This window comes from Gymnoscopelus braueri, assembly GCF_963280865.1.
Source record: "Gymnoscopelus braueri genome assembly, chromosome: 12".
Classification (NCBI taxonomy): Eukaryota; Metazoa; Chordata; class Actinopteri; order Myctophiformes; family Myctophidae; genus Gymnoscopelus; species Gymnoscopelus braueri.
Genome location: NC_137614.1, coordinates 36,388,482 through 36,460,570, shown reverse-complemented (window position 1 = coordinate 36,460,570; position 72,089 = coordinate 36,388,482). Strand labels below are relative to the sequence as shown.

Genomic DNA, 72,089 nt, shown 5'->3' with positions numbered 1-72,089 from the left:
AGCATCATGTATATCTGATCTCTGATCTCTGATATCTATACATTATGACTGACCTGTATTCATGTTCACTCTGGAGTAGATGACTTGGTCTGCAGAACTCTGGTCTGGAAAACACACATGAGACATCAAGTATTAAAACATTTAACACTATTATCACTAATGTGAAATAGTGATAATAATAATAATATTAATAATAATTATTATTATTAAGTTAATCAATCACACTTTTTTTTTGTTAATACTTATCGCATCCCACGGGGGAACTTCAGAGTTTTTCAGCTTCACCCAGCTGAGTGCTGACCCACAGAGGAGTGCAGATGGGGGGGGGGAGCAGTTAAGGGTTAAAGGGATATTTCACTGGGAAAAAAAGTGTGGATCATTTTATCATCCACTCTGCTTTTGTGAACCCTCCAAACAGTGTTTAAGTTGCTTGATTCAGTATTTAGATATTTAATATTCATTTTATCAGACACGCCCCTTCCTATACAAACCCATTGTAACTTCAAACTCCATTTTAACCATGATAGATTCATCAGAAACACCGTCCTTGGTTCTGGTGATTGATTGTGTCTTTCTAATACGTGAGGAGACCGTGTTTTTTCAATTACTTATTTAATTTATTTAAAAAAAATAAAAAATAAAAATACAATAAAGAAATTACATAAAATAAATGAATAAAGTAATCTAAAAAACACGCCCCCTCACGTATTAGGAGGGCAGGATGAGTCACCAGAACCAAGGATGGGTGTTTTTGATGAATCGAACATCGAACAAATGTTGTTTGAAGTTATAATGGGTTTGTATAGGAAGGGGGCGTGTCTGATTAAATGAATATCAAATATCTAAATACTGAATCAACTGTCTTGGGGCTCACAAAAGCCTGAGTAGACGATAAAATGACCCACAATTGTTTTGAAAGTGAAATATCCCTTTAAGTGTCTTGCTCAGGGACACTTCGACACATTGCTGAGAGCTGTAATCGTACCTGAGACCTCCAGAGTCCTAGGCGGGCTCACTAAGCATTCAGCTATGGCCCACTTGCAGGTAGCAGAACATCAGAATCACAGAAATTAGTTCAGAATTGAAACTAAACTATATGTACAGGGGAGACTCTGGGATCGGTGTTGTCTCATGCACACAGTCTAACATAATCACATGATGGACCAATCACAGTGATTGATATACATATGGTAATGTTATAATACATTTAACATTCTGATTATCACACACATATTTGAGCATGGAAAAGGTTCTATAAATGTCCACCAGCACGGGGCCGTTTGTTTTGCTGGTTCTCTAAAACCAACAGAATGGAGTAAACAACACAATACATGTGATCACAGTGACTTTACCTCTCTTCTTCTTCTTCTTCTTCTTCTTCCTGTGAGGATCAGCCTGCTTCACTCTCACATCAGAATACGTCACATCTGCACTCACACACACACACACACACACACACACACACACACACACACACACACACACACACACACACACACACACACACACACACACACACACACACACACACACACACACACATCATTGTTATTATAGTTAAGAACCATAATAGTCTCTGCCAGGCCGAAGGTGTGGCCGAGACTATGTTTTGACATCACGCAAATCATTACACATTATCTCCATAGTCATGTGATCAAGATGGATCTGTCCGATTTATCATATTCCATCCTGATTGGCTAAGGCATCTAAGGTTTGCAGGAGTGGCTTGTTTTAAACAAAATGCCTCAATTCATGAACACAGCATTCGATTTGCTGTGAAACGTTGGACACACGTTCCCTCTAGGTTGAGGAAGAAATGCCACCCTTTTCACATGGGCCTATTATAGCATTTGTTTTATATTACGCCTAGAGATCGTGCAATAACTTTATCAATATTAATCCCTCAACTTCTACAGATTCCACAAACCTCCATAATGACGAACATTGCTGACCCACAATAACCTACCACACTTGGCGGAGACCTGTGCTGTACCCCGAGGAGCACTTTTTCTAGTTTAATATGTTTACATTGTCTTTGATGAGGTCAATGTCTCCTGTCTAAAGTTTTCTTTCAGTCAGCCGTGTGTGTGTGTGTGTGTGTGTGTGTGTGTGTGTGGGGGGGAGGGTATTTCGTTGGCCTAGTGGCAGTGTGCACACATAGCCGCGGGAAGACCTTTTAGGTTAGGGGTGCGGTATGCGCACCTCATGCACGCGCGCGCAGCGCGCGTGCATGAGGACCCCCCCCCCCCCCGCCCGCGCGCGGAAATTTTTCGCGGTTCTGGGCGGATTGGGTTCGTTTTTGGCTTCGCCCTAGCGCACACAACCCCTCCCCCCATAGCGCCCCCCCCATAGCCCCCCCCACACCATGAGTCTGTGAACAAACTACTCATTCTGTGCACGTGTGTATTCTTAGTCATATCGAAACATGTCTGTAACCACCAGACTTAAGGTTGCGATTGTAGCAGGATGGGCGTTGCCTCCCATTCTACCCACGGCCCATCCTCCGCCCACTCATCAGTGGGCTGATTGGCAACAGTATTAAAGCAATGCACCTCCAAACACAGTTAGCTGTCTGTCTCTCCACACTGGTCTGTTATCAGTCCAGGCTGGCCTGTTGGGCCTGCCTGTGTTCGCATCGCGCATTAGCGCAGGTATGTCTCTCCATCTTGCTGTTAATGCACTTTACTTTATGCTGCGTAGTACATGGTCTTGAACTTGACCATGACCGTTTGTGTCCTTTGTAGCCTCGGTGTGTCTACCCACCTCGTCAGCGTTTTGCGCCCAGTCCGGTGTTGCTTCACGCTGCACAACGGGTACGTTGGTGGTCCTTCCTCTCCGCAGTAAGTTAATTCTATGTCAGGCAGGCACTATAATAATCATGGCCTTATTATTACTACAGTTATTCCTACCGGTGTCCGCCGCTGCAAGCGGGCCATCATGGCTTCCGCCTTTGCTGCATAGCGGTACGTTACTGTCTGTCTCTCTGCTCCTGTCTTAATGAACATTAGAATTATAAATTGGTAGAATGACACGGCCATTTATCGTTTCAGGCACTGTGATACCTGCTGCTGCTTTGGGGGTTTTGAATTGCCCACGCATACATTACGAACCTTTTCACATTGACGCTCCATGCCGAGGTTCCCCTCCCCCCGTTCCTAAACGGCAGTGGAACAACTGGCTCCGCTGAGTTTACACCCTTATACGGGTTCAAAGTATTCTTGTCCGACGCAACCGTCCACACTCAGGCTCTCAGCCAGCCTCATTGTTTATTATGTTTATTATTTAGCGTTATTGCTTATTTTGTTATTTAGTGTTATTGTTTATTTGGTTGTTTATTTCTTATTTGGTTATTTTGCTTATTTAGTAGTATTGTTTATTTTGTGGTTACTTTCTTTGTTTATTCCCTACAACTAAGGCCTACAGACAGGCACTCTAGTATAGATATACATATATATATATATATATATATATATATATATATATATATATATATATATATATATATATATATATATCCTCTATAATAGATATATATATATATGATGCCAATTATAATAGATATATATATGATACCAATTAATTAAGTCTATGTTCCTGGCACTATTTAAAGCTTGATTTCCTGTCTTGCAGGCCTGTGGCTGGGGACCCCTTGGCGTGAGGGAGCAGGTGGCGGCTGCCCAGTGGGTTGTGGTAATCCTCCTCCCCCTTTTTGCTGTGTTTGTAGTGTGATATAATTTTAGTTTGTTTTGCTGTGCCATCTCGGGGAGCCCTTCCTCTGGGTCAGCCGGCCTGCTCAGCCTCCCCCTTATTCCCCAGCACTGGCCCTATAGGTATTATTGTCTCCGCCGTAGGTGGAGAGTATGTTTTCGCTTCGTCCCGCCGTGTGTTAGCATGGCCCCTAGCCAAGCTAACATTGGTCAAGCTCCACGTGACACGTGTCAATATGTTGACACCAATGCCTTTGATTGGCTAGAGGGACGTATGACGAAATAAAACCCTATAAATAGGTGTGTCACTTCAAAAGACTATTTGTCTTTTGAAGTGAGGTAAGACAGGATCAATCAGTCTTGATTGGAACAGTACCTTCCAGTTCAAATCACCCGTCCGTGCGTGTGTGTGTTCCTCTGAGAACACCTAACATTGGTCAAGCAAAGGCGCAGAAGGCCAAAGCTAAGAAAGCATACTCATCTACAACAGTAACACAGAAGAGGACTATAGAGTTGAATTGATCCCACAACAAGGCCGAAGTCTTAATACTGTAACAATTGGCCACCTTGATCAAATACATTATGTAGCACTAGAGAAAACTGACATAGATCAAACACACCAATCAACTGCTGAAACTGTTCAAGACAATGAAGATGAAGAAGACAGACAAGCATTTGAACAAACCAGTCAATTACGACGACTCCCATATGACACATTGCTTCAAGAAGAACATTTTTTAGATGCAGACACTACATATTCAGTCGCCCCTGCAGAACACCAAAAACCACGCGCATTCTACCAAGGCGACCCGTTCTACCAAGACGACCCGCACGGGTCTGCTGGCGGAGACTTGTGCGCCGAGGAGCACATTTTCTAGTTATTATTATTATTATTATTAAGCGCATTGCCCCACTGGTTTTAGCCTATTAAACGTTTTTTTGCTATTTTATTGTTGATGAGATTACACTGTTTATAATACAATAAAGCTTTTTGTACATTTGTCTAAAAACACTGTTTCTGCCTTTGAATTATTAATGTACAACGAACTTGTGTAAGGAGTAATAGATGGTTGGTTTGCATTATAAATATTTCCTGGGGTGTAATTCCCCAGGTGGCGTAGTTGGCTATATTATATAATTATCAATACCGCCCTGCTACACTATGGTAACAATGAGATAGAAGGAAGAGACCATTGTAAAGATGAGTTGAGGTTTTAAGGTGTGAAGAACAACAAATGAGGCGCAGTTTACGGAGCTAGTTCAGGCCAGGCAACTTAAGGGATTGGGGCAACCTATCAGGTGACTAGTCACATGCACTTTTCCTCCTGATCGGGTGGTTATAGGTACTGCGCTGTTACCTGCTCACTCTGCCTTCCCTGTCTTGCTGAGCTGACGTGTGTCGCTACTGCTGCTGCTGTTGCTGCGATCCTGCTACCGCTGCTTACCTGCTGCTGCCCATGAAGTCATCCCACCCGCCTCCCCGGCATCCACCTGTAGGCTCTGTTTCTAGATCCCCTTGGGGGTTTAATTCATTCCCTGTAAATGCTAATTGGCATGTAACATTCATTAAAATGTTATCCTTACAGGGAATGAATGGATTCAGAGGCCTGACGCCAAACTATGCTTCCTCTTGTTTCTATACCATGCTCAAGCTTGCTAAATATATATTGCTAATAAATATATATTCTAATCCAATCTATGAGTTGTCTGACTGAACTGTTTCAGTCCTCTGTATGAACACTCACTATGTGTTCACTGTTTGATGTTAGAGAGGACAATAATAATAATAATAATAATAATAGTAATAATAAAAAAAGGCCATTTACATTCACAACACACGACACAGTGTGCCTCTCGTAGCTCAAGTCTGCTTTAGACTGTGTGCCTCTGTCATTTAAAATGTTTTTTGCAGAGCCCTATTACATCTGATGATGATGATGATGATGGTTTGAGAACGGCACTTCCACTTGGAGTGTGTTTGACTGGAAGGGACGGGTACCCCCCTCCAGTCAAATGTTTGACGTTTGGTCACATTTGTCCCGAGAGGTCACCATAGGCCATTTGGGGAGTGAGAGTGTGTTGGTAATATCAATAATTAAAGTAAATAATGTAAGTAGATTTTCTCCTTAACTGGTCCTGGCCCTCATCAAGTCACCTTTAGCCCACTGTGGCCCTCATCAAGTCACCTTTAGCCCACTGTGGCCCTCATCAAGTCACCTTTGGCCCACTGTGGCCCTCATCAAGTCACCTTTAGCCCACTGTGGCCCTCATCAAGTCACCTTTAGCCCACTGTGGTCCTCATCAAGTCACCTTTAGCCCACTGTGTCTGTCACGGGGCAACCCGTGCCCTATACATAAAGACACAGGGGTTAAGGGCAGTTCACGCACACACACACCACACAGCTGCGTCCGATTCATAATCAAGACCACCGGCCGGTTTGGAAGCAGTGACTGTGGGGAGTGTGGCAGATATGTCCTAACCAAATGTCAATACTATAATGTCAATACTGTTGAATGCATTCACAAATTCACAAGTAATTCACACAGACTTTACAGGGATAAAACATTCAGTTTATTGTGTAACCTGTGGTAAAAGGAGTTGCTCATTGTTTGTCACCTGTAACTCCTCTGCAGTACTGGCACTGTGGGTTGAACTGCTAAACAGAGCATGGACCAAACCATGTAGCTTAAGTAGGGGAGGTCCCAGTGGAAGGTGCCATGTACTGTAGAGGAGGAGGGGTGTTTCACAATGTTTATGGGCAAAGTATTATATTATCTATGGAAATGAATTCAAACACAAAATGGGGTTCAGTCTGAAAGTACCATATCTATTTATGTGTTGGGTTATTCATGTTATATTTGTCAGCTTGTAGATAAGCTATTTTTGAAGGTTAATTGCTGCCTCTGTTGTGGTAGGATCCTCTCCTATAAAAAGGAGACAGCAGAGTCAGAGCTTCAGTTATGTTTGGGCAGGCAGAGAGCCCAGTCAGAGCTGCCAGGGCCCCCTCATAGGGGTGTAGCCTAAGTGCGCTTTGTTTTGTTCTGTTACCTTTTTGTTACGTTTTGCATTAATTTCCTGAGTTCGTTATCTTCGTATTTTTTGGCCAGCATTATTTTTGTTATTCGATACATGCACTGTAAAAAGCTGCACTGACTTGGTGGAGGAGAAGTGGAAGAAATAAAGACCACAAAAGAGAGCATTTCTGACTGTTTTTGGAGTCTCGACCTCCGGTCAACTTTACATGTGGTGTCAGAAGAAAGGAAACAACAGTCAGGATGCCTCCAAAGCCACAATTAAGAAGCAACCAGCAGCAAGTAGCACTCTCCGAGGAGGAAGACGGTGCCGCAGGGGGAGAAATGGAGGAACAAGTCCAACCCACGGTGAGCACCACCTCGTCCCAGGAGGCAACATTCTCCAACCTGGCAAAAATGTTCGACACATATATTCAGTCGCAAATGGAGAAGGATAGGAAGCAAGACAGGGAGAGGGAGCGACAGGAGCGGAAACTCGACGTGATCAACCATCAAATAACCCAGCTCCAGTTGGACATGGAGGCAGCCAGGCCGAGGGCGCCACCAGTGGCAACGGAGCCAGCGATGAGGTCGCCAGCAGCGGGACCAGAGACGGGATCTGCAGCAGCAGGACCATCATCGGTACCAGTGCCAATGGGGGACCCGAGGCTGGTGAGGTTAGAAGACTCGGATGACATTGAACATTTTCTCACAACATTTGAGAGGCTGGCGGTGGTGTACAGATGGCCACGACAGCAGTGGGCCATCCGGCTGATTCCCTTGCTGACGGGCAAAGCAAGAGGTGCGTTTGTAGCAATGGACTCGGCCTACACACAAGACTACGACCGGCTGAAAGCGGCAGTGTTGAGAAAGTATGAGGTGAACAGAGACTCTTACCGACAACGATTCCGGAGCCTTGAGGTGCCACCAGGCGAGTCACCTCATGAGCTGTATACCCGCCTCAGAGACCTATTCAACAAGTGGGTGGACTTCTCTGTTGCGTCCAAGAAGGACATCATGGAGATGGTGGTCCTAGAGCAATACCTGAGGGTCCTCTACCCAGAAGTGAAGGTCTGGGTCAAAGAACGGGATCCGGAGACGGCGGAAGACGCGGCGGACCTCGTCGACACCTACGTCTCAGCACACAAAGGTCCAGGCTCCTACCTCTACGCCGGACAGCGCCAGGCGAAGGGTAAGTCTGAGGGTTGGTTCAAGGGGGGTAGTCCTCAGGGTAGCTCTCATTCCCAACCTAGATCAGGCAGGCCAGTGGTTCAGGAGCACACTAACCCCAGGTCACAGCCAGGTGATAAGTCACAGATTGTGTGTTATAATTGTGGTGAGGTAGGCCATACACGCCCAGTTTGCCCCCTCAAAAAGCACAAATCCACCAGTCTTTGCTATGTCCCTAGGCCTGAATTCACTGTACGCCCTGAAGAACAGCCAGACTCCCCTTTGACCACTGTTCAGCTAAATGGAAAGCCTTACACTGCCCTGTTAGACACAGGCTGTGCACAGTCTCTAGTTCAGTCTCACCTGGTTGCTAGAGAGATGTGGAATGAGGGAGACTCAGTGTCAGTCATTTGTGTCCATGGCCATGAAGAACAGAGCCCTACTGCAGACATTTACCTTGAGGTTAAAGGTCAGGTGTACCTCATGAAAGTTGGTGTTGTCCCAGAATTGCCCTACCCCATCCTGCTAGGTACAGATTTACCAGTCCTGTATGACCTAATCTATGAGAGCAGGGAAAGGTTTTGTGGTGTTGTGACACGTGCCAGAGCCAGGCAGGCTCCGTTTCCGGAGGTACAGCCACCAGTTTCCTCTGTAATCCAGCAGGCAGGGCCACCTGTTACACCTGAGGCAGTGTCAGTTACAGAACCCCTACCTATCACACCCGACACGCAGGCAGACACATTGCAGCTAATGCCATTTCATGGGGAGGTGGTAGGGGAGCCCACAGTTACACAGGAGGACAGATTGGAGAGGCACAGACAGCAAGTGGGGGAACTTATACCACAGTTCACAGAGCAGGCAGAGCCAGAGGTTCCAGCTCCAGAGCTGCAAGTAGACTTGTTACCCTGTGATCTTGCGAAGTGTCAGCGTGAGGACTCTACTCTTGTGCACTGTTTTAAAGAGGCAGAGAAGGAACACTCAATAATTTTGCCCCACCATGAGAGCTATGTAATAGAAAATAACCTTCTATATAGACTCAGTGAGGATGGCAGACAGCTGGTACTTCCCAAACCCTGTAGAGAGGAAGTTCTGAGGGTGGGTCACACAATCCCTTGGGCAGGTCACCTAGGCTTTATGAAAACCCTGTTGCGCATTTCTAAGAGGTTTTGTTGGCCAGGGATGTATAGCCAGGTTAAGGACTATTGTAAAACCTGTCCAGAATGCCAGTTAACCGCAGGGAAAAAGACAGCCCCTGTACCCCTAATTCCACTCCCTGTCATTGGTACCCCATTTGAGAGAATAGGAGTAGATGTAGTGGGGCCCCTGGAGAGAAGCAAATCAGGAAACAGGTTCATTCTTGTTATCAGTGACTATGCCACCAGATACCCCGAGGCTATCCCCATGAGAGAGGTGACGGCTAGGCAGGTAGCATCAGCTTTGCTGAAGTTCTTCTCTCAAGTAGGGATTCCTAGGGAAGTTTTGACAGACCAGGGTCCCAACTTTATGAGCCGTACGCTCTCACAGGCCTATCAGCTGTTAGGGATTAAGAGAGTAAGGACTACCCCCTACCACCCTCAGACTGATGGGCTGGTAGAGCGTTTCAACCAGACTTTGAAAGGCATGCTCAAGAAGTTTGTATCAGAGACTGGTAAAGACGGGGACAAATGGCTGCCATATATTCTGTTTGCCTACCGCGAGGTCCCTCAGGCCTCGATGGGCTTTTCACCTTTTGAGCTGCTTTACGCCCACCAGGTCAGAGGTCCTCTCGATGTGCTCCGTGAGACCTGGGAGGGTCCAGCTCTCGCACAGGACATGAACATCATTTCCTACGTCCTGAATATGCGAGAGCAGCTCATGAGGTCCACAACCATCGCCAGAGAACATCTACTCCAGGCCCAGGCAAAGCAGAAAGACTGGTATGACCGGTCAGCCAGGCAGCGAAGTCTCCAGCCGGGGGACGACGTCTTGTTGCTGTTGCCGACATCAGAGCATAAGCTGTTGGCAAAGTGGCAGGGTCCCTACAAGGTCAAGCAGAAGATGGGTCCGGTGACGTACCAGATCCACATGCCAGAACGCAGACAGCCGTTGCAGACGTTCCATATCAACATGCTCAAGAAATGGAATCCTCGTCCCACCCCACCGCCACGCTCTGTACATCAAGGCTGTGAGGGAGGAAGAGGAGACACCGGAGCAGTACCTACCAGTGCCAGAGGGTGAGCCACAGCTGGAGCTGAGCCACCTGGAGGGGGAGAAGAGGAAGGAGCTTCTTCAGATCCTGCCCAGACACCTGTTTGGGTTAACTCCAGGCCGCACCGACGTCACCCACCACCGCATCACCTTGAAGGAGCCAGAGCCTCTTCGCCAGGCTGTCTACAGGGTTCCAGAACGCCTGCTGCCAGTCCTGAAGAAGGAGATCGAGGCGATGAAGGAAATGGGTGTCATCGAGCCATCGTCCAGTGAATGGAGCAGCCCAATCATCTTGGTCCCCAAGAAAGATGGAACCCTGAGGTTCTGTCTGGATTTTAGGAAGGTGAATAGGGTCAGTAAGAGGGACTTGTATCCAATGCCAAGAATTGACGACCTCTTGGAGAGGGTTGGCAGGTCACGCTACATCACTACCCTCGACCTGTGTAAGGGTTACTGGCAGGTTCCCCTCAACCCAGAGAGCAAAGAAATAACCGCTTTTAGAACACCGTTTGGACATTTCCAGTTTACTGTCCTGCCCTTTGGTCTCCATGGGGCCCCCGCAACTTTCCAGCGGTTAATGGACAAAGTTCTGGTCGGCACAGAGTCCTTTGCAGCGGCATACCTGGATGACGTGGTGGTGTACAGCAGTTCCTGGGAAGAACATCTGACCCATCTACAGGCAGTGTTGCAGAGACTCAAGAGGGCGGGCCTGACCATCCGTCCTGACAAGTGCTCCCTGGCCAAACATGAGACTGAGTACTTGGGGTATGTGCTGGGTAATGGGGTCATTCGTCCACAGGTGGGGAAACTCGAGGCTGTCAGATTGGCTGAGAGACCCACGACCAAGTCTCAGGTCAAATCATTCATTGGCCTGATAGGCTGGTATGGCCGTTTCATTCCCCGTTTATCCACTATCTCAGCTCCCCTCACCGATCTCACTAAAAAGAACTTGCCCAACAAGGTGAGATGGACCGAGGACTGCGAGGTGGCCTTCAATACCCTGAAAGACTTTTTATGCAAGGAACCCATTCTGAAAAGCCCTGACTTCGAACAGCCGTTCGTGGTCCAGACGGATGCCTCAGACGTGGGCATTGGGGCGGCGTTGCTGCAAGGGGAAGCAGGTAACCTCTGTCCCATCGTCTACATCAGCAGGAAGCTCCTCAAGCATGAGGTGCCATACTCTGTGGTGGAAAAGGAGTGCCTTGCCATAAAATGGGCACTTGACTCCCTGAAGTACTATCTTTTGGGGAGAGAGTTCACCTTAGAGACAGACCACCGGGCATTGACCTGGTTGAAGGACATGAAAGACACTAACTCCCGAATCACTAGGTGGTTCCTGGCTATGCAGCCGTATGACTTTGTGGTTCTTTACAGGAAGGGGTCCGAGAATTGCACCGCTGACTTCCTGTCTAGGACGCCACAGGGGGCGTCTTCAGAAGGAGGGGGAAATGTCACGGGGCAACCCGTGCCCTATACATAAAGACACAGGGGTTAAGGGCAGTTCACGCACACACACACCACACAGCTGCGTCCGATTCATAATCAAGACCACCGGCCGGTTTGGAAGCAGTGACTGTGGGGAGTGTGGCAGATATGTCCTAACCAAATGTCAATACTATAATGTCAATACTGTTGAATGCATTCACAAATTCACAAGTAATTCACACAGACTTTACAGGGATAAAACATTCAGTTTATTGTGTAACCTGTGGTAAAAGGAGTTGCTCATTGTTTGTCACCTGTAACTCCTCTGCAGTACTGGCACTGTGGGTTGAACTGCTAAACAGAGCATGGACCAAACCATGTAGCTTAAGTAGGGGAGGTCCCAGTGGAAGGTGCCATGTACTGTAGAGGAGGAGGGGTGTTTCACAATGTTTATGGGCAAAGTATTATATTATCTATGGAAATGAATTCAAACACAAAATGGGGTTCAGTCTGAAAGTACCATATCTATTTATGTGTTGGGTTATTCATGTTATATTTGTCAGCTTGTAGATAAGCTATTTTTGAAGGTTAATTGCTGCCTCTGTTGTGGTAGGATCCTCTCCTATAAAAAGGAGACAGCAGAGTCAGAGCTTCAGTTATGTTTGGGCAGGCAGAGAGCCCAGTCAGAGCTGCCAGGGCCCCCTCATAGGGGTGTAGCCTAAGTGCGCTTTGTTTTGTTCTGTTACCTTTTTGTTACGTTTTGCATTAATTTCCTGAGTTCGTTATCTTCGTATTTTTTGGCCAGCATTATTTTTGTTATTCGATACATGCACTGTAAAAAGCTGCACTGACTTGGTGGAGGAGAAGTGGAAGAAATAAAGACCACAAAAGAGAGCATTTCTGACTGTTTTTGGAGTCTCGACCTCCGGTCAACTTTACAGTGTCCCTCATCAAGTCACCTTTAGCCCACTGTGGCCCTCATCAAGTCACCTTTGGCCCACTGTGGCCCTCATCAAGTCACCTTTAGCCCACTGTGGTCCTCATCAAGTCACCTTTAGCCCACTGTGGTCCTCATCAAGTCACCTTTAGCCCACTGTGGTCCTCATCAAGTCACCTTTAGCCCACTGTGTCCCTCAAGTCACCTTTAGCCCACTGTGTCCCTCATCAAGTCACCTTTAGCCCACTGTGACCCTCATCAAGTCACCTTTAGCCCACTGTGTCCCTCAAGTCACCTTTAGCCCACTGTGGCCCTCATCAAGTCACCTTTAGCCCACTGTGGCCCTCATCAAGTCACCTTTAGCCCACTGTGGTCCTCATCAAGTCACCTTTAGCCCACTGTGGTCCTCATCAAGTCACCTTTAGCCCACTGTGACCCTCATCAAGTCACCTTTAGCCCACTGTGTCCCTCATCAAGTCACCTTTAGCCCACTGTAGTAGCCTGGCGTACCACTGCGTGGATATGAGTCTGGTGCTTCCATGAGGACGTTTTTTTCCCAAGGGGCGGGATCAAAACAATGGCCCTCGACGCAATTGGTTAGACCTACAACCAACTACCAATCACAGTCTCCCATATTCGAATACTGGGCCCTGATTGGTCCCGCACGTCTTCTGGAGCAGGAAATGGATTCTCTATGGAGCGGTGCCAGACCCAAATCGCAGAGTGCACTTTTTTTTTGCACTCGCAGATTCGTCTGGTCCCAGGCTACCACTGTGACCCTCACCCTGAAATGAGTTTGATACCCTGGTCTATAAACCATTAACACTATACAGCTGTGTACATTATGACTGACCTGTATTCATGTTCACACTGGAGTAGATGACTTGGTCTGCAGAACTCTGGTCTGGAAAACACAAATAAAATACATTGAAATAGAGTGATATTAATAATAATAACTAGGAGCACAGGTCTCCGCCAGGCCAGGTAGGTTATTGTGGGCCACAATGTTCAGAATTCAGTCATTACAGAGTTGAGTGGAATCACTGTGTTCATGATTTGAGGCATTTTGTTCAAAAAGAGCCACTCCTACAAACTTGCCTCTGAGACGGTGTAATGACTATAGAGATCCTGTGTACCGATTTGCATGAGGTTTGGACAACATCTGTAGGATTACTGTCAAAAAATGTGTTTTGCAAAAATCCGCCTCCTGGTGGCGCTATAACAGACCCGTGTGTGTGCCCAGTTTCACATCGATCGGGCCAACGGTGCCAGACGGACGGACGGACGGACAGACAGACAGGGGGCAAAACATAGTCTCGGCCACGCCTTACAGAGATGTAAACAATGATGAGACTCTACCTCTCTTCTTCTTCCTGTGAGGATCAGCCTGTCTCACTCTCACATCAGCATACGTCACATCTACACTCTGTCTGTCTGTCCTACCACCTGTAACGCACGCACGCACGCACGCACGCACGCACGCACGCACGCACGCACGCACGCACGCACGCACGCACGCGCGCACGCACGCACGCACACACACACACACACACACCCCCACACACACACACACACACACAGATAAATGGTACATAAGGGAAAGTTTCTGAAGCAATGGAAATAGTACATTTATCATGTCAGCAGTCTGTACTGTTCTCCTTTTAGCCTAATGTACAACATGATGTTTACATTTCTGATAAAGTATTCAATCAGTCAATCAAAGTGTTGTATACCTGCGTGTTTCTTCCACAGAAACAGACCCAGGATCAGAACCATGGAGACTCCACACAACATCACAGGATAGACATATGGAGGGAGAGAGAGAGGGGGAGGAGGCGAGAGAGGTGGAGGGGGGAGAGAGGGGGAGGGCGGGGTGACCCTAGTTTGTTGTGTTTCCATCTCTGCTACACTACTGTTACACTAATCATCCATGCATTCTTTTTATAAAACTATGTTCTTAACCTGTAAACTTGATCTAGAATATATACAGTCATTGAAACTGTAACGTAGCTTTAAGACAATTTAAAGAGTGTAAATAAATGTGTGTGTGTGTGTGTGTGTGTGTGTGTGTGTGTGTGTGTGTGTGTGTGTGTGTGTGTGTGTGTGTGTGTGTGTGTGTGTGTGTGTGTGTGTGTGTGTGTGTGTGTGTGTGTGTGTGTGTGTGTGTGTGTCATCGGACTGGCCGGACTTGAACGACCTCTGTGTCCAAACCGGAGTGTCCCTGGAGTGGGTCCGGTCTGATTCGGAGACTGTGAGGGTCTCTGAGGACTTAATAACTGACCCCCTCACCTCTGTGAGAGCTACAGTGACCTACGGTGGACACACTCACCTGTTGACATCTGCAGGTGCTCGGCGGACCCTGCTGGATCTGTTTCAACATCACTAACAACAACACTGGACTGGTCTTAAACTTCAGGGAAAACTTGCTTGTCTTCTCTCTGCTGACCACTCTGTTTCCCATTCATTTCTAAGGAACACGGCTCTCAATGAGGACATTATCACCTTTACAGTAAAAGCCAGGTTACAGATCCTTCCCACCAGACTCAACCTTTCCCTCTGGTTTCCCACCACTCATGTACCTCATTGTCTGCATCACACCACAGGGCTTGTTACAGAAACCATGTCACACATTCTGAATGGCTGCTATGCCTATAAAAGTCTTTACATAGCACGCCACGACAGAATAGTTGATCTCATAACTAAGGATATATCTAAACATTTTACACCGTCAGTGAGAATGTACAAACATTCCTGTGTCAAACCCTCCATGTTTCAACTCTGTACTGAAAATCCTGAAATCTTTGCACATCTCTCTGCTAATACACCAGATGTTGTTGTTGTCAATGAAGGAAACAGATCAGTTTCCATTCTTGAAGTGGCTGTACCTTTGATTCTAGCTTACAGGAAGCTTTTATGACCAAAGTCATTAAATACCAGCCGGTCCTCCATACCATCACAGAGCTAGGTTATAGGTGCAATCTATTTGTGTTTATCTTTGGCAGCCTAGGACATGTACATAGGTTGGTTGTAAGAGGCTTCCAACAACTTGGGATGCCAAAAAAAGCAGCTAAACGGCTTGCAAAATTCTGTGGAATCTCTTCTACTATCGGTAGCCGCCAAATATGGCGAAGACGCTGTTATTTGTACCCCTGAAGGGTGTGGGGGTATTTTTCCATGATTTGCTGACTGTACATTTTGTACAGCACCTTGTAATATTTGTGTCCTTGTATTGTATCTCTTATGTGGACATAAATAAATGATTAAAACCTCAACAGTGTGAATAAGCATCAGTCCTGCCTCTGAGGTTTCTTTCAATAATAACCCTCACTGTGCATGAACACTTAAAAAATATAAAAAATATTTAAAACAATTACCCAGAGTAGTAGCTGAGCACAAGCACTCATTTTCAGCAACGCCCTGAACATATACACACACTAAAACCTGGGAACTGACCGGTACAACCACAGTGTGATACTGTTGTACTGGGAGCTGACCGGTACAACCACAGTCTGATACTGTTGTACTGGGAGCTGACCGGTACAACCACAGTCTGATACTGTTGTACTGGGAGCTGACCGGTACAACCACAGTGTGTTACTGTTGTACTGGGAGCTGACCGGTACAACCACAGTCTGATACTGTTGTACTGGGAGCTGACCGGTACAACCACAGTCTGATACTGTTGTACTGGGAGCTGACCGGTACAACCACAGTGTGATACTGTTGTACTGGGAGCTGACCGGTACAACCACAGTGTGATACTGTTGTACTGGGAGCTGACCGGTACAACCACAGTGTGATACTGTTGTACTGGGAGCTGACCGGTACAACCACAGTGTGATACTGTTGTACTGGGAGCTGACCGGTACAACCACAGTGTGATACTGTTGTACTGGGAGCTGACCGGTACAACCACAGTCTGATACTGTTGTACTGGGAGCTGACCGGTACAACCACAGTCTGATACTGTTGTACTGGGAGCTGACCGGTACAACCACAGTCTGATACTGTTGTACTGGGAGCTGACCGGTACAACCACAGTCTGATACTGTTGTACTGGGAGCTGAACACCCCCCCCAAAAAAGGTGGGAGAAAACAGCAGCTACTCTTCCTGGGGTCCTAAGACAATATTATACATTAACAATAAGAACAACATTACATTCTCAATGTATTACACACCTAAATAAAAGTGTAAATGCTGCCCAGCGCTTATAATGTCATTAACACTTTGTTTTATTGTGCCAGGTGAATGGACACACACACACACACACACACACACACACACACACACACACACACACACACACACACACACACACACACACACACACACACACACACACACACACACACACACACACACACACACACACACACACACACACTTTACTATTGACTATTAAAACTACCATCACTGCCACTGTAAGATGTTTGATGTTAGAGAGAGGATAGAATGCATGAAACAACTGAACTATGAATATTATGATGAATGAACATTTATTTATGATTTTTTTCATAAGGTGTGTTCATAAGACTGACATGACTCAAAACCATAAGCTGACATAATATGTCATGAACTATTGTCATTTAAAATAGCACTTTAAACCCATTTTCAACCTTATCTTCATATAATTGGGCCTCATAAAGCTCATTATAATATTATATTATATCTTATCTTCATAATTGGGCCTCATAAAGCTCATTATAATATTATATTATATCTTATCTTCATATAAATGGACCTCATAAAGCTCATTATAATATTATATTATATCTTATCTTCATATAAATGGACCTCATAAAGCTCATTATAATATTATATTATATCTTATCTTCATATAAATGGACCTCATAAAGCTCATTATAATATTATATTATATCTTATCTTCATATAATTGGGCCTCATAAAGCTCATTATAAGATGGAACCATTTCTGTCTATTCTGTGTAGGTTAACCCACCACGCGCGCACACACACACACACACACACACACACACACACACACACACACACACACACACACACACACACACACACACACACACACACACACACACACACACACACACACACACACACACACAGGTCACATGACCATCTTCCCTCCATGGGTCTCGGGGAGACATAACACACATCTTAAAAACATTTAAAAGCATGTTAAACTTTACAATAAATCAAAAACATACATAGATGCATGCATGCATATATATACATCATATTTACAGTATTTACAACATCCAACCATCTTATCCAGAGTCGGGTCACAGGGGCAACACTTCCAGCAGAGAGCTCCAGCCTTCCCTCTATTTACAACAGTATTTACAACATAATATACAGTAATGACCATCATGGTCTTGTGGACCATCAACAGTATTTAGTCTAAACAGTAGAATATCAGGATGTCAGGTCAACAAATGAACCTGGCATCTGATGATCTGACATCATAATTATGTGACAAGAAGGATGATGTGTATCGATTTGTGTGAGTTATGGACACAATCTGTAGGATTAGTAGCAAAAAGTGCAAAAGCAAAAAACACAAAATGGCGGAAAATCTATATGGGGAGTTGCATCATGATGAAAGGAATCCAGGGGAAAAAGATTGTATGACCTATGGTTCCGGAGTTATAGACTAAAACGTGAATGGCCCTGTTATAGCACCACCATGAGGCCAGTTTGAACTTCCTTGGCCTACTGGGTGTGTGCGTGCATCGTTCACACTGATTGGTCAAACGGTGCCAGAGATTAGCTCTTCACGGACAGACGGACGGACGGATGGACTGACGGACACACAGGAGTGAAAATATAATCCCTTGCCTTCGGCCGAAATGTATTAATTAATTAGACAGGTAATCTCATGGAAACCAGAGGACTCATTTTCAACAGAAACCTGGTTCAGTGTTTTTTTAATTACTTTTTTTATTGATTTTGTATCTTTTTTTGGGAAAAATGAATAAATGAAAATACATTTATAAAATAAATGAAAAAAAGTGTTGAAGAAACACAGCCGCCTCACACATTAGAAGGACAATCAGTCACCAGAATCAAGGACGGGTGTTTAGCCATGAATCTAACATTTGAAGTTTGAAGTACAATGCAAAATGGGTTTGTATAGGAAGGGGGCGTGTCTGATAAAATGAATATAACATATCTAAATACTAAATTAAGCAACTTCAAAACTGCCTGGGGTGAAACACAAAAGCCTGAGTAAACTTTAAAATGACCTCAAACATGTTAGAAAGTGAAATATCCCTTTAAACATGCTGTACAATGTAGCCTGCATTTCATCTGCTGTGGTAACACTTTACATGAACTGTGGAATACATGGCTTAAAAATACAGCTTAGGGACTGGTCGTTATTTACCGGAGGTTGGTATGGCCCAGAAGAGGGGGGGGGGTCATCAAACTTTTTTTTTAGCCCTGGGGGGGCCATGTTTTTTTTTTATTTTGGCTTTAGGGGGGGTCATACAACTTTAATTTATTGAATTATGTATGTTAAAAATGTTTAGTTTTTCATACGTGTTATACTCCCCTATTTATATCGTGTTTAATAATCCTGTATGGTGAATTGACATGGTATCTCCCACAGTGGGAGTCTCACTTCTGTTTAGTTGCGCAGTGAACAATGTTGCCAGACTGGCCAATTTTAAGTTGGCCAATCTGTATCCTGTATCAGTGGGGAAAGATCATTTTGCAAACTGGAAATGATCATAAATAGACTGGGGACTGCATCGATTCATGACAACAGACTGAACCATCTAACTTGTCCATTGAATCACACGTTGCATGAATTGGATGTTTCCGACCTTAAAAGGACTTCGCCTTAAAAGAAAGCACTATTATAAATCATATTGGTAAGTCAAACGTGCAGCGCTTTAATAGCGTTCATTTATATTTATTTATGTATGGTTGGACATAAGGCAGCGCCGACTGCAGTCAGTGCTTTCTGAGAGAATGTGACAGCTGATTGTGTGTACAGTATGTGTGTGTGTGTGTGTGTGTGTGTGTGTGTGTGTGTGTGTGTGTGTGTGTGTGTGTGTGTGTGTGTGTGTGTGTGTGTGTGTGTGTGTGTGTGTGTGTGTGTGTGTGTGTGTGTGTGGTGCAGAGGGCTTATAATGATGATAGCACTTTCCCCGTGACAACGGCTCTAATAATAATAGACTGATTGCAAAGCACTATTATATTAATTTTGATAATGTCTAATAAACAATGTTGTCTATCAATGCATGCGCTCATTACGCACATAACGCATGCGTCTGCTGACTGCTGATGTTTGAGACACGCACGCACACTCACACTTTCCTAGGCGAGTGGAGTAAAGTTTGCGGGGCGGCTCGTGTGTGCACGCGCGTGTGCGTGCGTGCGTGTGTGCGTGCGTTATTGTGTTTGCCAGATGTGTTGCATTTTGGTTTGTCTGACACGCTACTCTTTCTTTGCACTCTGTGGTTATTAGTCTCTATTTTGTCTGCTTTGATTATTTGATGCTTTCATGCTATGATATGAAGCTTTGTATGCAGTGTGCACTGTTGCATATGTAAACTGACTTTATGATCGGAGGAAGGAGAAAAAGAGAGAGACAGAGAGAGAGAGAGCGAGCGAGAGAGAAAACAACTCACGCCCGACTCTGGGTTTTTGACAGCTTGATTGTAAACGAGTACTAGTAGTTAATATGAAAAATAGAACATATAGTTGCTCAATCTTTCTTTTGTTTAGGGTGTTTTTGTAACCCCAAGAAGACACATATGGAACCAAATGGCCTATTAAACGATAATAAACGTCAGAAACTATCAGCATTTTATGTTCTCCTCCTACTGTTGGTTGTGAATATAAAAAATATGGTTTATTGGGGGGGGGGGGGGTCATGCATTTTCCTCCAGTCACTCAGGGGGGGGTCACAGAAAAATATTTGGAGGTCTGGGGGGTCAAGGAAAAAAATAAAACGAAATTACATCTGGACCCCCCCGCCCCCCTGGTAACTAAATAACGTCCAGTCCCTTAGAAACTCAGAATAAAACATTTAGCAGATGATAAACAGCATTACCTCCACATCATTATCAAAGAGCATCATGTTGACTCAATCCTGATTTGCATAAACTGGATCAGCTGCTTGTTGACGTCTTGAAGATTCTGGGACTGAAATATGAGTTAAAAAATAATTAGATGAATAGACCAATTATGTGTTTACCAACATAGAAACTGGACACACAGGTGATTGTTTCATGCAATCAATTCCTAACATGTTGTTTCAGTTCATTCAACCTCCTCTTGTGTGTTGGCTAGTGAGGCGTGTCCGTGTCATTCGGCCTGTGCGTGCATAGTGGTTCTTATTAGTGTGACGTCGTGTTCAGTCAGGTGTTTTTCCTAAGCCAATATTTTGATGACCGGGTGTGTATCCGGTAGGAGACACAAATAATCTACTTTGTGTCTCCTACCGGATACATTAGCCGGTAGGAGACGGGAATCAAATTATTGGCTTAGGAATGCCACAAAAACACAAATAAATCCATGGATTCAAGGCTTCATGGGGTGTGTAATTGATAGAAAATAAGTCATTTTTTGGGTGAACTACTCCTTTAATCTCAGTTTGTTGACAGGGTTTTGTTGTTCACTGAGTTACATTCTCATCCTATCTTAATAATTCACAGATATCTCTGTTTACTGAACATTTACTCAACAACCACTTGACCTCAAATGATGAATAACTTTAAATATTATGTACTTACTTTTTTCATGGTCATGAGATTGAGGGAGTTCTTCATAGTCGCTTGTGTAGCCTAAAGGTAAATAAACAAACCTATTTTCAGCTATAAAGTTTAAATTATTCTAGATTAAAATGTGAACAACTGAACTAGTAGTCAGAAGTTCCATAAACCAACATGATTGGTTGACAGACTGACCGTGCTGCAGTGTATCGTACACATCATCAGGAGACCCACTCTGATTGGTCATCTGGACTGCAGAGGATCCCTGATTGGTTCCCTGAGACTGAACACGTCTGTAATTAAAAGATATACAGTATAATTAACATAAATGAATTATTAACTAGATTTAATATATTCTACTGTCATGTTGATGAATATATATCTTGTACGTACCTGACACAACATAGATCTGTAAATAAATAAAAAAGGCCAAATATAGTTAGTTATATGTACATCTTTAATCCTTCATAATTGCTATGCCAAGTTATCGTCATAGCAATGCTCCAGACATATGTGTAACCATATTTTACAACATTTTACTACGTTCAAAACACTTTTTTTATAACTGCTACAACTTTTGTCCAAAACTCGGTACACATTATCTCTGAAGTCATGTGATCAACATAGGCAACCCATCCTGGCAGCAGAGATACTCTGCTGCTTGTTACATTCCAAAATCACTTTCTGCCTAAATCAAAGAGATAAGTGATTTTTTAATGTAACAAGCATTCTGATGGACTGAGGACATAGGCAACAAGACAGGGTGAATCAGCAGTGTTAGGAGAGTAGAGTTAGACAGATATAAATAAAGGCAGATAAAATATGACTTAGGCAATAATGCTATGAGGATAACAATATTCAGGCTTTCAAAGTTTTCAGGAGGAGCCCATTTTGCACAAAATGCCACAAATCATGAACGCAGACTCCGATTGGCAGCAACACAGCCCTGGGTAGGCAACCTGGCCTGGCGGGTTTTTATAGATTTATTTAGTATATATTATATATTTTGTATACCTCTGTATTTCTTCCACAGACACAGACCCAGGATCAGCAGAACCATGGAGACTCCAGACAACATCACAGGATAGACATATGGAGGGAGAGAGAGAGGGGGAGGGGGAGGGGGGGAGAGAGGGGGAGGCAGAGAGGAGGAGGGAGGGTCTGGTTGGTCCTTGTCTTTGGAGGCTGGAGAAAGAGAGAGAGAGAGAGAGAGAGAGAGAGAGAGAGAGAGAGAGAGAGAGAGAGAGAGAGAGAGAGAGAGAGAGAGAGAGAGAGAGAGAGAGAGAGAGAGAGAGAGAGAGAGAGAGAGAGAGAGAGAGAGAGAGAGAGAGAGAGAGAGATTAGTTGTCATCTACATTTATCCTAACAGTCCTTCATAACAGACTGATACAAACTTAGACAACGATTCCCGGGTTCCCGGGTGATAATGTGTTCATCACATATCATCCATATTATTATTATTATTATTATTATTATTATTATTATTATTATTATTATTATTATTGTCTCCGCCGTAGGTGGAGAGTATGTTTTCGCTTCGTCCCGCCGTGTGTGAGCATGGCCCCTAGCTAGCCAAGCTAACATTGGTCAAGCTCCACGTGACACGTGTCAATATGTTGACACCAATGCCTTTGATTGGCTAGAGGGACGCATGACGAAATAAAATCCTATAAATAGGTGTGTCACTTCAAAAAGCCGTTTGCATTTTTGAAGTGAGGTAAGACAGGATCAATCAGTCTTGATTGGAACAGTACCTTCCAGTGCGTGTGTGTGTCCCTCTGAGAACACCTAACATTGGTCAAGCAAAGGCGCAGAAGGCCAAAGCTAAGAAAGCATACTCATCTACAACAGTAACACAGAAGAGGACTATAGAGTTGAATTGATCCCACAACAAGGCCGAAGTCTTAATACTGTAACAATTGGCCACCTTGATCAAATACATTATGTAGCACTAGAGAAAACTGACATAGATCAAACACACCAATCAACTGCTGAAACTGTTCAAGACAATGAAGATGAAGAAGACAGACAAGCATTTGAACAAACCAGTCAATTACGAGGACTCCCATATGACACATTGCTTCAAGAAGAACATTTTTTAGATGCAGACACTACATATTCAGTCGCCCCTATAGAACACCAAAAACCACGCGCATTCTACCAAGACGACCCGTTCTACCAAGACGACCCGTGCTATTAAAATAGCACGGGTCTGCTGGCGGAGACTTGTGCTCCGAGGAGCACATTTTCGAGTTATTATTATTATTATGAATCATTAGTTTAACAAAGCGTTATGTATTCATAAAGAGGGTCTTCAGGGGTAACCTGACGCTGCCTGAGTCAGGTTACTTCAGGGGTGAGGAGAGGACATGTGTGAATGTAAATTAAACTGAAATGAATTCTGAGCAGAACAATGTAAGCATTTAGCATCCCTGCCTGTAATAACCTGCCATGGATCACACTTCATCTGTAAATCTAAATATAATGCTACTGGCTTCAAAACCTATGGGCAATAGGAGTGGTTGCAGTGACCGTGTTATAATGAGCATTAATGACCTCACCTTGACAATTATACAGCAGCTGGCCAATCAGCACAGCCTCTCAGTCCTTATATAAAGTGTGTGTTTGTACCTCTCACATCCATCCTGCTCTCTGGTGACTCTCCACGGTCAGAGATGAGACACTTGTACATTCCTTCATCAGACTTGTAAACAGTGTGGATGGTCATCTGTCCTGTAGACTGAGTGCTGAGGAGGAATCCATCTTTATAGAAACCAGCTGGACGCTCAGAGGATGGTTTGGACAGGCAGTGCAGAGTGACATCACTTCCTGCCATCACAGGAAGTACAGGGCTGACCAGGATCACAGCTCCATCTAAACAATGATAAATGATCAGAATAAAAACATTTATTACATCAGTCTGAACTGTATCATCCCAACATGATGGTTTATCAGGAAAGACTCTTTAACAGAACACTGTATTGATGTTGTATTGATCGTACCAGTCACAGTGAGTTGAACAGAGTCACTCTTTCCCTCTGGAGACTCACACCAGTAAACTCCTGTGTCTACTGAAGGTTGCATGGTCTTGACATGACATCCTGTGTTCTTCATCTTCCCCCAGTGAACTCCATCATCTCCACACTGTGAGGTGATGGTTCTGGCGTTGGTTCTCTTCACTCTCCATACAGTAGAGTCAGACAGTCTGTCCTCACAGCTCAGAATGACAGACTCATATTTAAAGAATTTAGTTCTGTCTGGACTGAATGTGAGAGAGACTGTGGAGCAGAGAGAGAGAAGAAAGATGATTTAATGTTCTGGATGTTATCATTAAAACTGTACTATGTGTTGTTACAGTTCTGAAATGTTTATATATTATTTGATCATCTGATGGACAGACAGTCTTACCTCTCTGAACATCACCACTGTTCTGAACTTCTGCTGAGACTATCACCATGGAAACCACTGGAGAGAGAGAGAGAGAGAGAGAGAGAGAGAGAGAGAGAGAGAGAGAGAGAGAGAGAGAGAGAGAGAGAGAGACAGACAGACAGACAGACAGACAGACAGACAGACAGACAGACAGACAGACAGACAGACAGACAGACAGACAGACAGACAGACAGACAGACAGACAGACAGACAGACAGACAGACAGACAGACAGACAGACAGACAGACAGACAGACAGACAAAGACATTTAAATATATGAAAGTCATAGTTTGGGAACCAGAAACTTTAAAGTGTGTTTGAACAAGACACTGAGGGCCCTATAAGGACGTCTTAGGTAAGACCTGGTGTTATTCATTAATTTAAGAAGTGGAGGCGTGACCAATGCAATGTTGCTATTATGGGTGTGGTAATCTGCACACTGCACCAAGGTGCTATGAGGTAAAACAGCCCTGAATTAGTCATGGGTGTGTTTGGGCGTTACTTTAATCAATCCAATCAGAGTACACGCTGCCATTCTCTTTAGATCAAGTGGTGCGTCAACCGTGCGTTAAGCGGTGAGAGCAAAGCTCACATTGAAAGGACCAAAGAGACAAGCTACTGTTGGCCAAAATATCTGATCTCCAAGCAGTAGTGTAATTTGCCTAGGGTTGCTGGGTTATGACAACCCATACACGGGACTTCCACACAAGGGGGCCCTCCAGGAGGAGATTCATTAATTAATTTAAGTTTATTAATTTAGTTTTCCGGTGGAAACCGGAACGCTCGTCCCAAAACACATTCGCCCCATTTGTTTGGAGGACCGAGGCCGCCGGATTAGACCCGGGACTTGGGTGTTTTAGGACGAGTGTTCTTCTATTCCATTTTGGAATGGAGAGTGGCGTGATGGAGAGAAAAAGGACGAGCCGATGTTTCCTTTTAGCTTGATATTGTTTGATGGAGAGACAATCATGACTGATACACATGAAAGAAGACACTTCACAGCTAATAGAGAATTATTTTTTTTAAGAATCGGTTTAGAAATGAATGAGTACTGCTTAGTTAAACTGCTGGTGTCTTTACAACATAACATGTCTTTTTGACGTGGTCTGACCACGTCTTGGTGGTATGTGGTGAGTCTTTTTAAGTTAAGGTACATAATAGCAGATACCATATTGCGTTTGCCTTAACATATGAACACTCCACCATGCCTAAAATATGCTGGCAAGTCTTATTACTTAAATGTTTACGCTCAGCACACCTTGCATAAAAGGGATTGCGCATTATATGGTGGCGTTATCACCTAATTATCACCTAAGACGTGGATTTAAGACGTGCAGTCTCTCAGGCAAGGAGAAGACAACCGAACACAACTCTAACCAGCCACCGGCAGCCTCTTGTCACATTATTCTGCTCCTGTAGATGGTCACACATTTTCCTTTAGCACACTAATAGATCTGTTTCCTCTGCATTAGTTTCTCCTTTGTTATTTAAATAATACATAAATAAATATTAGTGAGCCATGGACCAGGTGCACATGGGTCTTAATGGGTTAAATACACAATGGTATGTAATCAAAACACACCTAATGACTAATTAATAGACTAAAATGTCTCATTTCGTACGTTAAGCCTAGGTTACACACTGTATACCCAGCAGGACATACACTGAAGGCTCTGGCACCACTGTAGACTATAGCAGTGGTAACCAACCTTTTCAAGCCCAAGAGCACATTTTATTTCCAATAGTAAGCCAAGATCTACCACTAACATAATATTTTATGTTTATTATGTTTAAAAAAAAACACTTGTCACGATTGCTATTTCTGACAGGCTCAATGCATGTGCATACATCCACACAAAGACTAGTAGTTTAAATAAGAATAAAGATGATAGTTATATAATCAATGCCTAACTATTAAGAAAAACGTATTAGAAATATAAATATTAGGACAAAAATACAAATAAACTTCTTTGTTGAGTTATTTTTTAAATAAAACAAAACACAAAGGACATGAAATAAATTGCTTTTACAGATTTCTTCTCTTCAATGCACAATATTTAGTTTCTCAGTTCTCAATTTCTCTGGATTTTCACATTTACAGATATTCTGTTCAAATGACAAAAATGCATCCATGACCATATATTTGCACAGATATGGTGACAGATACAATACTCTCAGGATCAGCCCACCTTTAATGAGACTTCTGTGACTGCACATTATCTGCAAGCCATTTGAAATCTGGTTGATACTTAGTGAATGCCAGTCAATAAGATGTGAGTCAGTCATACGTGTTCTAAACTTGTATTTTATTATTTTAAGTAGGCATGCAGCTTAGGTGCACAATACACAATCAGGGGATACTTCACTAGTGACCAAAAGTCCAGGTTTCTAGCTCTGCCCTCCAGTTGGTAGTCAGTTAGTAGTTAAAAAATCTCCATTTCAACACCTGTAGTTAATGCAAACACATCCTGCATTTTAACTGACGGCTGTTCAATGTCAATTATGAGGAAAGGGTTTGATACAAAAACAGCTACTTAACTCATGCCTTGTACCTCAACAAATCTACGGAAAATTCTGATTTCAGTTTGTTGAATTGGGCACAGAATTGTTCGGGATGAAAAGCAGTTGTCTGTGAGGTTTTGTGACACCTTCTCAAGATTTGGGAAGTGTGTCAGCCTTACACGTTTTATCTGAGAGCTCCACCAATCGAGCTTCCTTTTGAATGCGTTGACTGCACTGATCATTTGACCAATGCCTCTGTCCTTCCCTTGCAATTCTCGGTTAAGGTTGTTTAGTTTTGCTGTCAGGTCCGTAAGAAAACCCAAGTCCAATAACCAAGCATCGTCAGACATCAATGATCTGCTCATACTCCTCGTCCCTCGACTTCAGAAAAATGATCTCTGGCAGTAAATCCAGAAAACGCTGCAGCACGTTGCCCCGACTGAGCCACCTAACGTCTGCATGAAGTATCAAACCTCCATATGCAGAGTCAGTGCCAGTGCTCATTGAAATTTTCAGATTCTTCTTTAAGAAGATTAGTTAACATTCTTTGAAAATTTACGATTTTTCCCATTCCAAGTGGCTATGACTGACTTCCAGTTTGCGGGCCTTGGGTAGACAACCCGGCCTGGCGGAGATTGGTGGAGATCTGCGCTCTGAGGAGGACCATTCTAGTTAAGGCAGTCCATCAATTCTACATGACTCAGCCCTTTAGTAACTCTTGCCTTAATTTCTCATACATCACAGGCAACACACTTGTGCTCAGTGGTGTAAAGTCACTAAGTACATTTACTCAAGTACTGTAAACTTTTGAGGTATTTTTACTTTACTGGAGTATATCCAATATTCAATATTTTTACTCCATTACGATTATTTCAAAACTTTAGTTACAAGTTACTTTGCAGATATAAATTTAAATGTATTATTATAAATCATACATTAACCACTTTAGCCCTATTTTATAACTATCTGAAAATAGCTGATCTACAAGCTCACATCAGTCACATGTCTCATCACCACGCGTTGTGAGCTCGTAGATCTGATATTTTCAAACATTTGTACTTTTACTTTTGGTACTTTAATTATATTTTGATGCCAATACTTTTGTACTTTTACTCAAGTAACATTTTGAACACAGGCCTAAAAAGTATTTCTACATTGTGGTATTGCTACTTTTACTTAAGTAAAATATCTCAGTACCACTGACTTCCACCACTGCTTGTGCTCAAATGCGATCTGCTGCGATGGCACTTTGTAACGTTGTAGAACACTGTTTGAAGATTTAAATCCAGCGTTCTCCACCACTGAAAAGGCTTGCATGTCACAAGACTGCGCTTGTTATTTCTTGAGCGTGACCCGCAAGTTGAATTATGTGTGTGCGGAATGTGCAGGAAAACAACAACGCATGGCTTCCCTTGGACCAGCGTTGCCAGATTTTGTGAGAGAAACAAGCAACCAGGTCTATGAAAAGAAGTCCAAAATAAGCGACTAGGGCAGTTCAGTCAAACTTTATTGTTGAATGTTGTTTTAGAGCAGTGGTTCACAAACATTTTCATGTCAAGGACCCCCAATATATTCAAGCGACTTTACAGAAAAACAAGCCGAAAGTAGCTTATAATAAGCAGACTTGGCAACACTGCCTTGGACGCACCAGAGCCATAAAGAGAGTTATGACGCTAGCGTTGACTCCCATTGTAAGAATGGAATGCGGAAGTGCTCTGTCTATCTCAATGAGATAGTTCCAATGTTTGGAACTATAATCCCTGGCAGCCCGCTTTGCGGCGAGATCAAAGCGTGACGTTACTCTCTCTTCTACACTCTGGGACACACTAGTCTAGTCTACACTACACAAATTCTGTGTATTGTCGATGGCTGCCCGTCTGCCACCGGGCCCACCCCGCGATCGACTTAAAAGGCTTTGATGATCTAGCCTGGTAAACCCTCCCAGACAGCACAGCGACATAGCGCCGATGTAGTGCCTATGCCTACATCCCTCTGTAGCATTGTAGGGGCTATGTCGCGTGGGGAGCGTTTGCTCACTGGGAAGATGTCTCCGCGACGTCGCTGGCCGCTTTTGCGCCGACATCGCTGCTCTCTCTGTGCGATCTTAATTCCGACGGTTGGAGGCTTATCCTCCCTTCACCCTCTCCTCATTCTCTCCTTGTCCTCTCTTTATCCTCTCTTCTCACGCTGTCCATTCTACACTTATTCTACACTACTCTACATGTGCAAACATTGTTTTATGATGGTTAATATTTTCCAAAAATCTAAAATGAATAAATCATTTATTAGAAAAAGTCCTTACCTGCTGTACCTGGTAATGGAAGCCTTTCATATGATAAATATAAATTAAAATGTCTTTGGTCTCTTACTGGATATTTAAATATAAGTTAGTTTAACAGTAATAGTTTTCCATTGTTTAGCCTACCACTGCATAGAAATGACACATTTTCTTACTATACATTTTAAAATTGTTCTGCAAAATTCTACTTCATTCACAATACCCCTTTCCCTGTTTCAACAAAGAAACATTTAGCAAAGCTTTGTACAAAACCTTTTTCTTTATGTAGTCTGTTATTTTCAGTGCAAATATAATCATAATATACAGAGCAGTATATAAAAAGTCCAAAAAGTGCAGTGTCACAACACCAGTGGTGGAAAGAGTAGGCCTACTCACATTTTTTATTTAAGTAAAAGTATCAATACTGCAATATAGTACTCTGTTACAAGTAAAAGTCCGGAATTCAAAATGTACTTGAGTAAAAGTACAAAAGTATTGGCATTAAAATGTACTTAACACCATATTGGCCAATTTTGGCCAATGTTTTTGAACGATGTACAAAAAAGAATTTCACCCACTTTTTTACCTTGTAAACCTGTGATGTGACAATAAAACTGATTCTGATTCTGATTCTACTTAAAGTACCAAACTCATTATGCAGAATGTCACAAATGTCAAAAATTACAGGCAATTTTAAAATAGTCTGCATTGTGGCTTGCAGGGATCCCAGTCAAAAGCTTTATTGTATGATATACACCAGGGGTCTTCAACAGGGGCTCCGGGACCCCTAGGACCCCTCAGAGATACTGAAGGGGGGCCGCCAAATCTTTGTGTGATATGGATTTTTTTCCTCATTTTTTACATTAACCACTTGAACCCTTGCATCCCTATTCTGGGTGGAACATTAGCCGAAAATAGCATACGAGCTTGTAGATCTGCTATTTTCGGCAATGAGGTTTTGTGTACAGGGAAAAAAAGAGCAGGTCAAAGCTCAAGCTTACAAAGTATTGAGGGTTTTAAGTGGTTAAATGTCTGAAAACACACATTTAACATGAATCCAGTATGTAGCGGGGGGTCCCTGCTCCATCTCTCTCTCAGCTAAGGGGTCCTTGGCCTGAAAAATGTTGAAGACCTCTGATATACCCAATAAAGCTTTTAACTGGGTGCCCTGCAAGCCATAGTGTGCAGAGACTGCAGACTATTATTTTAGAATATTTAGTAAATGAATGCCCTACTTTGACATACAAGAGGAAGGAAGCTGGCTAAGTATCATAAGTGTCCTTGAGCGAGACACTGAACCCCTACTGCTTCCGATAGTCGGTTGGTGCCTTGCATGGTTTCCTCCGCCATCGGTGTGTGAATGGGTGAATGTGAAGTACATCGTACAGCGATTTGAAGGACCGGAAAGACTATAAAGGCGTTAAATGCATAAATGCAGTCCATCTACCTGTGCACAAGATGTAACAACATAAAACAACCTTGAACCATGAGTTTAAGTAGCAAAAACAGTGAATCCACAAGCTCACAACGCATAGCGACAGAATGTGAGCTTATAGATCTGCCATTAAAAAAAAAAAATTAAAGCGAAAGTGGTCAAGTGTGTCTGTGGGTTTAAAAAATATTTAACCAATGAAAAGAGCTTGTGACTAAATACTACATTGGAACACAGGTTCTTTTTCCCCATTTCCTGAAAACGAAACAGTTTTAGACATGCAAGGTTTCCGTTTCACGCTGACGATATGATAAAGCTGAGGAGCCCACAAAGACAAGAAGACCACTTCATTCTGTTGTTGATTGCAGTCCGTTTCTTTAGCCCCCACCACACTTTCGACCTGAAGCCTGTTTGAAGTGATCGGTCATGGCGCTGTTGACTTGATGCTTTGTAGCATGTACATGTAGTCCCAATGGCTTCTGCAATGAAAAAACAAACAAACAAAAAAACATCAACAGCAAATATACTGTAGATGTTGCGTAGTACAGACAAGGAAAAAAAATCCTTCATGACTATACATCTTATCAATCACATGTGTACACCGTGAAGAAGCAATCAACAGATAACTCTTCCACTGACAGAATGGATGGCTGTCTTTCTTTTTAAGATATTTTTGGGGGCTTTTTCTGCCTTTATTGATAGGAAAGTAGACTGACAGGAAACGGGGAGAGAGATGGGGGGTGACACACAGCAAAGGACCACTAGGCCAGCGGGCGCCCCAGTGGCTGTCTTCCTTAAGGCGCTCTTCCCATGTTGTAAAACAAAAAAGGCTTGCACACTGTGGGCTCCTGTTGCAAAGTGCTTCATTGCACCCGAGTGCTGCTGTGACGTTTCAGGCTTTCGCCATTCTCCCGTTTAAGGAGAAGAGCATTAATATGACCACCTCGTCGTGGAAGCCTCCCAATATGGTGTTATATATACACTACTGGTTCTCAACCTTTTCAGGCCGTGACCCCCCAAAATGATCATATTTGAACTGGGGACCCCCTCACCCTGATAAGCACTTGGAATGTAAGGAGTTGAGGCATTCAATTTAGTTTGACTCGGTTCCACAGATAAATATTGTGAAAATAGCAGATCTACAAGCTCACAATGCCTCGCGTTGCGAGGCGTTGTGAGCTTGTAGATCGGCTATTTTCACAATTTTGTTATATTAGGCTATTTGACAATTTGGCCAATGTTTTACCCGTTTATGGTATAGTTTGATGCAGTAATGGTCCCCCCCAAAATCATGTGGGGACCCCCCTGGGGATCCCGACCCACAGGTTGAGAACCACTGATATACACCAATATAGTGTTAGTTAAAGGGATATTTCACTTTAAAAAAAACTTTTGCTCATTTTATCGTCTACTCAGGCTTTAGTGAGCCCCCCAGACCGTTTATAAGTCGCTTGATTCAGTATTTAGATATTTGATATTCATTTTATCAGACACGCCCCCTTCCTATACAAACCCATTATAACTTCAAACTTCATTTTTAACCCGTTAGATTCATCAAAAACACCCGTCCTTGGTTCTGGTGACTCACCCTGCCCTCCTAATACATGAGGGGGCCGTGTTTTTTTGATTACTTTTTTCATTTATTTTAAAAAAAATGTAATACATTAAAAAATGTAATAAAATAAATGAAAAAAGTAATCGAAAAAACACGGCCCTATGGGAAGGGGGCGTGTCTGATAAAATGAATATCAAATATCTAAATACTAAATCAAGCAACTTAAAAATGGTCTGGGGGGCTCTCAAAAGCCTGAATAGACGATAAAATGACCAAAAGTTTTTTTTAAAGTGAAATATCCCTTTAAAGCCTTGCATCTCTTCGATGCCATAGAGACACACGGCCGGAAGCGGAAGGCCTATAAATCCACGCCCACTTTTGACACTCGGGGTCCGTTAGAACGATGAACTGCAGCTCTCAATGCAATCTCTATGAGAGGCATTGTAAAATACCGTCATTTCACTGGTTAACTACTGAGGCTGTAGCGATTTTTTTTGTGTTCTAATAATCTGTCCCATTTGTTTAATTTGTCCTTTTTAATGTCCCATATCTTTCATCTCGATATACTACCCACAATATACTATAATATACTCCATCAGTATGTCAAAACCGCTAGCATCGGAGATCCACGGACGATCACACAATCACAGGACGCATCCCTTGAGGTTTTCAATACCCAGAAAACTGACGAAAGTGGCTTTTGGTCATTATCTCTGGAACAGAAGGTCCAATCTGCTCAGTTCAAAGCTTGTTGGATGCGTGACTTTGAGGACATTAAGCACGCAATGACACGTTTTCTGGTTTTCTTTTTTTTTTAGGGGAGGCGAGGTCTTAGTTGGGCAGGCGACCGCCTCTCCTGACAGTGGGTACGCCACTGGTCGGCGCTCGGCGCTGGTAAAGACAGTGATGTCACTGAAATGCCCGTCTGCTGTCTACCCTCTGCTGTGTTAGCATTATGGGTAACTCGTTAAAGTGGCAAATTAAATGTGAAACACATCAACTATTAAGAAAACAAGAAGATATGTTGACAAAGACACTCCATACATTTGGAAACATATTTTTATTTAAATCAATATCCTCTTCAGTTAATGCAGGATAATTTTAAAAGTAGGCTAACTTTCATATCCTCTCATAGGGAATGCATTGGCAGCTGCAGTTCATCGTTCTAACGGACCTCGAGTAGCGGCGCTGTCTCAAAAGTGGGCGTGAAATTTGTAGTCCCCGTGTGTCTCTATCACTGCAACACCAAATCCATTGTGCCGAAAATAGCTGATCTACAAGCTCACAACACGTTGCAACGCGACATGTTGTGAGCTATAGATCGGCAACTTTCACAGATGGTTTGTCTATTATGACGTGTCCAGAATAGGGACTATAGGGTTAATGTGGCTAAAATGTACCTTGTGCAGTCTTCACTCTTTGCTGTAAAGGAATATGGTCCCAATGTTGAATACAAAATACAGTTTAACACTTTCCAGCTCTACAGATTGTTAGCCCTGTGCCGTTTTCTTCAAGAGGGCCTAGAGCATATTTAGTTTTTGGCCTGATAATGCATGTGAGAAAACGAATGAACAAAAACAGTCAACATAAACAATATTTTAATATATACATATAGAGATACCTTGTGCTCTTGATGTGCAGTAGAGAGTACTTTCAAGATCTACAGCGGAAAACACAATGAAATAAATTCAATGTTATGTGGTTTGACATTTATACTTGCTGCTATAAAGATTGACATTACGGTATCAAGCTATTTTGATTGATTGAATACATTCCTGGTGTCAAGCTTAGAAGACTTGTCTAGGACCAGTTGCAAATTGCAGACAGGTGCTCTTTATGGCGGTTTTGAAGGAGGGTACGGAGTCTCACTTTTTGATGGGTGTTGGTAGGGCATTCCACACTTTGGTGGCATAACAGAACAAATTTAACCCCAAGTTTGTGCCGAATCTGGGTTGAACGAGTTCAGTGGAGCTCCTTCTGATGTTGGGCCTGCATGTGTCTCTCACGTTCTTGAAGCAGTTAGATAGGTACATGGGCTCAATGATCCCTTGAGTATATTGAAGACCAGGCCCATTGCAAGTTGCTGTACTCTGTCCTCTACCCTGAGCCATCCCACCCTATAGTATAACTAGAAAAAGTGCTCCTCGGAGCACAGGTCTCCGCCAGGTCAGGTAGGTTATTGTGGCCTCCTGGTGGCGCTATAATAGGCCAATGTGAAAAGGGTGGCATTTCTTCCTCTGCCTAGTGGGAATGTGCATGCATTCATGATTTGAGGCATTTTGTTCCAAAAATGTGTTTTGCTAAAGTAGACCTGCTGGTGGCGCTATAACAGGGCAATGTGAAAAGGGTGGCATTTCTTCTGCGGCCTAGTGGGAATGTGCGTGCAAATTTTCAGGGAAATCGCACGCCGCGTTCATGCTTTGAGACATTTTGTTCAAAACGGACCAATCCTGCAAACTTTGGAAGCCAACCTTAGCCAATCAGGATGGAATATGAAATATCGGACAGATGAGTCTTGATCACATGACTATAGAGATACTGTGTACAGATTTGTGTGATGTTTGGATAAGATCTGAGGATTAATATCCAAAAATGTATTTGACATAAGTCGGCCTCCTGGTGGCGCTGTAAAAAGCAAATGTGAAAAATGCAGTGCAGATGTTTTTCCTTGGCTTCTAGGGAGTGTGCGTGCAAAGTTTCACGCAGATCGGTGCAGTTATAGTTAAAAATGCAAATCGGCCTGTTATAGCGCCACCATGAGGCTGATTTGAAAAGTTTTAAGTGGAATTTCTTCCTCGGCCTAGTGGGAATGTGCGTGTGCAATTTTATGGAAATGACAAGCTGCGTTCATGATTTGAGGCAGTTTGTTCAAAACTCACCAATCCTGCAAACTTTGGAAGCCAACCTTAGCCAATGAGGATGGAATATGGGAAATTGAAGAGATCCGGGTTGATCACATGACTATAGAGATACTGTGTACCGATTTGCATGACGTTTAGTTAAAAGCTGTAGGAGTAATAGGAAAAAATGGGTTTTGCACACATCGGCCTCCAGGTGTCGCTATAACAGGCCCATGTGAAAAATGTGGGGCAGAGGTTCTGAATTGGCATCCAGGGAGTGGGTGTGCACAGTTTCGCAGCGACCGGGCCAACGGTGCCGGAGATCTCTCACACACACACACACACACACACACACACACACACACACACACACACACACACACACACACACACACACACACACACACACACACACACACACACACACACACACACACACACACACACAGAGCAGGGGTTAGGCGAGTCCTAGGTGTGAGGTTTAGTAGTAACCTGATCAGTTTGTTTTGGGAGGTCTGAAGTTTTGCTTTTAATGCCTTTGAGGTACTAGTGTACCATGAGGTGTATGCATGGTCATAAAATGGGCTTGCTTCAGGGGATTAGGGACTATGAATTAATCAACATAGCCTTTCTTTAAGTATACCTGGTGTTGAGGTGTGGGGAGGGGCTGTCACCAGCATATTTGACATGGCCGGCATGTACCTGGGAGGATACTTATTCCATATGTACAGTGGAATACATTGTCTTCATAATTAGCTACAATGAGGACACGTTGAATAAAAAAAAGATACAAATTGAAAACTTACATTTAGGTGTTGGGTGATCACTGATAAGTCTCAGAAGTGTCTGGTGTTGGCTGAGCTGCTTAAGTCCCGTCATGCCGTGGTCGCCTGCCGCTAGCTGCATATCCTTGGTCTTCTCTGGTCATATGTCTTGTTTATAGATCACAGAATCAGTACCAACAGCCATCAGACAAAAATCTCAAGGCACCAAGCATGACACACAATAACAGATAAATGTCAGTATTAAAGGAGAATTTTGGACTAAAGTTTTCTTACCTTTTCTATGACGTTATGATATCTTAGGATGAATGGTACAGTAGAAAAATTTCATAACTCCACCCCTGAGCCGCCACAGCTTAAAAGGTGCGCGGATAGGCCTTAGGTTAGATCACATATTTTAATAGCTTTAAAAAAAAAAAATTGGTGAGATCTGACCATCATAGTGACAAAACAATATCCCCCCAAAAAAAAAAAAAAAAAAAAAAACAGAAGTCTCGCTAGACGAGATTGAAATCTCGAGATTTCAATCTCGTCTAGTGAGACTTCTGTTTTTTTTTTTTTTGGTTGCATAGTGTTCTGATCTCACCAAAAAAATTATAAAAAAAAGCTATTAAAATATGTGATCTAACCTAAGTTATATATGAAAAATATAATGAAAATAAATATGGTACTGGTTGCTGTGTTTCTCTGTACCTTTATCAGTCTATTTTTAAAAATAAACATTTGTTTATCATTCAATTAGTTCTTTTTTGTCAAGAAACATCTGTTGTTTGGTTAGTTTACACACACACACACACACACACACACACACACACACACACACACACACACACACACACACACACACACACACACACACACACACACACACACACAGTAGCTTATTAAAAACGGCTTAGGTGGTAGGGATCATAAGTCAATCAAGATAGCCTTTCTTTAAGTATACTGTACCTGGTGTGGAGAGGGGCTGTCAACAGCACAACATATCCTCTCTAGGTAACATGCTGGCATGGCCAGCATGTTACCTAGAGAGGATAATTATTACAAATGTACAGTGGAATAGATAGTCTTCAGTCTTCAGCTACAAAGAGGACACCATTGAATAAAAAGGCATCAAAATTAAAAACTCACATTCAGGTTGTTGGGATACAAGTCTCAGAAATGTCTGGTGTTGGCTGAGCTGCTTAAAAAGAAGATGGGAGGCCTCGAGTCCCGTTCACGACGATCTGCACGTCTCTCCCCATCTCTCACATCTTTTTTCCTGTCCTTCTCCACTATACCTATAAATAAAGTCAGAAAAGACCCAAAAAAAGAAAAATGGAACACTTGGCAATACAACAAAAGTTTACAATTGAACAAAGTTTACATTTTGATGTGTCAATATAAGTAGTCAGTGTAGTATAGACCAATTATTTGTTAACAAACATTGACACTGGACGCACAGGTGACTGCTTCATGTAATCAATTCCCAACAGATTTCCAAACCCCAAACCTGCTGTTTTGGGGTGCGCTGGTTTTAGTTAATTCAACCCCCTCTTGTGTGTTGGCTAGTGAGGTGCGTCCTAGTGAGACATATGTACTTCACCCCGCAACGGTATTGCGTGCCGAGAACAGCTGACATACAAGCTCACAATCACGTCGCGGATGAGACTGTTGTGAGCTTGGAGGTCTGCTGTTCTCAGACGTTCTCTGCGCACGACACTTTTGCGGGACGGACGGGCTGCAGCTGCGCGAGCAAGAGCAGGTTCTGGTGCCATGATCATAGAGCGCTCCCTCCATTCTTATGACAGCCACTGGAGGTGGGGTTTGGGGGACAACTGTTTTGAATTGCTATTATTGTTTACACACAACAGAAACCAAGGATTATATATTTCAAGAGTGAGAGATCACAGTAAAAATCCTAAGCATTCTTCCTCCACACTGGGAGAAAAACAGCATCTGAAAGTTTGATGGGATGCATTTTTACACGTGAGGCTGTGACCACTTTTACATCGCATCTTATGAGCAGTGGGGTTCAGTTGGTGCCGGCCTGCGTGCGCAAACTGGTTCTTATTAGCGTGACGTAGTCTGTTAAGGCGTCTATATAGTCGCTGGTGAAGAAAGACACAAGAATGTACAAGAGATACAGAGTCACTTTGAACGTACCAGATGCACAGCATACTTTCTCAGCCTGGATCCCTCGTGCCCTGTGGTCACCGGTCACTGGCTGTATGTCCGTGGTCTTGTCTGGTCATGTGTCTCATTCGTAGTTCATAGGTCACAGAATCAGTCCCAGCAGCCATCAGCCAAAAATCTAAAGGCACCAAGCATGACACACAATAACAGTTTTAACAGATAATACTAGTTCTGTTCCAGTACCAATCTCCTCCTTTTTCCCCCTTATTTTTTGCATTTTTCAATTATATAAAACATGACAACAGTATGGCTCTTGTTTTAAAAAAAAAAGCCTATAAAAAAATCAAACAAAAACAGAGCAGATAGACATCACATAAAAATACATACACAACATTATACAAAATAAATAAATAAATTACCATTTATTTATCATTCAATTTGTTCAAGAATCATCTCCAACATGTCAGGTTAGTACACACACACCTCTCTCTCAAGGCCCAATATATACACACAGTGACCCTCACTCTCCACGATAGCTTTCGTACAGAGAGTGAGGTTCCAAAAAGGGCTAGGAGCATATAAGCTAAGCCTGGCACTCTTTTCCTCATGTGTACAGTACAATGTGTCATTTTGAACCATTATCTTAAAAAATAAGCTATAGAAAAACATGTGTAGCCATAAAACAGGTACCGCCCTGTGTAGTGTCTAGTCTAGCGTGACGTAGGCTACTAACAGAACTGAAGTTTTCAGCTCAATATAACCTAAAAAATAAAAACATATTTGACATATCATCGATGAAATTATGAAGTTTAGAACATATCCTAACCATTTCTGGTGCATAACTGTGATGTTTTACATTACAAACCTGTTTTAAACAGCTGAAATGAGGAGAAACGTCGGCCGGAGAAAGTGTTGTTGTATCACCAGCTGGGCTCTGACGAGCAGCTAGTAAGGTGGGAGTGGTTCACAGCTCATCCCTAGACTGGTGACGCGAGGTTAGCGCCTCCCTGTGGCGTGACAGGCAAGTGAGCCAACTATTTAACTCTGATTAAAATCCATCCTGTTGAACGCGACATAGCACCGATGTAGCAGCAACATAGCCCCTACATAGCCAACGCAGGGAAAATAAGTCGCTCTGCCGATCCCCTAGCAACACCCACGCTATGCACAGAAATGGAACGCGATGTATCGGCGATATGACGCTCTTATTCTGACGTCGCAGCGACGCTGGGTGCTGTCTGGGCTCCCTCCGGAAATCTCATTTCCATTTGATTTCAGGAGTGAGTCTGGCCTGATCGCCCATTCTACAATATTGGCTGTGGGCTGGAGTTGGGCGGGAGTAATACCGTTGACTGACAAACCCTTCAGCCAATGATCGTTTTTCCCCTTCAGCCAATCAGCAGTTCACCAGATTAATGTGACGCAACAGGACTTTTGAGACGGCCATGCCCAAAATGGGTTGCCTTATTCGGATACATGCGTGTCACTGCCCGCCCCTACCGGTTCTCTAAATTTTTTTTTTTAAATAGGCTCTGTCATGATTAATTGACCACATATATGAAGTTAAACAACTAAATTCTATCCAAACGATATCTTATAAGTAAATTCCGTGCCTCAAAATAGAAGTTTGAGAGCTTTTTGAAGTAAAAAAACAGCGGAGAAAATAGCGCACAGAAAAGATGGCTGCCGTTCGTGTTTTGTCGGCTGCATTCAGGCTGCACTCGGTGCCATTCGGGCTCACTCGAACTCGCCACCTGATTGGCCAACTGTCGCTTTCAATCACAGAACGATGTGCGACGACGCTGATAGGCTCGTCCATTTGGTGTACACAGCCAATATTGCAGAATGGGCGATCAGGCCAGACTCACTCCTGAAATCAAATGGAAATGAGATTTCCGGAGGGAGGGTTTACCAGGCTATTGATGATCTACCGGTAGATCATAATCGACTGGTTGGTTACACATTGTGGTATTGTGGCACATTGTGGTATGCTCTATAGTATAGAGCAGTGGTTCTCAAACTGTGGGTCGGGACCCCCAGGGGGAACCCCACATGATTTTGGGGGGGTCCCCAGATGACAGTGAAGTGACAATTTATGGACCTTTAAGACCATTTTAATATCTAAAAAAGAAAAATAAATTAAAGAAAAGAAAAAGATTACTGCCACCGTTACTGCATCAAAAGTAGTCAACACACTATAAAACATTGGCCAAATTGTCAAATAATATAAGAAAGAGGCAAATATTGTGAAAATAGCCGATCTACAAGCTCACAACGCCTCGCAACGCTATTTTCACAATATTTATCTGTGGAACGGAGTCAAACAAAATGGGGGTTCCCCAGTTCAAATATGATTATTTTGGGGGTCACGGCCTGAAAAGGTTGAGAACCACTGGTATAGAGCATAAAGATGTTAACATTAGTCTAATGTTAACTTTAATGATATAGTGTAAATATATGTATTAACAACTGATATGTTGCATTTAAAAGCTATACTGGGTATTTTCTTATAATTGAATAATAAAAAAAAGAAACGGTGCATTTATAAGGCATTATAATGTGTTCATAAGGCACTCGTTATAAATTGTTATAATTATAAGTGCTGGTCATAATGCATTATAGCTCAGTGGAACAGCACATTATAACTACCATAACTTAGTCAGTTGTAAAGTTTCTTTGTTATAAGTTGTTATGCATAATTATATACATTTATAACAAGTGTTATGAAGCATTATAAGTGTATTATAATGTATTATAGACACAACCTTTAAGTAAAGTGTTACATAAAACAATTTGATACAAGGTACAAGGAAATGGACATGAGAGAGAGTATATACTGTATTACACATACTACACATTATTATATATAATATAATAAAGTGTGTTTGTACTCACAGACTAGAAGGCAGAGAGATGTTCTCTATAATAATAATAATAATAAAGTTTTTGTACTCACAGACTAGAAGGCAGAGAGATGTTCTCTCCATGCTGTCTTGTTGCTCTCTGACTAATCTCTCAAGAACAGATTCTGCTGACATAGTAACAAACAGCAGAGGTCGCTGTTTTTCCTTTTCAGTTGGCTCGGGGTTCCCAGATTGCTCTCTGACTGACTGACTGACTGACTGACTGTGCTCAGTGTGATGACACACTGACTGACTGACTGACTGATGACTCCTCCTGCTGGGAGGAGCTACACTAAAGGTAGTCCACTAATGAGGGGGGGGGGTGCAGAAATACCATATGATAGGTGTTGTCTGCAGAAAAACTACATTTACCACACATTTTGCAAATAATACACTCAAACATATAACATCATATTCATGTAATAAAATGCTTCTTACTGTGAGGTGAGCAGAGTGAAGAGTGAAGAGTTTCTTTACAGAACTCTGCCTCAGCCAGAGGAGAGTAGATCTACTCTATGTAATATCTGACTGGATGAAATGGACCTCTGGGACCCCTAGTGGGCCCTCAGAGTTACTACAGGAGGTAGTTAATTCTGTTTCTGATGCTGTATCTGTGTCTGAGTCTGCAGTTATGTTGATGGATGTAAACAGGGCAGTGCTTGCATATTCATTTTCCAAAGCCAGGACTTCTTCTGCTGTTATTGCTGTGTAATATATGTAGGGGGGGGGGGGTGAAGAAAGACAAAGAACATTTTCATCAGTTATTAAAATTACACTGACATTGATATTGTTCTTAATTTTGTTCTGCTGACAAATTCGTTGAATTATCATGAATGTAGAGCAAAACCAGGCCTCTGATACATTATGACTAGAAATACATTACATGTATGTATGAAAACTATAGAGATATGGCTGGTTTACAATGTCTTGTCTCTGGCTTGGTAGGACATTTGCCCTCAAAACGCAAAAATCTGATGCTGTGTCATACAACTTTATCTCGTGCACATGACCGCAAAGTACATAATTATATGCATCTAATGATTTGTATGCACGTAGATTTTCCTTTGTATATACACTGGGCATGTGTATGAGATACAATTAAATGTCGGGACATGTGATGAGTGGCCATTTGGACATATCTACAATCCAGTCGTTGTCTGGAATGTTGTATGGATCTGGTAATATCTCTCCATTACTAAGAACCGATGTATTATAGTCGGCTCGGTCAGAGTTACTTAATTGTGCAGTGTAATCAGATGCCATCTTCTGCCTTCTTCTTCACTGACCACTGATCACTTGTCAAAGTTGAAAAGGTGACGTGACTATGTGGCAACAGGTCGTAAAGTATTCTTGTCATAAACCTATTTATTTTGAACAGTGGTGGAAAAAGTACTCACATGTTTTACTTAAGTAAAAGTACCAATTCTGCAATGTAGAAATAATCTGTTACAAGTAAAAGTCCTGAATTCAAAAAGTACTTGAGTAAAAGTACAAAAGTACAAATAAAAGACAACCAGATCCAACTATGAAATATCATTCTTATTGAGTCTTTGAGTATTTAACAAGATTTTACAAACTATCATTTAATCTACTTTGATTAAACCCGGTGATCATTTTTTATAAATGTCGATTTGACCATAGCTGCTATATTTCGTCCGTACAACTGTGTTGCGCAGTGAGCATAGCCGATCTAAAAGCCCTCAAAGCCCTGAGGCTGCGTTGCATTGTGGGCTTGTAGATCGGCTTAGTTCACCCTGTGACACTGTCGTACGGACAAAGTAAAAAACAGGTTTTACCGTAATTCCTCCAACAATCGTGCATGTTTCTTTTACCGTATAACCATGCCCCCTCTTACACCAGCAAGCAACCCTGGCTGTGGCAACCAGATTCTTTGTAGCCACAAATCACAGTATAAAAATAATTAATAATAATACAATTAATACTTTAAAAAGAAAATACATTCATTTATTAATACAAATTTCCTCTGGTGGTCAAATTAAATCATTACATCTTTCACGTTGGAAAAGTCTTTAGGAGATATAGGCCAGTGCAAAACCTCTCCCAGTGTGTGTGTGTGTGTGTGTGTGTGTGTGTGTGTGTGTGTGTGTGTGTGTGTGTGTGTGTGTGTGTGTGTGTGTGTGTGTGTGTGTGTGTGAAAAATTATAATGCGTGTAAAAACAAAATCAAACATTTGGCACAGATAAGGCCAAGTCTTGACACACACACACACACACACACACACACACACACACATACACTGGAATGAGTAATCTAATACATTGTATCAGATAGAGAGCAGTGCAGCTGACAGACAGGTCTTCATTGTATCAGATAGAGAGCAGTGCAGCAGACAGACAGGTCTTCATTGTATCAGATAGAGAGCAGTGCAGCAGACAGACAGGTCTTCATTGTATCAGATAGAGAGCAGTGCAGCAGACAGACAGGTCTTCATTGTATCAGATAGAGAGCAGTGCAGCAGACAGACAGGTCTTCATTGTAGCAGACAGAGAGCAGTACAGCAGACAGACAGGACTTCAGGTGAGGAGTTTCTTCAACTTCAGACTTCAGATTATGACACTAGGAATAGGTCTGGACAGAAGATAGAGGTGTGGGGGTGGGTGGGGCGGGGGGAACAGAAAGGTATTAACACATTAAAACCAGGAAAGCATCGGTGTCATTTTAGATTTTAACCACTTTAACCATTCATTTACACTTTGGCTATTCAAAAATAGCAGATATACAAGCTCATATAGTAGATCTACTTTTTCATAAAATTTGCGCAAATCTTTGAATATATATATTTTTGAACATTTTAAAAATCAAATCTTGGCTTCAGGGGGTCCCTGGAACATATTTTTAGATGGGGGTCTGCAGCCAAATACATATAATTGACAAGTTTGAAAACCACTGATACAGAAACATATGTTTTTCAGGAAACAGTTATGATTTAGAAGACATTTGTAGAATCAGCCTCAGGTCTTAATGGGTTAAAGTGTAGAATAATTCAACCTTTTATTATAATGTGATGAAAGATTGATTGTAAATAACAGAGAGATGAGTTGATATGAAATAAAACATTTTGTACCTGTTGTTATCAGCAGCATCGTGCTTCGTCTCTTATAAAGCAAGACACATGTTGATGGTGATGGTGATGATGGTGGTGGTCATAGGACCCAACCAGGGACTAGGTCCAACTGAAGAAGAGTCTAGAGACACAGAATAAAAGAGGAAGAAGAGGAAAAGAGAGTGAAATAGGAAGAAGATTTAGTTCAGATTGACTCCTTACAACTATTGTTACAACTCAATAATCAATAGCTTTTATAGATCAGTGATTTACCACTCAACATGATACACAAGTACATACATTCATTCCTGAATAAAAATACATGTTTAATACTTTTCACCAACAATAGTTACACCATTTTGATACAAATAACATGTATTGAACAACGACACATTTTTGCAGGTGTCTTTTCTAATAATCTTTTGTGCTGTTTTTGGAACACTAAAAACTTGGTCACCATTGATTTGTATTGTTTTGAAATAAGCTGTTTAAAAGGAATCCTGACAAACTCCTGGGCTCTCCTGTGTTCACACAAAAATGATGCTGAGCATAAATCTACACAAAGACCAGCATGTATGAAAAGTAAAGTTAATTTATGTGAGAGCAACACCAATAAAGTTCCTGATGACAAATAACATTGGACACCAACACACTGTTCCAAGTCAGAAGTGAATAAAAATGTCCAGGTACCCATACAAATAATCACATTTCTGAATTATTACAAACAAAGGCTACTTATTTGTAAGGACATACAGATATATGTATCTGTCAGGACCTGTCAGTGGCTACATCAACCATCAATAAAACAAGTGTGTAAAATTATCTCTAGGAGTTTCTGTTTAGTTCTCCTGTTCATTGGTCAATCATAATGACCTATGATTGACCAATCAGAATCAAGCGTTCAACCAAGCCGTGTAATAACTAAAAATAACTACCAGGCCATGTAGGATAAGAGAGGACACAGAATGATCCATGAAAACTAGTTCAACAATATAAAATTAGTTCAACAAAGTAGAACATTTTTGTTTAATTAACTTTGGTTCATACAACATTATAATTTCTCAGAACAATGGTCTTACCGACAGTGAGGTGAACAGAGGATTCCTTGTTGAATTCAGGGACTTTGCAGGTGTAGTTTCCTTCATCAGATAGTTTCACTCTGGTCAGATTGAGGGACACGTTGCCTTTCTTCACTTCATCCTGGAAGAGAGAAGTTCTTTCCATGTAGGAAGGATTCTTATCGTCCTGAAGTTCACCCCCGTTCCTCTGGTTATAGACATAACCTGGTAGGTCTGGTCTGGTCCACTCTACGGTCAGGTCAGTGAGGTCAATGTTGGGATAAGTGGTAGGATCAACCTCACATGGTAGAACAGCATGATGTCCAACTGTTGCTGTCACTACCAGACTATGTCCTGATGAGAAGAGAAGAGAAGAGAAGAGAAGAGAAGAGAAGAGAAGAGAAGAGAAGAGAAGAGAAGAGAAGAGAAGAGAAGAGAAGAAAAGAAAAGAAAAGAAAAGAAAAGAAAAGAAAAGAAACATCTTTATTGATACCTAGAGGACATAGGCTAATGGTGTCACAGCATCAACAACAATAAGAATGAAACAGCAGATGTTCAGGTTAGACAAGAACCAAAGCAAGATAAAATGCAGTTGTTCTGCCAATTTTGGTTCGTGATTCTGGGTGATCTAAAATGTTTATTTAGTTATTTACACTTCTGAAAAAGCTTTGTGAATTAGACCAGTGCTTCTCCTTGTTAGACCATGTTTTCAGGTCCGCCACACCCAAAATAATCATATTTGAACTGTGGACCCCCAACCCTGACAAGCACTTGAACTGTAGGAGTTGAGGTATTACATTTAGTTTAACTCGGTTCCATTGTGAAAATAGCCGATCTACAAGCTCACAACGCCTCGCAATTTCTGCCTCTAATATTTGCCAATTTGGTCAATGTTACATTTTGATTTTTAGAGGAATTAAAAAGGTCTTAAAGGTCCTTAAATGGTAACTTTATACATGTACAGATACCCTGTATACACGTATACTGTATGTTGGTTTGTTTACTGTTGAGTGAGAAAACAATGTTGCACATTAAGCTAATCATCTGGGGACCCCCTAAAATCATATGGGGACCCCCTGGGGGTCCTGACCCACAGGGCGGTGAGATAAGATAATATACAGCATGATGGAAAGATGTCACAGTCAAAGCAACACCATCAGTAAGGTGGCAAGTTAAAATTGCCACCTTAAAATTAGAAATAAAAATAGAAATATGCACTTAAATTTAGAAGATACAACACTATAGACCCTCAGCAGTGTCTGTTGAACTGCTTGATTCCTACAAATGACTCTGACTGAGCAAAAATAGACGTTACATCTTTTATACACAAGGGGTCGATATTAGACAATGTAAGTAGTGTACATGTAACGATAGCAGCAGATTTTCAGATTTGCCCACATAGGTGCAGAAATCTATCTGCCTTCTCTCTTTATCTTCTTTATCTCTATCTTTGTTTATGTTTTCTTTATATTTATCTCTGACGGGCCAGAAGGCAGACATTTTAATAGATTGTTCCGGTCTTTTATTATGATTGGCCATGTTCAAAGTCTGCACCAAACTAATTGTTTACAAATGTCAGGTTTTGTACAAAAAACTGTTTTGTGATAACATGTAGGTGACAGTATTGATTCATTTCACATTTACATTGGAGTGTTTATATAGACTATTCACTGTTAGGGGGCTTCCATGCATCTGGGCAGACAGTCCCTGTATTACTGTACTTTGGTTCTTGCAGTGAAATTGTTATAAAAAATGATATTTTTGATGATTTTCATGTTGCCATATTTGACTTTAATAGTTTAATGTCATAAACAGTAGGTCAGTTATAGTGTAATGATTTACCTCCAGAGATGACGATGAAGAGATGATACAGAACTAACAGCAGAAGGACACTTGATGAAGGTCTCTGAGAGTAGATCACATGTGAGATCGCCATGTTCACAACTAGAAACAATAAGAAAGAAAGAAGCTTAGTCCCATGTATATCAATAAGATGATCATGGAAAATACTAAATTCTAATTGGCCAGAAGAAGATTATTGCACAGCTTGGATGTAGTGACCTCATCACTGAGATAAATGAATAATGCATTATGAATATGTTACTGTATCTAATTATAACAATTAGAACATAACAGACAGACAGACAGACAGACAGACAGACAGACAGAGTATGATAATTAGATGGTACAGGTTTGTCTGTTGTACAGTTTTGATCCTGTCTGACGTCTCACTTGTAAAATGTGATTTTCCTGGTTAATACCAAGTCGTCCATAATATCCATTTTAAACTAAACGCCAGACACCAGAGGGTTTAAATAAAGGTCACATGGTATCTGTGACCACAAGGTGACACTTTGAAGAATGTCAGTGCAGTGGTGGAAAAAGTACTTTGATTTTTTACTTAAGTAAAAATATACATACTACAATGTGGGAATACTCTGTTACAAGTAAAAGTATGGTATTCCAATTTTACTTGAGTAAAAGTACAAGTACTGGCATCAAAATGTACTTAAAATACCAAAAGTAACAGTTCTGTGGCTGTAACTGATTCTGGGGTGAGTTATAGAAGGCAGAAATCCTCATGATAGTCTTTTTATGTAAAATGTATACTTTGCCCTGGAGTTTTACATGGATCATCAATATCTGTAGTTTAGATGTCCTAAGGATGCCAAAAATACAGATAAGTAGACAATACAAGATGTGTGTTTACATTTTCAATATATTATCTTATCACAAAATATATTGTAAACCAAGCCCGGACGGTTTGCACAGTTACATTTACATTGTTATTGTATTTTTATGTTAATAAATATTCTATAGTTTAACTTCAAGGATCCCCAGTTTGACCCCATGCAAAATCCTCAGTCAGTATAACTCTATGAGTGTACACATGAAACCAAAAGGACCCTTACAGGTCCAGGTCTTCTCTTGTACATATGTTTCACTCTTCATACCAGTAACCTGTAAACTGATTGTATGACATTCTGTATAGTAGCGTGTATATCTGTCTGTCTCTTTTATGTCATCATGATGTGTGTGCATGGGGATCTCATCTTAAACAAGCTCAGTGCTTAATGAGTCTTCCAGTTTAGTAGACCTTGTATTGTGATTCTGTACTTCCATGTACTGTTATTCTCATGTCTTACTAAATAAAGTACATCAATCAATCAATGAGGTTCCCTGTGTACACTCTCAGAGTTACAGACCTGTAAGGGTCCATTTGGTTCCATGTGTACACTCTCAGAGTTACAGACCTGTAAGGGTCCATTTGGTTCCATGTGTACACTCTCAGAGTTACAGACCTGTAAGGGTCCATTTGGTTCCATTTGTACACTCTCAGAGTTACAGACCTGTAAGGGTCCATTTGGTTCCATTTGTACACTCTCAGAGTTACAGACCTGTAAGGGTCCATTTGGTTCCATTTGTACACTCTCAGAGTTACAGACCTGTAAGGGTCCATTTGGTTCCCAATTATCAATAATTTACAAGGTATTCCCTGGGGAAACTAGCCGTGAGAACCAATGCATAATGAACCCTCTGGTTTCTTAATCATTTATTCATTATTAGGAAACTGGCAGCATTATCACATTATAAATTATGTAATGTGACAATATCGATCAATATGGAAAAATTATCTTTGTGATAATAATTTATCACAAAGGAGGATGGGGAGAACATCAATCCAAATGCATTCAATCAAATCCCCCCCCCCTCCCCCCCAAATAAAAAATGGGACAGGAGTGGATGTCATCCTCTAATCTACATTCTCTTTCAGGACAGAAACTGCAAACAATGAACAGAAAATGTTCAAATCACATCTATTTCACTTTTTACTAGATACTTTGAGTGGATTTTTTTTTCTTTGGTCACCTGTGTTTTTTTAGGACACTATTGGTGTCTAGTTAAGATGTATTCTTGTTGCCCGGGTCAACACAATCTAACAATTAACACGCAATGTAAATTTAATATAAGAACTAATACAAACCATAATCTATAGGTTAATTACAACGTACCTTCATCATGATTTGTGTGCATGGGGTTCTCATCTTAAACAAGCTGTGTGCTTAATGATATTTCCAGTTTAGTAGACCTTGTATTGTGAATTTGTACTTCCATGTACTGTTATGTACTGTCATGTATTGTTCTCATGTCTAACTAAATAAAGTACATCAATCAATCAAACCTCCAGTATAAGTATTGACATACTTATAATGAAGTGAGCCTTTCTGACCATTAGAGGGCAGTGTAGGACTGGTTAATGTGCAACAAGAACCAGTGAGGAAGTGACTCAGCAGGTCACAGAGGGTCACAGAGGGTGTGTTCAGGTTCCGTTGCACAGAGTTTTAAATAAACCACCTGCATTACAAATAGATGTAATAAATGTAAATATCACTATGAATACTGTATATAACTTTGTTCACTACACAACATTATGCCCCTGGATGCAGTGTGAGCTTGTTGATCAGCTATTTTCACTTTTTTTAATAGCATGTAAATATCACTATGAATACTATATGTCACTTTGTTCACTACACAACACTGGATACAGTGTGAGCTTGTAGATCAGCTATTTTCACTAGATCTTAAATAGGCTAAAGCTTAAGTGGTTGTTTCATAATTTCACTTTGAGAACCAGTCCTACACAGTCTGTGTCTGTGCGTGTGACACTGTTGCCTGACCTCGTTTCTATTCCACATCGTAACCAGCGACATCCGTTCTGTAGTTTGATGTTAGCACTTAGCACTCATTAGCATGCTCCGTATATAATAAGTATTGCAAAACAGCGCCCAACTAACTGCCATCTTTGTCAACCAAAACGCTCGCGGAGGCTCTGCTTTTGCCAAATGCCCACTTTAATGAGCTTCTGGGCTTACACATCTGGAGCAAATAAATTAACATCTGAAGCAACACGCATTCAGCAGCGTTTAGGCCGCAAAGACAGACACTCCCTACTGAGGTTCACTGAATGAGAGACGGCACGGCAGAGGAGGAGAAGAGAGACAGGGGAGTGCCGGGGCTGTGTTACGGCCTGAGATACTGTGTGTTTTACCGAGAGATGATACTCCTCCATACAATGGCGATCGGATCGGTGAATTTACCCGTGATGATCGAATGTCCCAATCAAACATCACGACCAGTGCAGAACTGTTAAGGGATGTGTTGTTTGTCAGATATTTGCCGTGCTAAGCTGCGGGCCACAGGCCCGTTAGTACATGTCGGAAGCGGGTGGCTCTGACACCTCGAAGAATGTTCTGGAGCCGCGAGCGCGAGGTCAGAAAAACGCACGCACGCATGCATGCACACAATTAATTATGTTCATCTGACAGAAATAAAATAAGTCTCTAATGTAGAGGACTCACAGTATGGTGGTGACGTCATGATGACGTCATCAGTCCACGTCTGTTGTCACAGACAGCTTTGTGGAAGATATTGTTCAGTCTTTCTTTCTCCTCAAACTATTTAGATATTAATAAAACTAATTCACGAGAGAGAGACCCTACCGCTGGGCTGTGAAACCATAGATATATATGTGAAACTACAACTCGTTTATATGATGTTTTTGCATAGTATTATATATGTTTTTGTCTGTCATTAAATGTTTCGATGAATTGAGTACAAAGGACCCCAATAGAAACAAGCCATAATGTTTTCTTGGGTTTAACCCTTTTGGCAGACTTTGTATTAAACTGTACTTTCTGTGCCTTTCTTTGGAAAACTGTTAATAAAGTATTCAATCAATCAAAGCAGAACTGTAGCATCCTTACCAGAACACGTACATTACCATGGTGTATGGGAAATGTAGTTCTTGAAATGTAGTTCTAGAGACATTGCTTTTGTTTTGAAGAAAAAGCGGAAGCACTCACGTGGCGTTCCATGTAAAGCGTGACACTAAATTGGTTTTATTTTGAAGAGAAAACGGAAGTGCTCACGTGGTTTCTAACATGTGACACATGACGCAGCCAGTCAGCATGTCAACATGATGCTCTGTTATATGACGGTGTCCCTCACCAAAAATAGCAGATCTACAAATTCACAACGCGTCTCATTGTGAGCTTGTAGATCTTAACATCTTATATAGTAGAAAGTAGATCCATATTGCGTCATCTCGTTATTTTATGAACTGAGTGAAAAGTGGATTAATTAACTTCCACTTGTAGTGATTCATTTTGTCCACATGAGGGCGACAAAGACCGTTCAATACAAACAGATGAACTGAGTCAGATGTTTAACACTGTTAACATTTATCACTTTATTAGTTTAATGATTTACATCAATGTTGTGTTTTACCCCATGATGTTAGTTAGTTAGTTAGTTGGTCAAGTTATGTATTTATTTAGTTGGATATTTATTTAGTTAGATATTTATTTAGTTATTTATTTATTTAGTTAGATATTTATTTAGTTAGATATTTATGTAGTTATTTATTTATTTAGTTATTTATTTATTTAGTTAGTTATTTATTTAGTTAGATATTTATTTAGTTATTTATTTATTTATTTAGTTAGATATTTATTTAGTTAGACAGTCAGTCAGTCCATCCATCTATCTGTGTATTTGGGATTCCTCCAGTGGTGGAAAAAGTACTCAAATGTTTTACTTAAGTAAAAGTATCAATACTGCAATGTAGAAGTACTCTGTTACAAGTAAAAGTCCGGAACAAAAAATTTACTTGAGTGAAAGTACAAAAGTATTGGTATCAAAATGTACTTAAATTATCAAAAGTAAAAGTACTAAAATGTTTGAAAATAGCCTAGGTATAAAATAGGGCTAAAGTGCGTGCGTGCGTGTGTGTGATGCTTTAGTAGAGCAGAGGTTTCCATTTTAACACCTTTGTGTTCTTTAGAGACAGATAGGAAGGACCTGAACCTGATGCTGTGTGTTCACATTGTTTTGTCCTGTCACTCACAATGTCTTCAGTTTGTCAGTTTCTCTTATTTATATGAATGACAAAACACTTTGACCATGAAACAACACATGCATAGTTACTAATATTATGTTATGCAATCAATGCATTGTTTAATATGATCAATATAATGTATAATGTTTCATATATTAATGTGCTACAATAAACACCTTAATAATACCATCTCAGGTCTAAGCACATGCAAGGCAGTAACATCAAAGCAGCTGCAGTTGTGGTTAGAAAGTTTATATGAGCTCAAACCACATGGACAGGATGTATGAGTGTGTGTGTTTGTGTTTTTGTGTGTGTGTGTCATGATATTTCAAAAAAGATCCAGCAGCAAGATTTGTGAGTTGCTGTGATAGGAGAAGGATATCAAACGAAACACAACCACCCTAAAGACTAATCATTGTGTATATTCCTGCACTATACCTGCACCCAGTGATCTTGGTACATAGAAATTGATCTATTGAAGATTCTGACTTTCAAATGTACATATTTTTTGTTTTGATTGTATTGCTGTATTGTGCTTTCTGCTTTGGCAATGTAAACGTATGTTTTCTCATGCCAATAAAGCCCTTTGAATTGAATTGTGTGTGTGTGTGTGTGTGTGTGTGTGTGTGTGTGTGTGTGTGTGTGTGTGTGTGTGTGTGTGTGTGTGTGTGTGTGTTAGGGCTGTCAGAACGAATTTCACTATTCGAAAAAAAATCGAATGTTATTTTTTTTTTATTATTCGAATGTTAAAATTGGTATTCGAATGTAGCTTTTATCATTTATTAAAAACATTTTTTTATACATTTTGTTTTTATAACATTTTATATAAAATGTATTTTATAAAAGAATCTAACGATGCGAAACAAGCCCGCTCCTTGCCTGCAGGCATGTAAAAAAGGTGCTCGTCAGGTCACGTGATATCAACAATACTGTTTGAGAGCCGGCACCTCGCGAGAGTGCAGTAGTTGTAAACATGGCGGAAGGCGGCGACGTCGTGGATGCACCAGAGATCACCACTCCTGATCATTTAAGGAGTGATGTGTGGAAAGTTTTTGGATTTCCATCCAAAAACGGAAAATAACAAGAAAAGACATAGCAATCTGTAGAGTATGCAAGATCGAAATGAAGTATCACACCACTACAAGCAACCTGAGGAATCATGTCGCAATGTTGCACCCTGCTACATTTGCCGAGATGGCAGATGTGGATGAACCACATTTAAAACAGGCTAGGATCACCTCGTTTCTGCCCCCCTCCTCCTCAACGCGAGGTTTACCTGCTGCTCGCCAGAAGGCGATTACAAAAAAATTGACCCAATTTATCTGCAAAGATATGAGGCCGATTAACCTCTCGCAGGGGGCTGGGTTCCAAGAGCTCATACGGGAGCTTGAGCCAAGGTACACAATTCCCTGCAACACTACAAGAGTTGTGAAGCTATACGATGTCACTAAAGACAAAGTCAGACAAATGGTTAATGGAGAAAAGATTGCCCTGACCACAGATGGGTGGACGTCACTAGCCACGGAAAGCTATGTGACACTCACTGCACATTTTATAAATGAGAAATGGGAGCTGAAAGATGTCATTCTCAAAACGGCGGAAGCCCAGACAAGCCACACAGCTGAGAATGTCGCAGGCTACATAGAAGGCATACTCGATGAGTACAACGTTAGTCGTGAGTCCGTTCTCTCCATCACCACGGACAACGCAACTAATTATATTAATGCGGTGGAGCAGCACCTCCATGCCACCAGCGTCCCGTGTATGGCTCACACAATTAACCTGGCTGTGAGGAAAGGTCTAGCAGTTCGAGCCATTCATACTCCGGTCAGCAGACTAAAGGCCACAGCACTGCATTTCAACAGGTCTCCAGCAGACACGTACCTCCTGGAGGCCAAGCAGACGGCACTTTCTGTCACACAAAATAAGCTAATCAACGACTGCGCTACTCGGTGGAATAGCACCTACGATATGGTGTGTCGGGCAGCTGAGCAACAAGCTCCCGTAGCAGCGGTAATCATGGAAAAGAAACTCGGTCATCTGGAGTTGAGCACCAATGAGTGGACGATTATGGAGAGGGTCAGAGAAGTGCTTAAGCCTTTCAAAGTGGCCACTGAGGCTTTATCAACCGACCGATTCCCAACAGCATCAGCCGTTCTTCCTCTTAAGTTTGTGCTTTTGTCGCAACTCCAGGCTTCCACCGACGACCCAGCAGCAGTCAATGAAATGAAAACAAAGATCTCAACTGACCTCAAGAAGAGATACAGTGAGGACAAAGCAGCTGCCTTCATGCTACTTAACGCCGCTAGCTACCTCGACCCGCGGTTCCACCGGCTGGTTCATTTGGATGACGGACAAAAACATAAAGTACGTGAGAAAATTCCCCTTTTCACTGCTCTTCTCTATTATCTACCCACAATAAGCCTGCAGGACCCTACAGCACCAAATCATCAATAACCCTGGTGTCCCTATATTTTGGGCATGTCATTATAACGAAAATGTCCTATGCTAAAATATCCTATGCCTATATTTATACAGATAGGCCTATATAGACCTATCATCTTTGAAGAACTTTGTGAACTCATAACCTTCTGGTTGTGTTTTTCTTTCTTGCAAGAATGACGCAATGTAACAGCGAAGGTCATCAATATCCAAGTGGTGGTTTAAATGAAGAACCTGACCTGAATGAGCATGTGATTATTAAACTGCTATGTCAACTCAAGATATTACAGATGTCTCTGGGACAAAATGAGGAGACAATAAGACTTAGAAATGCCATACTTAGAAATGCCATGCATGAACGGTAACAAGTACAGTGCACGTTCACATCATGTATACTTTACATTTTACCATTTTTTAAATATTGTATTTTTTTTTAATATAAGGCCATCCTTTATTAAGATACTGTACCAATATTGCCAAAATATAGAAGGAAACAGATAAAGCCGTGCTTATTGAGTCACAAAAGAAAATGTAATTTAAAAGAAATTTAAGTAACAACATAATAAACTAATATCACTAATACAAAAGTATACGTTTAGTACTTTAATTAAAACACTTAACATTGAGACAAAGCAGAAAGACACATTACATTTACAAAAGGAAATAGGCTACAATATAAATGTTGATATCAGTATGCAGTCACAGGTAGGAGCTGTTAACTAACTTATCACAATGATAGGCGGAAACAGTTAGCCTGACTCTGTACACTGTGGACGCATACAGTGTTAAGGGTTTCAGCACAATTGGATTTACATTATTTTAGGCAACGATCTTTAGGCACCAATTTATATGACAGTGTCTGCACTGCCCCCTGGTGCAAGGTATCATCATGGCGTAGTAAAGTCTACATCATGGATTGCTTGCTTGCTTGCTTGCTTGCTTGATTGATGTAATACTTTATTAACATGCTTATTAACAGTAACCCGGTACAGTCAAGGTTATGCTGAAAGGATAACACAAAAGCCCCAGGGGCTTGTTTCCATTGTGGTCATTTGTACTATGCATCAGTCATCATGTACATCATCTACTGGTCACACTGACCAAGGTTTATTGTAGACCTTCATCATGTTGAGTGTCAAATGTAATTTAAAAGGTTTAACATTGTGTATTTATACTGATAGCACATTTTATAGTTTTGATAATGTCTGCAGATATGGCCACATTCAATACTTTCAGATCCGCCATTCAAAAAACATATTCCCACTTTTTCCACTCTAAAACTCACTCGTACGTACCTTTATTGAAAAAAAAAAAGAAGCTTTTGTCTGTGTTATGCTACCACCAACATTTCGCTGCTTGTACCTGTATGAGTATGTGAAAAATAAACCCTTCTTGTGATTCTTGATTCTTTAGATAATGCTGACAGGTTCCCCTTTCACTCCACCTCTCTATCTCTTTTCATAATGCTGTGAGCCTGCAGGTCCCTACAGCACCAAATCATGGCGTTCATATTTTGTCATTATGTAATTATTATAGAGAACATTCTCAACTATAGACTAGGCCTACAATACAGTATATATTCTTAATTCATACTTCATCGTACGATGGTGTCATATGGTGAAAATAACTGAGTGAAATGAATGCCTTTATAAATGTCATGTAACAATACGTTTTACCACGGTTAATACAAATTTACGAAATAAGCCCCTCTCTATTAGAGTCTGTTTGGTTACAATCATACACTTGGAGTTATACACCTGTGATTCACAGATAAAGCCAAAATGGTTTACGTTTTTCCTTTGTTCAGTTCAGTTATAGACCCATTTCTCTATGCCTTTTCTTATCGAAAAATTTGGCCAAGAAACAGAGAGAATAAAGATTGTCCTGCCGGCAGAACAGAAATGTGTGACATTACTGTTAAAAGTGAGGACAAATAGTACTTTAAGTCTTATTATTATTGTTTTCAATTGTTTGGGGTTCTAGATGGACATGTTAGTAACGATTATGTAATGGAACTTGTCAATCAAAGAAAAGCATACTATTGACTTGAAATGTATTTACAATAATTGTCTAGGGTATACCATTCATTATACAGACAACCAATTATAATTATTATTACACCATGATATAAACAGTTTTATAAAACAGGCAGTCCAAATCATGCAATCGGTTGATTGATATAATAACCATATGACTATGAAGTCAATTCTATAAGAACCTGTGGCCACCTTAATATGACATACACCCAAGCAGATTTGATGTTACTAACCAATTTATATTGTTTCAATATACTTCAACAGACCTACAAATTCACTTGCATACAATACTGTACATGCTAGCTGCCTTGCGTTGTGGTATATGTTCTATTCTATTCTATTCTATTCATGTAGTGAGATATAGCCTTACCTACATGCATTGTATTGCCCTGAGTAGAATTTGAGGTTTTGTTTCCTCTGTATCTTATGTGACAGTTTGTGTCACATTGTCAAGCAATGTCCCCACACCATTGCATCCAAGACAAATTGCACGAATTTTTTTTTACATTTTTATTTGTGCTACTGTTGGCAGGGACGGATTATAGCTTGTGCACAGTGTGCACGTGCACAGGGCCCTGAGCCAATGGGGGCCCTTGGATTTAATAGGCTTTTAAAAATATATATATAATATATATATATATATATATATTTTTTATTCTTTTATAATTATTTTTTGGATAAAAAAAAAATCGGTAAAATCAGGCAAAAATAAGAATGAAATAACATAACCCTAACCTAACCCTAACCCTAAAACCGAAATAAAGTAACAAAAAAACGCCCAAAAACGGCCAATATAACCGCAATAACCGAAAAGGGGTCCGGGACACATGTACGCGCGGGGGGGGGGGGGGTCCGTTGCGATTTTGTGCACAGGGCCCATTTTCACTTTAATCCGTCTATGCCTGTTGGACAGAACCTAAACGCTGTACTGATCGGAATAGTCCTCTTTAGGCATATGTATTCGCTTAGACAACTTTCCAGTTCTCAGTATCTAATTAGTGTGGTTGCCCGAATGGGCAACCAGACTATAGTACTCTACCGACTTTATTTTATTTTCTAGATAAACTTTTTTCTTACTCGCTATTTCTCCCACAGTTTTTACAAAAGATGCCTAAAATCGCGAACGAAACGTCCAATCAATCCCAAATTTGAATCACATGTCGAGGATGGTTTACTCAACGAATCCCCAAAAGCATTTCCACTTTGACCCATAGGGGGCGCCACAAATGCGCAAAATGTAACTGTTTGACACAAAAACATGATATTTGGGGGGATCAGTTCTCTCAAAAAGAAAAGCAAGTGATCTCAGGAGTGACACGACGATGTCATTGGCCCTCTACATTTGTGGGAGGGGCATGTTTCTTTCGTGGGAGGGGCCCCCACCTCACGTCTAAAATACACTTTTTGGCCAGAAAAGAAAATATTTCACCGGAATTAAAAAAAAAAATTGGTTACTCCACAGTGCCCTCTACAGATCTGGTCAATGGAATTTTCCTATTGACCAGATTCTTCCTTCCGGTGAAATATTTTCTTTTCTGGCCAAAAAGTGTATTTTAGACGTGAGGTGGGGGCTCAGAGTATTCCCACTTAGTAGAATAGGCTTTCAACTCCATTAAACCGTCTTTGTTTTGGTGAGTACCAAAAGTTTACTACAGACGAGAGGCTGCGCTACCGAGGTGCGAGGGGAAAGAATCGAAAGTACCATAGCGTTAAGGAGAACTCCTTCTAACGCTATGGACCAGAGCTAGACAGGGATAACTTCGTGAGTGTCTGGTAGGCTACTAGCTCTTGTGTCCTCTGCTAAGCGATTAACCCTTTCACACTCCATGGCTTTTCTCGAGTAGCCTAATGTTATGCAAAGCAGCCAGGTTGAGGCCATTGTTTAAAGGGCAAGACCACTTTGGTAGAGGTTTGGGTTGTGCACACACACACACTAGAGGGTAGCATGGGTCCACCCGAACCCGAAAACCCGAGAACCGAACATTTTTGGGTCCAAAATTTTTGACTTTCCAAATTTAATCGGCTCCGTTTCGGACCGGGTCTAATTTTAATCGGCTCCGTTTCGGACCGGATCCAATCATTCTCGGTTTGTGATACGTTGTTTTTCCTAATCTGTATTTGTGTAATGATGATTTTGAACTGTTTGGTGCTATTTTATGTGTTTATGAATTGAATACAAGGACTATCGTGATATATCGTTGGTGAAATTTCATGCAATATATCGTGATATCGCAATATATCGATATTTTCAGATATCGTGATATATCGTTGGTGAAATTTCTTGCAATATATATTGAATATCGTGATATCGCAATATATCGAATATCGTCGAATATCGTGATATATATTGTTATCGTGGGCCTAATATCGTGATATATATCGTAAGGTACCCATATCGTCCCACCCCTAATATATATATATATATATATATATATATATATATATATATATATATATATATATATATATCATTCTAAAATCCATTGTCTTTTGTCTGTTCTAACGCAGCCATTGTCGAGGGGTGTGTCACGAGTCACGACACACACACACACACCCACACAGTCTCACGCAGGCAGATGACACACTCCGGCTATAAGAGAATGTAATCATGGCGGCGGCTTCAAACTTGAACGAAGTGAAACGCAAACTACAGGCCAGAGAATATAGTGAACAGAAGAAGGGAACAGCCCCAGGAACGTCGTCAGATGTGTGGGAAAGTTTTGTTTTGATTGTGGACGGGGAGGGTAAAAAGGTCGGTGCAACAAAATGCACAAAATGCGACACACTGCTGTGTTATGATGCAGTGAAGACGGGCACGTCCTCCATGAAAAAATACCGGGCGAAGTCATGCAAAAGAAAAGAGGCTAACGCTGGGACTAGTACTGGCCAAAGTCAAAGTAACATGACTGCCTTTGTTCGCAGTGCAGTGCCGACCAAGCGTAAAGGTACCATTCTCGACAACTGTATAAATAAAGTCTGTGCAAAGGATTTGCGACCATTCCGGATGTTTGGGACCCCAGCATTCCATCAACTTGCACAGAATTTAGTGGACACGGGGGCGGTGTATGGACACTGCAACGTGGACGAGTTGATACCGTCTGCCTTCACTATCTCCCGTGCCACACAGGATAAATGCAAAAGTCTGAAAACAGCCCTTCTCCCTGAAGTTCAATAGTGTATTGCTAGGGCCATGGCTTGTGGAGCCTCCACTGATATGTGGACCGATGACTTCAGGAAGGTTAGTTACACTTGCATCACTCTGCACTTCATAAATGAAGACTGGAAGTTTCAGAGTCGAGTTATATGTACGACTGCTTTTCCATGCCAGTCAAAGAAGACTGCTGTTAACATCAAGAACGAACTCCTTAAACAGTTAAGTGAGTTCGGGCTCTCACAAGAGGAGATCGACTCACTTGTGTTCGTTAGTGATCAAGCAGCTAACGTACAGTCTGCATTATCGCGTTGGAAACACGAGAGCTGCAATGCACATGTTATTAACACAGTGCTCAAACACACGTTCAAGACGGTTGACGATGATGAGGAGGAGGAAGATCTGGAAGAAGTGAGAGCGTGTCTGACGCAGAGCAAAGCACTAACAACCTTTTTCAAGCATTCTGGATTACAGCTGCAGCTTCCACAGTCCCTTAAACAGGAGTGTGAGACTCGATGGAACACAAAGCTTGCCATGTTAGAGTCCATACACAACTGCTTCGCTGATATCCAGCGCCTTCTCCTGGCCAGGTCAGAAATGCACAGAACGAGTAACATCACAAAAGAAATGCTCGAGATGTTGATTCGTTTTCTGACTCCTTTCAAAAAGGCAACTGATGAGCTCAGTGGATCGAATTACCCAACCATCAACCTGCTGGCTCTGTGGAAATCGACTCTCCTGACCCACTGTGAGATTACACCAGCAGACCCTAAGCCACTGGAGATCCTGAAAAACAGGTGCAAAAATCTTCTTACTGCTCGTATTGTCCTGGGCGACCACGCAAAGCTGGCTGTGATGCTATCGCCAAAGTTTAAACAACTCAGGATGTTCACCAGAGAGGAAAGGGATCAGATCTATCAACTTGCTCGTGATGAGGTGGCCAAGTTTCCACGTGAAGTCCATGTCCGTGAAGAACCCGCTGACGTTGAAGTTGTGGCAGCAGAAGGCTTGGAGCCGGAGGCCCCAGTCTTAAAGTTTAGCCAGTGGGAGGATGTCCAGGAAGCTGCTGTTGACGCAGAGGATGAGGTGGACACTTATTTGAATCACAAATCGACCGTGGCAGATGACAAAGACATATTAGAATTCTGGAAACACCATGGACAACTCTTTCCAACAATGGCCAGACTTGCAAAGAAGACCCTGTGTGTTCCTGCTTCCAGTGTCAGCTGCGAGGCTGCTTTCAGCGTCTCTGGACGGGCCCTGGAGAATAGAGGGACCTCACTCAGTACAGCAAGTGTCAACGTGTTGCTGTTCTTAAACAGCAACTTCGAATAAGGTGAGAACAATGTATTATATTAACCTTTTATTATTAGCTAACCGTATAATGTGCCGTCTTAGAGTTTTATAATTTATTATATTTATTATAGCTACTCTCATTAGATGCCATTTCCAGCCACGGAGCAGTGCAACTGTCCAGTCTGTCATGCCAAAAGGAGATCGACCAGAGAAGATTCTCGTCCTCAGTATTTTTGTTTTTGCTATTTTATTTGCACTAAAGTATAACGTTTGTTTCTTAATTTATTTTCTACCACAAATGAAGGCTTTTGTGTTTTGTCACGTTACAAATGTATATTTAGCTTGATTGTTTGAGGCCTTTTTGTTATTTTTTTGTATTGGTTATTACAGACTAGACCTACAGAATGTACAGATAATTTTCTGTTTCAGTATTGTGTTGAACTTGTGACTGTGAGCCTTTTTCAGTAGGCAAAATTGCTATAGTAGTAGGACTAGGCTATGTGTCAGTGCGTGAGTTCCGTGGCACTTTATTATTTAGGTCTCTAAATATAAGGCCTAGTAGGCCTACTAACTTAAGGCCTAGTTGAAATGTGTGTGAAACTGGAAACTATACGGAAAGCACCATTCGTTTAAAAAAAAAAAACTTTGTAAAAAAAAAAACCTTGAGAGTATAGTACTAGCTGGCTGCTGCCACTTTAGTTTCGTTGGCCTACTTGAAATGTGTGTGGGGAAAGGAAACCACCATTTGTTTACGAACAAAACTGTTAAAAAAGAGAACATTAATATAAGGCCTCTGTCTAAGGCCTAAGGCTTAGTTGAAATGTGTGTGGAAATAGTGGTAACTAAGGAAAGCACCATTCGTAAAAATAAAAAAAAACATTTGTAAAAAGAGTATTATCTGCTGCCACTTTCATTGGCCTACTTGAAATATGTGCATGTGTGGAAAGGAACCCACCATTTGTTTAAAAAAAAAGAAATGTTAAAAAAGAACATTGTACAAATAAGACCCAAAAACAAATGTGACTGCTGCTGCTGCTGCTGCCATTTTCGATGGCTAATAATAAAGCTGGGTTTTCTTGCAACTTTGTGTCTTTTATCTTTAAAGTTATACTTATATCTGTGTATGTGTACTTGTGTAGTAGGGTAGGCCCAATCAGTCTACTGGTTCATTACGCTCCAGCAGCTTATATTTAATTGTGTACACTCTAAAATCAATATAGTCTGTTCTCTCATATTGCATGAGCCATGTTTAACATTAACAGCACATGAATGAAATGCCAAATCCAATCTCAAGAGGAGTGCAGCGAACAGCGTGGCCGTGGAGTTGTGGACGTCGTGGAGCCTCGTTGGGACAGACACCGTTCTGTGGACTGGACTTGGAGGTTTTATTTAGCGAGATGAAACATAGGTTAAAGATTAGCCACCGCGAGAAGCAGTGGTGGAAAAAGTACTCACATGTTTTGTATTAAGTAAGTCTCAATACTGAAATGTAGAAATATCTTGATAATATAGTTACAAGTAAAAGTCCGGAATTAAAAGTTTACTTGAGTAAAAGTATTGGTATCAAAATGTACTTGTCTTAAAGTACCAAAAGTGGAAAATACAAATTATGCAGAATGTCCCATTTCACATGTTTGCAAATGTATAAAAATCTTTAGAAAAATAGCAGATCTACAAGGCAAGCTCACAATGCAATGCATAGATCGGCTATTTTCAAATGTCCGAAATATATAGGGCTGAGTGGTTGATGTATGTTTTGTAATAGTCAAAATCTATAAAGTAACTACAGTAGTAACTAATGTTTTCAAGTACTCAGTGTTACAATGCTGATTTGGTATGTGGTTGCACTGTATTTTAATGACGTGACGCGCACGTCGCTTAACACCTACAACAGGACAGGTCACACAATGGACAATTGATATGCATTCTAGGCTCATTCCTATGTTAATTTATAGGTTGAGCTGGGGGGATATGAAAGTCTGTGAAAACGTAGCTGTTCAACTTCTGCATGAGGCAACCCTCCGCTGTAGCTCGCCTCGGAGAGGCGGGGGAGGGTGGCGCTGAGACGGCAGTCTCCATGTTATGAAGAAAATATGCATAATATAGCATCGGACCCGTTTCGGGTCTAAAGACCTGGCCGGATCGGCTCCATTTCCCCCGGGTCCATTTAAGATTGGGTCCAATTTTAATCGGCTCCGTTTCGGACCGGGTCTAATTTTAATCGGCTCCGTTTCGGACCGGATCCAATCATTCTCGGTGCCGTTTCGGGTAGGGTCCAGTAAATTAGATTTATTTCTAGGGTCCGTTCGGTTCGGTTCAAATATCCTCGGATCCGTTTCGGTTCGGGTCCCATTTTTTGGACCCATGCTACCCTCTAACACAGAGGTCTTCAACAGGGGGTCCGCGACCCCTAGGGGGTCCGCGGAGGTACTGCAGGGGGTCCGCGAAATTGTTGTTTGATTAAACAATATTTTTGTTTGAAAAAAAAAAATTTTTTTTTTTCATTTTTTCTCCAAAATGTCAAATTGTCTTTAAACATAACATGAATCCATATCAAACAGATAAATGGAGGCACAATGCACAATAACATGGTATGTTTATACATATTTTGTAGAGAATTTTTATTTTGCACACCTACTGGGGCAGGTGCGTATAGGAGCAGGCAATATAAAACACAATTGTATACATAAATATACAATATATGTGGTAGCCCCCCCTACCCTACGAGGTAGGGGGTCCCTGCTCCATCTCCCCATCAGTTTGGGGGTCCCTGGCCTGAAAAGGTTGAAGACCCCTGCTCTAACACACACACACACACACACACACACACACACACAGTAGGTGTACCTGTGTGCAAACCTCTATGGTGCAAACAAGTCTGACAAGTTACTCAACCGCTGTCAGTAAAGTTACGCAACAGAGGTTCTGTCCTGAACTGAAGTAAACAAGATCAGTAGTCTAGGCTACTTTAGAAGTAGTATTCCATTCCAGTGAACAATACAAAACACATTTATGCACATTTAAAGTTGCAGTCACCTGCGACTAATTTGCACAGAACACAAACTGTATTAATTGGACCAGATTTCAGTGAAAGTATCAATTATGGTAAAATCAGCAATCATAAACGTACAAGTGAATATGAATGACACCAGGTAAACAATCATCACATCAGGAACATATCTTTGTCCACTCATAGCCCAGGCATCTATAACTATGGCATGTAGCCTACTGTAGGCTGCTACACAAAAGTGCTGCTTGTTTTGCATCTGTAAATTGCACGCTAGATTTTTTTTTCTTAGGCTACCTCAAAATAATAATGCAATGTTTTTCTTTTTACATGACAAATAAATTAGAAAGCCACACCCTCTCTCTGCCAAGTTAACACATTGATTGCCAGAATTATTTCAGATTTTTTGCATTTTCATGCCAGGGTTTTTACATTGAAAAAAAGAAAGTACTCAGGAGCTGAGATACAAAATCTTTAAGTTTTAAGTTAACAAGGAAGTGGATGGGAGTCTAGATCTTCGACAAATCATATCTCCTTGGTCTTTGGGTCAAAAAAAAAAAAAAAAAAAGAGTTAACTCGATCTTGGCAATCAAGTGATGGATTTTAAAAACGAGTAAAAACGAGTTAACTCGTTCTTGGCAATCAATGTTAAATGTATTCTTACCTGAACCTCCATGGAACAGAGCACACCTGTTTAGTGTGAAAGACTGAAAGAAAGTGCTTTGTGACGGGGAGTGGCTTTAGTATATATATATACAGATCCACACCAGATGCTGCCAGGCAGACAGTGGTTAGGTTTACATCACATCCTGTAGGTTGCTGACTAGATTATATTAGGGTTACATCCTGTAACCCTAACCACTGTCTGGCAGCATGTAACTTACAGGCAATCTCTTGCACGCACAGTACACAAAACACAGAACAAACCGAAAACAAGGATCAGATTCAACAGAGAGAGGAGAAATAGCCCTACTGTACAAAAGGCTGCCAGTGAGAGAGTTAAGTCTGTGTGCTCGTTAAGGGTGTGCTCAGGTCATCATGACCCTAATCCTGCTTGCACGCACCTGCGGTTAATTAATGAACGCACCTGCGGGTAATTTAGAGAACGAGACTTTTCCCTTCATGTCCTCTTGCATCAGTCAGATCAGAAGAGTGTCCAGTTCACATCAGACAAGTTGCTCTGACTGTTCAGACGGTCAGAAGTGTGTTGCAGTTCATCATATTAAGACATTGTGCTCGAATTCACTTGGAGTTTGTGTGCGTTCATGCAAATGTAAGTCCTGTGTTTCCTAGTTAAATGCTGTTCATTTGTGTGTGAAATGTGCCCTTTGATGTCCTGTTTGTAATGTTTGTGCACGTGGTAAATGCCGTTGCCAGACAGTCTGAAGGTATCAATATTCAAGTGCTTTGATTTCATTGTAACCAAGAGAATGGAAGTTATTTCATTATATGTGCATCAGTTTCAAGTGACTGTGAAATGCTGATGTTTATTCCATAATGTAGGCCCTATATTGTTTATGTTCCACTGTTTGTGTTGTATGACATCACATGTGTGTTTGAACAATGGGCATTAGGCCTAATTCATGCAGTTAAGTCTGATACGTTGTATGCATGCTGCTTTGCCAAGCATTGTCAGAGTGATGTGTTTGTCATTATGAAAGTATGTAACAGTAGTTCATGATGTCCAGGATGCAGGCATAATGCTGTTGTCAGATTGATGTGATATTGGCTGCTGTAATTGTAATTATTTACTTTCTGTATGGTTGCAGAAAACCACACACCCACACCCACAAGTGTTGTACTGTACTGTGCTCATTAACCTTCAGTAAATCCCATAAATGAGAGAAGTTGTCTGTCCTGTGTTCTAATCGACACCCCTGGGTGAAGTGGGGAAGCCGGACCAGCCAGCCAGTAGAAACCAGTCCATATACAGTCCTTTCCTTTAACCCTCACTAACACCTACAGACGAAGAAAAATGGAGTGGGAGTACTACCAACTTGATTGATTGATTGACATTTTTATTAGGCAAAAAGAATGTAAAACATCACAATTACATTTATAATACTTTTGTCTAAAAGGTCCGTCCAAAAAAGTCCTTGGGGACTTGTTTCCGTTGGGGTCCTTGGTATTCATTTCATAGACATATATAGTAGCAACCAAACAGTTCAAATATCAACATCAAAATACAGAGAAGAATAACACTATGTACAAAAAAGCAAAAAGCATGAAAAAACTAAAACAAAATATAGCTGCAAGCAGCAATAAACGGGTTCAAGGCATGATAGGCAAAAAGCGATATGCAAAATAGCACAATAAGACATAGAAACAGAATGGATTGAGACTTGAGACAAAGCAGCCCATGCAACTAACAAATGAGCATTCTCAGCAGAGTGCTGAGGGATGGTGGCTAGCAATCCAGGGTTAAGGACCTCACTCATGGACACCTCAACCCATGGCCATAGACAGGAATCAAACGTTCAACCTTCGGACTCACTCCAGCCTGACAACAAAAGCCAGGTCCACCTCGCATCAAAGCCCCACCTCGCGCCGCCTCCTCCTCCTCCTCCTCGCATCAAAGCCCCGCCTCACGCCTCCTCCTCCTCCTCCTCCTCGCGAGGAGGAGCGCCTCGCATAAAAAATCTCGAAAAGCCCCGCCTCGCGCCGAAACCTCACGCCTAAAAACGAACATACCTTTCCAATTTCCCAACGAATGCCAATTTCCCTGTGACATACTGTACTTTACTTGAGTATTAGATTTGTTTGATACTTATTACTCTTACTCGAGTACATTTCCAAGACAAATATTTTACTTTTACTCGAGTACATTTCTAGGAAGGCTGTAAAGTACTGAGTACTTTTAGGTTGGTTGTTTTTTTCCAAAAATGCAATTGGCCACACTTCTGCTCTATAGCACTGTCTATGTCTGTGGCAGGGGTCATCAACATGTCTGTACACGGACAAACGTGTCTGTGGCAATACTTGTCCATGTCCGTAGCACATTTTGTATTTTGTTTATAATGTGTACATAATCCTAAATATTCACAATATTATTTTTTTAATAATTTGTTTGAATGATTTTGGTGACTCGTAAAGTGTCGGGATGACTTGCTCATTAATATGTTGCAGGAGATTTGTTGTGTTGGTACCCGTACATGATTGCCTCAGGTGAGGATGCAAGACAAGACAGACAGATAGAAGTAATGCTTTGCTAATAGCTGCCTTAATTATTTCATTGTTACACTGGCATACCTTACATCATACCACCTACACATGGTCTGAGACTTTCTCATCAACATCGAGTACTTGTTCACTTTAACAGAAACCACAACTCTTGAAACTAACAAATGAGTGGGGCAGTGTGAATTAACACAGGATTGACCCTGGCAGCATATCATTGGTACACGTGTGTTACCTGTTTATTAAGCTACTACTATTTTTCAACCACATCTAATGAGACAAGACATCAGTTGAATACGTTTGGGAACAGACGTCATGAGACAAAAGACGCAGTATACAACACATTATATTTGATGGGAAAATGAATTGCAACAACTATGCAGTAAGTGAAGAAAGGGAACTTGGTAAGACACTTTCTGACAAACCATAAATCATTTGACTAGACCTTTCCACCAGACAGAGAAAAAGGAACTGAAATCTCGGCTGTGGCAGTGGCTCAGGGGTAGAGTGGCCGGGTAGAGTGAACTTGAAACCGCCAGGTTCCCAGTTCGATCCTGGGCTGGAGAGCTCCCCCAGAGTTAGTGTCGAAGTGTACGCTGAACCTCTAATTGCTCCCGATGAGAAGGTTGGTGCCTTGCATGGTTTCCTCTGCCATCGGTGTATGAATGTGTGGGTGAATGGGTGAATGTAATGCACAATCTATGTAAAGCGCTTTGGATAAAAGTGCTATATAAATGTACCATTTACCATTTATCTCAGCCATATGTATTTGTATACCATACATGGAACTGGATAGAGCTCTCTCATCATTATTCTACTGTAAGTATTTGTCTCATCAGCGAGAACTGCACAGTGATGGTGAAAAAAGAGAACTTGCGGACAAACCACACTAAACATTTCCAGCAGACAGAGAACTGAGAAAAACAAATAAACTAAGGAACTGAAATGTCAACCATTGCCATGTAAAAATATCAAGTCAAGTGCAATCATCAGTATGTTCATCATAAATAATGTTTTTATTATTGTTTGGTGTGCATTACACTTTTTTCATAATTATACATATTAAACTATTGACTTATTATCTCGACACTGCGGCTCTTATTTTTTGCGGATATTCGCTGGCGACTGCTACACCTCTGACCAATCAAAATGGTAGGCCAGGGGTCTTCAACAGGGGGTCTGTCACCCCTAGGGGGTCCACAGAGTTACTACAGGGGGTCCGCCAAATCTATGTGAGATAGAGATTTCATTTTCTCTCTCTCTTCTTTTTTTCCACACTAACCACTTGAACCCCGAGCATCCCTATTCTGGGGGGAACATTCACCAAAAATAGCTTATCTACAAGCTGAAATAGATCAAATAGCCGATCTACAAGCTGATATTGTAGATCAGCTTGTAGATCGGCCAAGATAGCCGATCTACCGATCAAAATAGCCTATCTAATTTTAGATCTATCTAAAATAGGCCAAAATAGTCGATCTACAAGCTGACAACGCGTTGTCAGCTTGTAGATCTGCTATTTTGGGTCAAGAAGTTTGGTGTAGAGGCAAAAATGAAACACCAAGTACAGTACATGTAAGCCAAATGTAAAGTTTATAGTATTAGTTGGGGGGTCCCTGCTTCATCTCTCTCTCAGCTAAGGGGTCCTCTACATAACATTGAGTTTATACGCATATACGGGTCGCACTGGACGTGTAGAGGCACTATAAATTAAGCGTGGAGTTGCCAAAACATTTCCCCCATAAAATGGGGTCATGGCATAAAAAAGCTTGAGAACCCCTGGTGTAGAGAGCATCATGAAAGGAGAGGATGTGGTCAAAAAGTAGGCTGTAGATAGCACTGAGAAATGAAACCTTGTCTAGCATCTTCAACCTAACCACATGCCGTGCAATATCTGACTTCTCTGTGGGTGCTCGGGCTCCCCGGCACCCAGGTTTGGCACCAATGTCTGCACGTCTCTGCACAAACATACACTGAACAGAGAGAAGGTTCGGTTTTCTATGTCAACTGTATGCATGCATTATGAGTAGGGATGGAGCTCGAAAACCGAGTCCATATATACCCGGGCATGAATTTATCGAGACCCGGGTATCGATAAGCTTTGGGCTTGTCGAGCCTGTTATCGAGTGCAGCGGCCCATGACGTCATGTCTAAACTATCAAAATAAGAGGCGATCAAGAAATAAATCTAATCACCCACGCTGGCACAAACATGTCGGTCTAAAAGTGTATTGATAGCTGCAAGTTGTGCCAAACAGCGCTGCCTGGGGAAACAAGGAAGAGGAATTTTATTGGCTCACTACATCACTATTTTAAGGGGACTGTAAGCGTCCATTTTACACTCGAGTGGTTGCGTCGTTGTTGCGTTTACATGTGCGGTGCAGCGGTGAAACAATGGCGTTAACAAGTGAAACGCTCAAAAGTTTCACTCGTCCTCTTCTACCCAAGGTAGCAAGTCTCCTTTGACAATTTTAATAATCCAATTGATAATAATCCGTTTGGGATCTCCCTGTGAATGAATAACTAGTGTTGCTTGAGCGTGTCCGTCTTCCAGTGGTGAACAGTAACGGAGTAAATGTACTTGAGTACTGTACTTAAGTACAGATTCTGAGGATCTATACTTTACTTGAGTATTAGATTTGTTTGATACTTATTACTCTTACTCGAGTACATTTCCAAGACAAATATTTTACTTTTACTCGAGTACATTTCTAGGAAGGCTGTAAAGTACTGAGTACTTTTAGGTTGGTTGTTTTTTTCCAAAAATGCAATTGGCCATTGTTGTGTTGGTACCCGTACATGATTGCCTCAGGTGAGGATGCAAGACAAGACAGACAGCTAGAAGTAATGCTTTGCTAATAGCTGCCTTAATTATTTCATTGTTACACTGGCATACCTTACATCATACCACCTACACATGGTCTGAGACTTTCTCATCAACATCGAGTACTTGTTCACTTTAACAGAAACCACAACTCTTGAAACTAACAAATGAGTGGGGCAGTGTGAATTAACACAGGATTGACCCTGGCAGCATATCATTGGTACACGTGTGTTACCTGTTTATTAAGCTACTACTATTTTTCAACCACATCTAATGAGACAAGACATCAGTTGAATACGTTTGGGAACAGACGTCATGAGACAAAAGACGCAGTATACAACACATTATATTTGATGGGAAAATGAATTGCAACAACTATGCAGTAAGTGAAGAAAGGGAACTTGGAAAGACACTTTCTGACAAACCATAAATCATTTGACTAGACCTTTCCACCAGACAGAGAAAAAGGAACTGAAATCTCGGCGGTGGCAGTGTAGAGTGGCCGGGTAGAGTGAACTTGAAACCGCCAGGTTCCCAGTTCGATCCTGGGCTGGAGAGCTCCCCCAGAGTTAGTGTCGAAGTGTAAGCTGAACCTCTAATTGCTCCCGATGAGAAGGTTGGTGCCTTGCATGGTTTCCTCTGCCATCGGTGTATGAATGTGTGGGTGAATGGGTGAATGTAATGCACAATCTATGTAAAGAGCTTTGGATAAAAGCGCTATATAAATGTACCATTTACCATTTATCTCAGCCATATGTATTTGTATACCATACATGGAACTGGATAGAGCTCTCTCATCATTATTCTACTGTAAGTATTTGTCTCATCAGCGAGAACTGCACAGTGATGGTGAAAAAAGAGAACTTGCGGACAAACCACACTAAACATTTCCAGCAGACAGAGAACTGAGAAAAACTAATAAACTAAGGAACTGAAATGTCAACCATTGCCATATAAAAATATCAAGTCAAGTGCAATCATCAGTATGTTCATCATAAATAATGTTTTAATTATTGTTTGGTGTGCATTACACTTTTTTCATAATTATACATATTAAACTATTGACTTATTATCTTTGCATTATTTGAATTAGGGGTCTATAATAAGATGAAAAGCCAGTGGCTAAATAGATCTCATGGCCTCAATGAAACTGTTGGGGGGGGGGGCATGTTCGAAGCAGAATCGAACATGGCTACTACATGGCACTCGACCCCCTTGTTAAGCCTTTCTTTTACACTTCTTAGTATGCAAAAGCAATATATTTTATGTTAATCTAGTAATCATGCTAATTCAATGTTTCTGTATTATTACATCTTGTATGGGTGTATAGGAGTACAATTATTTTGTTCTGGTTCCTCAGTCATTTCTATGTTTTTATAGGTGTTTCTGCAGGCTTTTGTATAACATAGTGATTCTACAAGCAAGCACATCAGTGCATGCAGTTACGTCCTATGAATTCATTGTGAAAACATTACAGCAATTCATCGATATAAAAATTAAGAAATGTACTGCTACTTTTACTTTTACTTGTACTTTAAGTATTTTTAAAAGCACAAAGTACTTTTGAATACTTAAGTATTTAAAAGCAATTACTTTTTTACTCTTACTTGAGTAACATTTTGACTGAGCTACTTCTATTTGTAGTGGAGTAAATTTGAGCATGGGTATCTCTACTCTTACTCAAGTGCTAGGGTCGAGTACTTTGTCCATCTCTGCCGTCTTCTCAGTCTATCGTTGCCGAAAATGGCAGATCTACAAGATCACAACGTGGTGCGAACAGACGCAGTGTGAGCTTGGAGATCGGCTATGTTTGGTGCGTGACACCGTCATACGATGAAGTATAGATTGCGCTTTTAAAGTGACAGTACACACATTAACCGTTTCTTCAATATTATTTTCCAAAAGTAAAAAGGTCACTTGCCTTCTGTCTGCTAGAAAAGTACTGTATTTTAAGGCCCTAGTAAAATGTAGTGCGAGTGATATTTTTGGTTAAAACAAAGAAAAAAGAATAGAAAAAATAAATATGCATTTTTTGTTTATAAAGATCGAGTTGAAGAGACATGGAGATTTTATAGTAATTATTACAGTACTATTCATAATATAAAGCCATTTAACACTTATTGCACATTATATGAATGGTTGTTTTCATGATAGGCAAAAC

General features: G+C 41.4%; 1 protein-coding gene and 1 long non-coding RNA gene across 2 annotated transcripts; both read right to left on the bottom strand.

Moving 5' to 3' along the window:
• Window positions 1–29,934: 29,934 nt before the first annotated feature.
• LOC308097097 lies at window positions 29,935–36,119 on the bottom strand. Its single transcript, XR_013934182.1, has 3 exons — window positions 35,983–36,119; window positions 33,958–33,996; window positions 29,935–31,260 (listed from the first exon to the last, which is right to left on the bottom strand). It is a non-coding gene; the product is annotated as an uncharacterized lncRNA (long non-coding RNA).
• Window positions 36,120–42,502: 6,383 nt separating this feature from the next.
• LOC308096723 (myelin-oligodendrocyte glycoprotein-like) lies at window positions 42,503–64,653 on the bottom strand. The gene is made up of 5 exons (XM_080444147.1): window positions 64,593–64,653; window positions 46,941–47,042; window positions 45,120–45,452; window positions 44,062–44,182; window positions 42,503–43,565 (listed from the first exon to the last, which is right to left on the bottom strand). Exons 2-4 carry the CDS (start codon window positions 47,032–47,034, stop codon window positions 44,094–44,096), a joined length of 516 nt encoding a protein of 171 aa, XP_080300273.1. The 5' UTR covers window positions 47,035–47,042; window positions 64,593–64,653; the 3' UTR covers window positions 42,503–43,565; window positions 44,062–44,093.
• Window positions 64,654–72,089: the final 7,436 nt, after the last annotated feature.

Excerpts from the sequence above, each read along its gene's own strand:
- LOC308096723 (XM_080444147.1), bottom strand. The coding sequence starts at position 47,034 with ATGGCGATCTCACATGTGATCTACTCTCAGAGACCTTCATCAAGTGTC. Across the intron at positions 45,453-46,940 it reads CTTCATCGTCATCTCTGGAG|GACATAGTCTGGTAGTGACA; the intron begins GTAAATCATTAC and ends TCTTCTCATCAG. Across the intron at positions 44,183-45,119 it reads CTCTGTTCACCTCACTGTCG|ACTCTTCTTCAGTTGGACCT; the intron begins GTAAGACCATTG and ends CTGTGTCTCTAG.